The sequence below is a fragment of the Haemorhous mexicanus genome, chromosome 3 (assembly GCF_027477595.1).
Source record: "Haemorhous mexicanus isolate bHaeMex1 chromosome 3, bHaeMex1.pri, whole genome shotgun sequence".
NCBI classification, from domain to species: Eukaryota; Metazoa; Chordata; class Aves; order Passeriformes; family Fringillidae; genus Haemorhous; species Haemorhous mexicanus.
Genome location: NC_082343.1, coordinates 107,800,223 through 107,872,311, shown reverse-complemented (window position 1 = coordinate 107,872,311; position 72,089 = coordinate 107,800,223). Strand labels below are relative to the sequence as shown.

At 41.5% G+C, this 72,089-nt stretch overlaps 1 protein-coding gene across 1 annotated transcript; it reads left to right on the top strand.

Annotated features, from left to right (window-relative positions):
• Positions 1-32,766: 32,766 nt before the first annotated feature.
• OSR1 (odd-skipped related transcription factor 1) lies at positions 32,767-40,994 on the top strand. Its single transcript, XM_059842927.1, has 3 exons — positions 32,767-33,123; positions 38,520-39,212; positions 39,752-40,994. The coding sequence occupies exons 2-3, from the start codon at positions 38,566-38,568 to the stop codon at positions 39,885-39,887; spliced, it is 783 nt and encodes a 260-aa protein (XP_059698910.1). The 5' UTR covers positions 32,767-33,123; positions 38,520-38,565; the 3' UTR covers positions 39,888-40,994.
• Positions 40,995-72,089: the final 31,095 nt, after the last annotated feature.

The following is a 72,089-nucleotide window of genomic DNA, read 5'->3' as shown; positions in this document are numbered from 1 at the left end:
GGAAGAGCAGTTCTGTCCTGACAAGTGAGCTGGAATTGTACAGAATTATCTGGCTTGACACTCCCAGGACTGCTGCCCAGTTTTGGCTGCACCCTTGTGAGTGGTGGTATGTTCATTTGAAATATTGTTATAGCATAAGGCATTTATATCCTTCCATATTGTCTGCCCTATTATTTTTTTTCTCTTTTATGTGTGTGGTTACTTGAGTTTTTGTCCTTCTGATGTGAACCAACACCCTTCCACACATCTCAAAAGCCACTGGAAATATAATGTGAACAGTAGTTTGTAAATTAAATATGCTTAAGTAGCAGAAAACTGCAGTAACTAAGGGTGATATATGGACTTGGAAGACTAAATCTAACTTTGTGGATTCAATTATAATTACAGCTGTATTAGCTGGCACATTGGCAAGACAAACCTGCCAAGACTGGCTTACTAGAAACTGGAGGAAGGCTGACCACATCATCAAAGAATATCTCTCTGATGACATAGTACCTGCAGCTCTCCAGCTGGTGGCCCACAGGTCCAGCTGAAGACACTAGCTGGTTTGTTGGGAGGCATCAAACAGAAGGGATGATGGTTTGCTGCCAGGCTCAATGGCAAGAGGGATGTTTCCCCTTAGCAAGTTTAGGGAAGTCTCCAGAACAAAGGGGAAATTACAAAAATATATTGGATTTTGGAGGTGTCAGAGCCAGGTTACAGTTACTTATTAGAGAGGAAAGGTTCAGAAATGCAGTGCTTAACACTCTCTCCAGCTCTGCTAAACTATTTATGAAGAGCTAACTATAATTAGAAATCCAAATTTAAAAAATGGTAAACCAAAAATTTACTTTAAAAGTGGGCAGATGGCCAACACTTTTTACTGAGCAGCACTGGAATGTTAATGCAGAACATACGCAAAACCGTTATGAAAAAAAATACACCTCTTTAATGCTAATATTCAAATAGAATGGATGATAATTGCATTAGGCACCAATTGGGAGTCAGCATAGGTCCCTGAGAGCTGGAAATCCACTATATGTTACAGGATAAATTGGTACTGACAGAGCCAGTTTGAGGAAATTTTTTCAGGACAAAAAATCTGAAAGGGAGGAGAAAACACAATTTTTCTTGCAGAATGAATGAAACTGTTTTGTCAGTTAGTAGGAACTAGAATCATACCTGTCTAATTTTACTTTTTTTTAAAAAGTGCCTTTGATCTAAAATGCATGTGATGTGTATAACCTCATAGCAAATACTAGAATTTGTGAATAATCTGCATAACTGCTTTCCCAACCTGGTTCATCAATTTGGTTAAGTTTTAAGAAAATAATCACCTAAATCATTGTCCTGATTTTGTCCCTCAACACCTACCCATGTGGAATCACAGGGAGATTTTATGGTGAGTGGATTGTTATTATCTGATCTGGAATTTACCCAGAACCTGAGGTGACTAGTAGAAGGCACCAATTTCACTTACTGATCACTATTTCTTTGTGGTGGTCTCGATGATGAGCAGCCAAAATCATCTGGGTGAGAATTAATGTAAATTATTTCAAAACCTGAATGCAAAGCATACTGCTATATTTCTGCAACTGCCACATCAGAAAGGCTCCATTGAATCAGAATTCTTGGTAGTAGTTTCTCCTGAGTGAAGGGGATCCCATTACAAAGAGTTGTGGCACAAAGCCCAGAGAGGAAAACTTTGCTGGGTTTGTGCTACTGCTCTCCAGAACCATCCCGAGCATCTCTGCATCCTGCTCCTGGAAAGGACAACCCCTGGGAATGACTCTGGCTGCAGTCAATCAGGTCCAGACACTGCTTTTGCCTCTGTCTCAGTGCTCTTGTTATAGCTAAAAGTGAAGCTGGTTATGGAAAGGACAAAGAGGATCTGTGTGCATGAAAGGAAAGGATTAAATAGAGAGGTTGGGCTCTTCAGGTGAGTCAGGAGAACACCATGTCAAGAGCTAAAGGGAGAAAGGGATCAAACTGTTATTTATTTAAAATGAAATTGTGACACTCAAGATGAAACACTAACGTTTTTAATATCACTGAAAAAATGCACAGTGCATTCCCCTCTTGAATTTAGGTCTGCATCCACTAAAATCCATAAGAAACCTAAGGAAAATACAAAGGAAAGCAACAGAAGTGATCAGAGATATTGAACAGTAATAACACAATGAAACACAGAAACTAGAAAAACTCATCTGGCAGAGGGTATAAAGTCATGTTCTGTGTGGAATTTAGGTGCACTTAACAATTTGTTCATTAGAAGAGGAAATGTTTTCTCTTTTTTTTTTTTTTTCACAAATAGAAGTATCAGATAAAAGTATCAGGTGGCAGATTCAAGACCAGTTTTTTTCATACTATTCACAATCCAATAGTGGAATTCATGTCTAGTGGCTAGATAAAAGACAGTGGGGGTCAGAAGCACCCTGCTGGGCTGAGCACACTTTGATCCAATCAAACACTGCTTTTTCTGATGTTCTCACCTTAGTTTTTGTGTAGCCTTGGGCACACAGTCTACCTGGGAAAAACAGATACTTCCCAGAGGTGCTGGACTGACAATAGCTGCTGTAGAATGACTGCAGAGCTTCCTATAAATAAAGGCTGGGGCACAGAATTAGCCCCCCATGAACTTCTGCTGAGTTGGAGATCCCTAGCTATTTAGGGCTATCAGCCAAAGGGAAATCCCAGGCAAATATATGAGGCCTGCTTCCCCTTCCAGTCTTCCCAGATAAAACTTTCTGTAAGAAGAAAGAAGAAATGCCCAGGAAACTCAACATTACGACAGACCTAAGGGTTAAAATGTACTTAATATGGATTAGTGAGCAAAAGTGAAAAGGAGGTGGTGATCTTCACCCATGTGTTTCTATGCCAAACATAAAAATAAAATTACATTCTACTAAATCCATGCCCTAACAGGAAAATCACAGTCTGTAGTACACAATCTGCTTTGCAAACTGAATGGTTGGTTTGTTTATATCTATTCCGTGCCAGAAAAATCCTTAAAAGCTGCATTATCCTGAAAAACTCTAATACTTTTACTTGAATCCTCATATTCTGTTTAAATAGTCGGAAATTTTGAAAGTAATATGTAACAACTAAAATTAATAAATCTTGCAGCCAACCAAAGGGAATTACCTGGTTCTCATATTGATAAACAAAGAGTAAGCAATTTTAGAAGGGAAATCTAATAATTGCCTTAAAGTAAATATCCATTTTTTCTTTCATTTAATATGTGGCTACAAACTTGTGTTTCAGGAGAGTTAATTTTACAAAATTGACAAAAATATGAGTGTAAATGACCTGTAGAAAGCAGTGCTCAATAAAAAAGAGATAATGAGGAAGTGTTTAAAAAAGTTTTCTCTCTTATCCAAAAATGACAACCCAAGAATTAGAAGATGTTAATGGTGCTAAAGTAAAATAATCTAGTAGAGAGGAGAAACAGTGAGAGAAATTAAAATCAAAATTCATCTTGAAGAAAGAGAAATAAAGCAGAAACCAGCAGCAAAGAATAATATTAGACAAGGAACTGAAGCAAAAATTAGGAAAGAAGCCAAAGAAAGAGAGGAGGAGCACTTTGCCAAACCAGAGAAATGTAATAGCACCAAGGAAAACCAGAGAGTGTCTATGACATTAAGGGCTTGGAAATATTATTCCAACTGCTACTTATGACACAGAGGAAGCAGTGTTCAGTGGGCATTCCTGGTTTTCATTCAGGATGGAGCTGGAGGAGATATTCTTATCAAAGGGCAGTGTAGAAAACATTTCCAGTTCTAGAGCAAAGCAGGAGGCTGATAAATCACTAAGTGAGGATTCCCACTTCTACAAGTGGGAAGAGAGGAAAAACATGAGATGTGTGAAACACTGAAGAAAGTGTAGAGGTGTAAAAAAAGGCTATAACTGAGGTACCACTGTGAAAGTTTAACTATAAGGATGTCAGCATTGGCATTAATCCCTGGAAAAATAATGTAAAGCATTATTTGTCACTTCTTTAATTAAGAATTAAAGAAGTACATAATGAATATCAGAATGAAAAATTAATGAACATGCGCATTTTTGGTGTAGCTTTTTTTTTTCAGGTCTGTACTTTCATATCTTTGATGAAATTAAACATTCAGTGATAATAATGTTGATATAGATTTTTGTGGGATATCTGACTTGAATTTTCTTTCACTTTGACCAAGAAACATATCTGTGATAAACTCAGAGTATTAATCCATTAAACAAAGGACTGGTTAAGTACCCTCATGGAATTGTGAACAAGAAATTACTTGTGAGGCATCTCTGATGAAGTAGTTTAATTTAAGCTTTGATTCATGGTCAACTGCTATTTAGTGTTTTTATTGATGAATTGGAGGAAAACAGAATTGTTATATAACTTCTTTAGAGATTATATCATTAGGAAAGAATGCTTAGTAGCAAAGACAATCAGTTACTTTGAATAATTTGCTTTCTGTGCTCAGCAGCAGGCAAGTGAAATAGCGTTCAGTAGAAGCAGATTGTATTTACAGACCAGGGAAGTATCTCTGCAAATGGCTTGAGAGGTGTAAAGGATAAGCAGATGAGTTTAAATCCCCAGGACAGCACTGAAACAAAAAGGGTAACACAGTTCTTACAAACATGAGGAGAGGAATCTGGAGGAAGCTGGAGATTGTTGTGTTAGCTCTAGATGTGGTGATGGGGACCACTACCAGGATGCTGCCCTTTGAACTGAACTTTACTCCTGCAGGGAATCATGGAGGTAGAAAGGGCTTTCACATAAAGTTATAGGAAAGGTTCTTGCAGCTGAGTCTTGGGGATCCCCTCCACCTGTATTATCTGTGAATGAGACCGGTGACAAGAATCAAGTTTGACATGACTGGATGAACTGACACTTAATAGCAAAGGCTCTTCATCTTATCAGAAGTCATGACGGAAAATAAATGCAATCAAATTCAACCTTGAAACAAAGCAGAAACTTTAGCCGTTTTTGAGTTAATTGACCACTGAAATGACTTACAAAATTTGACTTGTGCTTCCGCTGTCCCTGGTAGGCATTAAATTTTGCTGAGTTTTTTCTAGTTGAAATAAAAGTAATTTGAGGAAGATTTATTGTATATTTGTTGAGTCAACGCAGCTAATTATACCATATCATCTCACACTGTAATGTCCAAAACTAATAGTTCTACTCTACCAATGTGTTTTTTTTTCTGAGATACATTCACAATCATTTACCCCATGATATGGATGCATGCCCAGTTTTGAGGTTGGCTGTAGCTATGCATACTTATTTGGTACAACAGTTTGCTCCAGAATGTTTGCAGACAATGCAAACCCAGAGTGATAGATGTCTAAATGGACAATGATCTGAAACAAATCACAGTGCAAACCCAGAGTGATAGATGTCTAAATGGACAATGATCTGAAACAAATCACAGTGCAAACCCAGAGTGATAGATGTCTAAATGGACAATGATCTGAAACAAATCACAGTGCAAACCCAGAGTGATAGATGTCTAAATGGACAATGATCTGAAACAAATCACAGTGCAAACCCAGAGTGATAGATGTCTAAATGGACAATGATCTGAAACAAATCTCTACTGTAATTAAAATCTGCCCACATCTTTGGAGATACTCAAAACCCAGCTGGACATAACCCTGTGCAACCTGCTCTGGGTGAACCTTCTTTACCAGGCGTGTTGGACTACAGAGTCTCCAGAGGTCCCGTCCAAACCCAGCCATTCTGTCATTCCTGATTCAGTGAGCACACAGGGTTCTTGTGAGAGGTGCAGTAGCAAACTCGGAGTGACCAATACAGATTAGAGCAAAGAAAACATCTTCTGTCACCAAGTTTCCTCCTATTCCATAATGGAAACTCTTGGTTTGGTCCCCCTAGTGCTTAACAACATCAGAACAAAAATAATGTTTGGAATTGCTCGTGATTTTACCACTTGTTACTTTTCAGTATTTTTTATGAAAATCTGAGTTCCTATAAAGACTCTATCTGAATAAAATTCCTTTATGCCAAGGTTTCCAACCTAAACCTTCTGGACTGCAACAGCTTGTCCAGTTGTCTGCTCCCTCTCTGACCCTGGTACAAATTCCCTTTTTGCCAGGGGAACTGTTTCTGTGGCAATGCTCTCAACCAGGGAAATTATTTGGTTGTAGGGTAGCAGATAAATAAATTCTTTAATTTTTTCTTTTAAGTTAACTAGTTTACAGACATGCCTGAGATCAGAGCCACATAAATAGGTTCAGTAGCAAAAATAGCTGATGAAAAGGAGGAGAAGGGGAGAGCAGAGGAAAACATGCAGAAAAGAGAGAAATTGAAAGGGATCTTTTACCCTGACTTTGCCATGAGAGGTTTCATAGTGAGAGTTTCTGTGCACTTTGTTTCTTTCTCTCTCTCTCTCTCTCTCTCTGAGATATGAATACGTGCACACAAACACCCTTCTAAAAAACAGCCAGCAAAGCCATCCTCTGAGATAATTTGAATTCCTTAGTGGTCTTGGGTGTGCCTTTGTTTCAACTCAAATACTGCTATCACATCATAAATAAGCCTGTTTCTACTATCTTAAATGAAGAGTGACGGTCACACCCAGCAGTTCCAACTAGATTTAACCCTGCCTATAACAGTATTAATCCTAGATCACAACCATAAGCTTCTCCACATGTTTCAAATAAGGGAAAGCAGCGTAAAGCCCGCACAGTTTTACAAGACCTCGTTCTAGTTCATGGGTGGATAAACTGCAGTTTCAAAAGCCATTTTAGCCTGAACAGGAAACCAAATTATAATAAAAATGACATGCAAATCCTGTTTTCACTGCAATGCTTAAGCCAATAAAAGAATAAACCGAGTTTATCAAAGTATTATGCAGTGAGCCCCCTTGCAATGTCAGTCCCATCCCCACCAAGATCAGGTACAGAAGTTGAACAGTCCTTCATTGGTCCTCAAATAGCCTTGTCTCCAAGGAGGAGGTTTCTCAGGTAGAGTTGACCTATAATAGCACCTATAACAGGTTCTCTGAATAAATAGTGTTGTGAACAGAGACTTGGGCACTAGTCACTCTTCATTTTCTTGTGGTTAAAATCAGTTATTTAGCAGTATCAGTAACTTCCTGGGACTTCATGTGAATCTTTTACCACAGCCTTTCTTTTCAGTATACTTTGGTTAAAACAGGGGAAGGGCTATGTTTGATATGTCTATTTTTTACAGGATACGCTACACAAAACAGAGTAAAGGCAATAGGGAACAGACATCAGGGTACTTACACTGCATAAGCAGGCAAAATGTATGTTCCTACACTGTGTAGATACTCTGGTGAATATTCCCACTGATTTGGGAATAAGAAAGCTTGGGGTTTTTCAAGAAGTTTTTGAACAACTGTCTGTATCCCTGGAAACAACAGATGCAACCTGGAAAAACTGACACAAGCTAAAAAACTTGCAACAATAACATATTTAAATTTTTAGGTGATAGAAATCTACTTCTTTTTGCATCCTTGTTTAGGATGGACAGAATCCAGTGAAAGCTACTATTAGAAGCTAACACATATGTGAGAATGAGATGAGGTAGAATTTGTAAGAACTGTCAAAGAGTTGGGCAAGGGAAAGTGAGGACTCCCTTTATTTCATGTTTTTACCCTTCTTCAGTACTGCAAATCAACAGGATGATTTTTATGATAGTCTAGGGTTTAGTCATCTCATGCTTCTTTTATCTGAGACAGTTTGCTGAAGAATTTGATTTTTTCCCATTACCCTAAATCTTTGTTATTGTGCTAAGGTACTGATTTCAGCTTCTCAACAGTGGGGGAAATGTTGAAGAAATGCACCAATGCAATGTTGATTTCCAACATAATCCCTTCACTTAGAATTTGCTGGACAACACCAGTGACAGTAAAAATAGCTACATTTTTTATCTGTTTCATTGTTGCCAGATTTAGCAGGAGCAGCCATTTAGTGCCACACTTCACACCACCATTCTCCTGATCCTCAGCAGCCCACACACATTCTCCCAAACATCATATTCCCACTTCAGTGATGAACTTATGCTCCTATGAATTCAAAATAGTAAGCACATTCCACATGGAAATTGTAGGAACAGCATAAAATTACATTTAGTATCAGAATAAATAACACAAGGACTATATTACAGGCTACATCGTTCGTTTTACATTTAGTCATGAAAACTGCCATTATTCAATTTAAATGAATGTGTCACATAATTTCTAGGCTCCTGCTCCAGAGTACTGGAGAATCCAAGCAACTTATTTCAGAACTTAGGTCCAGCTTCCCATTGAGCATTTGAGTCCTGGAGCACACAGATCTTGGGCAGCTTGTTGATTCTGTGGTAGCAGATGCAGCCAGCCAAGAGGGGTTTTTTCCCTTCCTGCTGTGTTTGGCAAGAAGAGCACAACCTTTCCTGTCACATGTGGTCCCTGCTCAAGTTATCCATACTTTTCTTGCCACAAGGTTAGATTACTCTAATGCACTCCGTGTGAGGCTACATCTTGAGGCCATTTGGCAACTGAATCTAGTGTGCACAATTCAACCACCTGTTTATTAAGTGGAGCATCATGCAGAGAGGACATAAAACCCCCCAGTCTCCAAAACTGCAATGGCTGCCAATAAATTTCTGGGCTGAGTTCATGGTGTTTGTTTTAACCTATAAAGACCTGAGTGTTTTGGGATTTGGTTACCTGAGAGACTGGCTTTCTTTCCCCACGAAGCAGTGCTTTTAAAGTTGATATGAAGGGAGGAATTTGAGTTGGTATCACTCAGGTGTAATAAGGCTGCTGGCAGGACTTCTGTGTGCAAGGCTTCTGCAGTACATCCACATTATTATAGGTTTATCTATTGTGAAACATCTCTGATTGTGGAAGAATTTAAAACTAACACACCAGTCTGGGTCTGAACCAGGGCTAGAAACACTCATGCTGGAGCACATTGCTATGTTCTGATTTTCCCCTTTTTTAACTACAGTCGCTACTTACATTAAATGTGATTTGGTAACTTAACTTAAACCTGATGTTAACAGCTGCTAACCCAGCTAAGGCTCACAATGTTTGTTTATCATCTGTCTCTGAGGTATCTCTCTCTCCTGATTGACTATGTATGGTAGTAAAGTACCTCAAGATCTATTGGAAGAGAGTTACATGCCACAGCAACTCAGCCATTTTTCCTGCTGTTGGGTTAGAGTCAAGCTGGGCTATTCCTGGCCTTTAGACCTGTGACTACATCTCCCACAAGTACCTAAAATGGCACAATGCCTGTTCTCCAGACATTTAAGTGCCCTGGTAAAGTATACATTGTTGAGTCTGAATTCCCAAACTGATTGGTCTCACACTTTTTGTCAAGAGCAGTTTCTGTCCCATGAAATCTCTTCCCACGTGCCTGGGCACTGTAAGGAAGAGTGCTCATGAGTGTGAGTCCAAACCAGGACAGGGATCCTGACATCAGTTAAGTTGTGAGCATGGACATGAGAAAATGTTTTTGTTCATGTTTCCATGAATTTGGTTGACTAGTAGGAAAATGTCCTGAAAGTCTTGAATCCATTGGCCAAAACCAGCCCTATTTATGACCAAAGAACCAGATTACCAAATAACAAAGAATCTCAAAAGAGATTTTGAGATCCTGGCACTGTCTTGGCCTGATGAGCCAGGACACAAAGATTGATTTACAGAAGAGTACGTGACTTTACTGGAAATTTGTCAGCAATGGGTCAATCTCCTTGAAAATTCTTCTTCTTACTCTTCCTGGTGGAAAAGGTACTGCTTCCATTATGTTTCTGAGGAAAAATCACTGCTGAGACAGAGTTAATCAAAGCCACATTGAAAAGGGGTTGGCTGAGACAGGAAATAAAATCTTACCTACAAAGTTCAAGACTTGGAACATGATCTATATTGGTCCTCCCAATACAATACTGCTCACAAAAGTATAGGATGCATCTTTCTTTTCATGCATTAGACAACAAATATGATAATGTTTACTGTTCTGTGCCAATGGAAGAAAAATTAACTGTCCTGGTATTTCTTAACCAGAAAAGGTTGTGGAGTTTCCACTGCTGGAGATCTTAGAACCCACCATAGATATGGATGGCTCTTCTTTGGGCAGAGGTGTACATTAGCTGTCTGCCTGAACTGTCTTTGAGCTGTGTGATTTTACAACCATGTTTTGCTGAAGTAGAGTTCTGTTACATCAGAGTTATTCTGGGGTTAAGACAGACTTTTTTGGGAAATTTAACAAGGCTGAGGAATTAACGACCTTTGTCAGACCCTTTGACCCAATAAAACATTTTTAAAAACAATACCTGATATGTCTCATTAAGAATAATAGATACTACCAATGTTTCACACTTTCTTTGGATAAAAAAACCTCATTATACATTTCTGAAATCTCCTGCAGTTTGTTCTCAAGACCCCACCTACATGAAAGTATCTCTTAGTCTGGACCAATGTGAAATGTCAAAAGCACCCATACAAGAGGATGCTGGAGATTTTCCCTTTTGCTAGTTTTGTTCTGCTGGAAAATGTTGATTTATCAAAATGAAAACTTGTGTCCATAAACATAGCCATTTTCCAGAAAATGTCTTTGAATATTTTTTCCTGTTAAGGAATTTCTTATCCTTAGAACATAACTATTTATCTGAAGTAAATAGTTCTTTTATGAAGTGCCTGAAGGTTATGGGGAAATGCATGTTCCACTTGATTCACATAGGAAATTTTAGCCTACTAGAAACTGAAGGAAAATTGCCTTAATTACACAAAATTGAAGAGTCTCTCTACATATTGGAGAATAAAGTTTTGATATGTTAAAAATTTTTACCATTTGATAAAACAATTCCCTATTCTGTTCTATGCCAATCTCATCAGCAATTTCTGGTGAGGTTTGTAGAAGATTCAGCCACTGTTTTTCTTTTAATGAACAGTTAAATTAAATAATAATAAACAATAAAATTTTAAAACCAAAGATTATAAACTTGGGCAGTAACACTTTTATTTGCAATCTTCAAGATCCTTTCCTCACCTGCCCCTGTAACTAGATTTTGTAAGTGCTCCCACCTGTAATGTTGAACATGTCATGAACCACTACTGTTTCTCCACTATGTCCCCTATGCAGTCTATTGTTTGAGCCAGCAAAATGTTGGAATTACTTTGCCTCACAGCTGTTTCCCTCTTGGGAATGGTAAGGTCTTGTGCTAAAAGACCTTTCAAGCATTGTCACTTATCTCATGGTGAGTTCTGTCAGCTGTAGCAGAGAGGTTTGTAGTTCATGAAATGGAGATATTTTGGCAATGGACAGGGTTATGAGTTCTGCCAGCTGTACCAACAGAAAGAGAGATGCCTCTGAGCCAGCCAAACAAGACATTCAAATGCAATGCACTTCAACCATTAATGATCCAAGGGATGTACCAGGCCCACCAGTGCCTGCAAACTTGAGTTCTCTGTTAAAGACTTATAAGCTTTAATGGTACTCTCCACACTCCATTTCCATGAGACAACGTGAGGCACAGATGGGGCTCTAAATGATCCTCACCACTGCCTGATTGGAACCAAGTACAGTAGATTTGACAGGAAGCAGCCCCTGCCTTGCCTTTATAATGCGTTTCCTCCTGCAGTATTACTACAGCTACTTCTATTTTGGTGATGTGATTGGCTTGCAGATGCTGGCTTAACACTTTTGTTTTCTTCTTTGGGAAGAAATTGGGATTTAATTAGTTCAGAGTTTAGAAGCTCTGACCAGAGAGAGCTTGGTACTTAGCTTCAACCTCGTCTTTTCATTTACACAACAACTGCACCTTCCTTGTTAGGGGTCACTCAGGGTTTCTGAGCAGAGGCAAAGTTCACCTACCTTTAGACAGACAGACAGTAAGGGAGTTGGACCTGTACACCCATATCAAGAAGAAGTCTCAAGTTAAGTAGTGATTAGTGGGCAGTTCTAAGTAATTTTCCTATATTCACTCCTCACTTTCATTTGCATTGCTGACAGAGTTGGAACTGAGATTGTGTCAACACTTCCTTTTCAGGTGTTTTGGATTTCAAGTTTTATTTCTTTATTTTGTCAAAAATGAAAGCTATCAAGACACAGTGGATAACTGATAATTCACCATATTATTGAAATTAAAAGTGTCCTTATTTTATCTTTGAAAGATCTATTGCCTAGATCAAAACTTAAAGTTTCTCAAATTCTAAATATTGTCTCAAAATAAAACATTTAGTAGGGATTTGAAGGGGTTTTGAAGGGGATGAACAGACACTAAGAATTAAATATTTTGTAATGTTTTGCTACATGCTTGTTCAGCAGGAAGTATTTTATTAATTTAAAATTGCTTCAGCTAAAACTGTGATTAATATTAGGTTTAATTTTTAAAATAATTTTAACTAACAACACTTAAATTTATCATTATTGTTGTTATTATTATTGCCATTACTATTTGGACGCTTGGAACGAGAGGTTGGAGAGCAGTGCTGCAGAAAGATACCTGTGAGTTCAGGTCACTGACCAGTAGAACATGAGTCAGCAGTGCCCTGGCAGCCAGGAGGGCCATCCCTGTCCTGGGGGCATCAGGGACAGCATGGCCAGCTGGGCAAGGGAGGGGATTGTCCTGCTCTGCACTGGGGCAGCCTCACCTCCAGTGCTGGGGGCAGCTCTGGGTGCCACAAGGTAAGAAGGATGTTAAGCTATTGCAGAGTGTCCAAGGAAGGTCACAAGGATGGTGAAGGGCCCTGAGGGGAAGCGGTGTGTGGAGTGGCTGGGGTCATTTGGTCTGTCCAGCCTGGAGGAGCCTGAGGGCAGACCTCCCTGCAGTTACAGCTTCCTTGGGAGGGGAAGAGAGGGACAGACACTGACCTCTTCACTCTCATGACCAGAGACTTGAGAGAAGGGCCTGAAGCTGAGTCAGAGATGGCTCAGATTGGACGTTAGAAGAAGGTTCTTCATCCAGAGCGTGGGTGGGCACTGGAGCAGCTCCCCAGGGAAGTGGTCTCAGCACCAAACCTGACAGAGTTCAAGAAGCATTTGAACGATGCTCTCAGGAACATGGTGTAACACTTGGGGTGCCCTGTGCAGAGCCAGGAGTTGGACTCAATGATCCTGATGGGATCAGCTTATCCTGTGGTTCTATAATAGGCCTCCTTCTATTCCTCAAGATTTTCTGTTTTGGACCTCTGAGGCGTCTGCTTCCCTCGTGCCATGTTCTTAGCACTTTAACCCCCAGACTGCCCAAACCTTTCTGATCAATGCAAAGTGTACTGTCTGATTCTCTGGTCAGCTGTATGTCTTTTTTGTTGTTGTTGTAATTATTATGCAAACTTTTCTTTGGTTTGTAAATGGTCACACTGACTCTTGCAGTAGAATACCTTCTTGCATTTTCCTCTCCAATCAGCTGAGAATAAACATAAGACAAATTCCCTTACAGTGCAGGCATTTTTTTTTCAGGGAGCTCTCTGTCCCTTCCTTCACACCTCTGTGTGGTTTCCTCTCTCTATTGCTCTACTGTATGTGAATATACTCGTTTAGCTATCTGTGCTCTCAGTGGAGGATTTGCTACTGAGAAATGAAACAGTCTTATCACAAATGAATGAACTGAGCATTTTTAAAGTGTTCATCTGGAGTTCATTAGATGAAAGGAACTCTATCAAGTTATTTTCTTTCTCTCAGAACTGAACGTGAGCAGACTTTATTCCCTGATAACAAGAATAGAGCACTAATTTGTGTGTGATGGTCTCTATCTTCTCATGAGCATGACATGAGGTAAAATTTTAAGCTGTAGTCCAGACATCACTGAACCCTTCTATTTTTGTGAACAGCAACTGAGGTCTTATAATGAGACTCTTCTTTTGCTTTAATAAGTTAAATAAAGAACTTTGAAACAACTGTGTACCAGAACAAAGAACATGTGCATTACAGAGAGGAAAAATAACAGGAACATATTGAGAAAGGAGGGCATTACAGGCATTATGGACTCTGTAAATAGTGTATATCCATTTCAAAGTCATCAGAATAAGGTATTCTTCAAGGTGTGGGGAATGTCAAGAAAAGACAGGCCAGAGAATCATATAGGCACCTTCCAGCTCTAATCTTTCTAAATATTAGACAGAGTGTAATAACTTTGCTCCTAATGTTCAAGGAATAAATAATCTCTTCCTCTTTAAACGTGACTGCTGCAGTCAAAGGACTCTGATGGGCAAGAGTGTGACTGAAAGAAACTAGGTTATTCACCTGAGATAACTGAGTTGTGTAAAAGTGGTTTAGGATGAAGCATCAAGAATATATGGTAGTAATCTTCAGTCATGTACTGCCCAGTAGTCAACATTCTCTTAGGCTCTTACAAGGTTTGCAGTTTATGAAAAACATTTAAGTGTTTCTGTTACACATTTTGGTTGCCATGTTAACTTGGCTTCCATCAGACTGCAACAAACCCAAAACACCTCCTTACATACTTGCTTTATGACATTTCATTAGAATGCCAATATAACAGTTTTATAGTAAATGTAGGATATGGCAGGAGACTAAAATAACACTGTATTCTCTAAACACTTTAATCTAGGTTTAATAATTTTAAGGTTTTTAGACATTTGTAACTTAACCTGTGGGCATAATCTAGTAGTAACAGTGCTTGAGAGAAGTTATGAGCACTGTGCTCTGAGATTATAAGTGGCTCAAATAACATAGTGGTTCCAAGGGAAACTAAATCTTTTTAAAACCCCTCAAACATCAGTTTAAACTGTTAACTTTAATTTTATTTTAAATTCATGTTAGAGTAATTGCATCAAGCTGGGATTATGTGTGTTCTCTGATTCTGTCTTGCAGCACTTCTGCCTCTTTTAACTATTTCCTTGAATAGGTGATTCTTACTTGTTGTTTATTAAGGGAGGTTTCTCCCTCCCAGGTTGTATCCGGTTAAAACAATTTCTTACCAATGACAGCTTTGCTGGAATATTATTGGCAGCAATTTATGCATTATGAAGGGAACCATGTAATGCTTAATGTATGTGAGGATAAATGTTGTTTTGCAGAGGATTTGTCAATTTAAAAATAGATATGCCATATCCAAAAAATAGAAGATTACCATTTTTATGGAAATATGTATTTCTCTTTTATAGAGAAGAAGATTGCTACTTTTTACTGATTTGGATATATCTTTTCAAGCACCAAGCAGGAAGAACAAAAGCAGCATTTTTTACAAGTTGTGCATGTGAATGTGTGTCCATGTTGTGGTGCTTAGCATGACACATTTCACAGGAGTCCAAGATGGAGAAATTGTTGGGCAAGCACCTCTGAAAATCACACATCCTTTTTAGCCAAAATATTTGTAGCCTGGGGGAAGTAGAATTGTTCTGTAAATTACTATAGACCTCAAAATAGTCTTAGGGAGAAAAAACCCTAAACTTTATTACCTTTGCTTTACAGCAGAGGCAACTAAGAGACAGGAAGGCTAAAGCCAAAAGTGTTACTGAGGAAGTCAACAGAGATTGTGGCTTCTTGTTGGAGCACTTTGAGCAAAACTCCCATTTCAGGAAAGCTGAGGAGCCTGCAGCAAGAAGGCTGAGAACCTTATTTGGTTAGCAGAATAGGAGAAATCTAGCACCAGGAATATCTCAGTCTCTGAAGAAGAAAGATCAGGCAAAGAGTTAGCACCAGTACCATGGTCTAGCACCAAGAATGCTCTTTATGTTTGATGTACATAGTTAAGCTTTTGTCCAATTTTTCTGTCAAGTTCAGACAGCCTTAATTCAACCTGATCTTACTCTGAGATGAATTAATATGTTAGATATGTCCTTCAAAGCAGCAATATAAAATACTGCTTAATGAACAGCTGAGAAAATAGGCAAGTGCCTGGAAGAAACTTTTCAAAAATCAGTCTGGTTTTAAAGGAACCTGAATGTGATCTGCACTTCCTTCATCCCAAATTCAAGTACAATTCATACACTTATTTACAATTTATTTAATGCCTTGCACATAGAAGTTTGATGTTTTAGATTCCTCAAGCCCTGGAACTTCTAAGCATTTTCCTCAGCTGCTGAGTTAAGAGAATAAAGGGTATGTCATAAAAGGGCATTCATTGATCTTCCATGAATCCTGTGTCCCAGTACTGATGAACTATGTTATGACTTAGGTTTTTATAAGTCCTGAGCAGCATTTCTATCACTGTGACACCTTAACCATAAGTCATTTGTGTTTCTGTGGAACCCTTAACCCCAGAAAATGTGCCTAGTGACTCTATACATAAGTGACTAAGAAAATGCTGTCTTTTGTTTATAATTGACTGGACTAGTAAAAAAACCCAAGCAAACCAAAAGACATTGGATCACTCCAAGGAATCTTCCCTTGGAAGGCTCCTTCTCTCCTTTCAGGGAATGACAGCCTCCCTCCATATCACAGCACCAATCTGAGACCTATCAGATTGGTCATTTCAAAGACAAGAATGGGCTGCTTTGCTCAGGGAATTGGACATAAAACAGAGGGAAAATAAGAGCCTGGTGGCTGGGGCCTGCCATAGAAAAAGAAGGTAGAATGAACACTGAGGTTTTATGGGTTTCCAGCTTTTGGCTGCTGCCCTACTCCATCTGTACATTAAGTCAGCCTCTGGCTTTAAACTCAGTGCTCTCCTCAAGCTGTGTGCCTGCCCTAGATTATGTCTTTCTCACAATGAATACCCAATATTCTTGTGATCTGAAGGGAAGAGATTAGACAAGTTATTTGGTGTGTTAGAGCCCCATGTATTCTCCTCTTCCTCATTCATGAAAGGAATCTGAATCACAGTATTTGACTCCAGGGAGGAGGCACCTTTGCTTTGTATCTGAATGGAAGCTAATGCTCTCCCTAGCTTGCTTGGTAAAAAGTTCTGGCTTGGGATGTAGCCTGTGTATTAACTTGAAAAACCTGGGCTCTAGACCCTTTGAAAATAGCTATAAAGAATGGCTGGGAGTTGTGTGTTTGTGCAGAAGACACATTTTACTCACATTGTATGTATGGAAGCATTGACACAGTGGATAAACCCTGGATATCTCCAGGATTCATCCAAAAAGGCACCTTGGAGTTGCAGCTGGATTTAGGTCTATAATCTAACTGTTGTCTGGATTACTCATCACTTTTTTTCCTCACAATTTCTCTTTGAACTTCCCCTCTTACTGGAAAACCTGTGTGTTACAAATAAGCATATCCCCAGCAGCTGGAAGTAAGTTAAAGAATACTCACCCAGCAATATTTCAGGTCTTAATAAAGCCACTGACCCAAGAACTGGAAACCTATAAAATTTAGTGCTGGCAGGTGAAGAGCTTTTCACTGAACCTGTCTTCTTAGATCATGGGTTTTTGCTATGCTGTGTTTGTACACTCTAGCCATGATACAATATGGGCCACTCTCTGTTCCAGATCCTGCCCAACCAGCTTGCAGAAGCATCACAACTTGTCCCCACATCCCTCAGCCTTGGTGGGTATGCTAACTTTCGTCCAGTCTAAACACCCAAAAAATCACTTACTTTCTCTCCAGCACTTGCGTGGTTTTGTGGGGAGCTACTCCCCTGCCTGATGGAGAGAATTCACCTTGTAAACACGTTTACTGTCAAAACTTGGCTTCTGAAGCTCTGCACAAACTCCGGTTAAACACCTTTGACTCTGCTCCCACCACAGACAGACCTCCTCAGTGGGTCCGTGTCTTCACTGCCTCAGCAGAAACCTTCTGCCACATACAGTCCACTGAAGGCAAGTGCTGAGAAACAAAATAGCTGCTGTGAAGTAAGAAGTGTGTCAGTGCAAAACCAAAAAGGATGGGAAGAAAGAACAAAACTAACAGCAGTCTGAACAGCCCTAGAATTGAGGAGGGAAGTTTTTTCCTCCTCCTTCCTGCAACGAGCAAATACTGGGAGTCAGATGACTGTGTCTGCCTAAGTCCTGTCTAAAGATTTTGGGGTTTATAGTTTGATTCCAGCTTTATTATTTCCAAATAGCATGTAAAAAAAATTTTGTCTTTGGAGTGCTTCTGTAGAAAACCAAGACAGATACATAGTGTCCCAGATAGGACAGCTGGGTATGGAGTCCAGCCTAAGCACTGGTGGCCTATAATGCCCAGAACCTGAAAGGGAAGATAATCTGAGCATACTTGTGCTCAGATGCACGGTCACTTTCCTTAAAAAATAGATGGGAACTGGACAAATGTATTTTATTATATTGCTTGTTCCTGGGATGCTTCAGCCCAGCCTGAAGATGTTTGGACCTTTTGCTCCCATCCTGAGTGAAAGTACCCAAAGACTGCCAATGAAAGAAGACAAAGTGTGTTACTCTTTTGTGCACACACACACACACACACACTCACACACACACACACACGCCAACATCCAAGTGTGCCTCTGTGCACCCACAAATGGTGCTTAATCATGAAACCAGGTGCTGGAACTACTCTGAGAACTGTGGTCCTTTTTTCTAACATTTGTAAGAAATGTTATCCTTTGACTTTAAATAGGACTAAACACAGCCCATAAGTGAATGGCATAACATCAGGATGGAAGATATTTACACTGAATGAAGGGCTAGTGAAAACAGAGTAGCCTAAGTCTCAGCTCCAAACTCAGCCCTGGCTACAAACACTCTTATCCATTCGGGCTGTTCTCACCTGCCATGGACAGAGGCAGAGATTCCCCTTCCCTCTGATACCTTGTTTCCTTTCCTGAGGTGTGGTGGTGGCAAAACGTGTCCCCACTGCTTTTGTAATGTGAGAAACACCTATATCCTACAGCAGGGAATAGGACTTTAATTGGGATTAATGTCTCTTACTGAGACAGCCTCTAACTCCATCCCACCAGGAAATGTCTACCTGCTTAAAAGGCAATGACGTAATCAATGAACATGGCAGAGGAGGAAAATTGAACTTGGACATCTTTTCTTCCTTATTATGAGAACTGGCAAAGAAGGTTAATAAGAGCCATGTGTCCTCCCACCCCTAACACACACCCCTTTCAAGAATGAGTTCTAAGTGTTCTGCCCTTATACTGATTAGTTCAGTTTTCATGACAAATAAATGTTGTGTTCATCCTTGCCAGAAAGAAAACCCCTTCAAACCCTTAATCTTTAATAAAATTTTAAAGGCTCAGCGATATTCATGTGTTATTTGGAAAAATATGGTCAACAGAAGTCATCAAGTCATAAGGTCACCTTCACTTAACTAAATATGAATCAACAAATCTGATGAGTCCAGGCTGGGTCCTGGCAGAAAGGACTGTGCATTGCAAAGGCTGCACCCCACCACTGGGATAACTTGGCAAGGCTTGCTGGAAGCATTGGCAGAGGAGATACAGATCAAATGAGGAGGGCCATCCTTTTCACTGTCTTGTATCCTGAAGGGGCAAAGGCCACGAGCAACATGAGAGAGTGATTCTCTGCCAAATACAGCAGGAGTGTGTTTGTGTGCAGCAGGTGCTAAAAGATGCCTAGATGATTAGCATCCTGCTACTGCCTGCTTCTTCCCACTGATGCCAAGGCAGTTTACTCCAGAGGCAAACTTCTACATTGCAGATTTCTAGAACTGAATAAGACAGTGCTATTCCCTGTTGCTTTTCACACTTTCTGCCCAGAAAACAGAAATATTCCAGTTATAATTAGTAGTGACTACCAGTGATCATTCTCTTGGTCACTGAAGTTAAGAAAGAAAACAACCAAGTATATAAACTGAAAAAAAAAAAAAAATTTTGCTGATTTCTCTGTATCTCCTACTTTTTAAAATCATAATAAATCCTATACATATACCAGGGTCGAAAACTCTCATCATAACTCAGCTATGACTTTCCCTATAAATTCATGGAGACTGAAGGAAAACTGAATTGCAGAAGATGGCTTTGAAGTGAACCTTCAGCCTGACAGTCAAAATCAGACTGTATAAATTATGCAAAAGTAATATCTGAGAAACAGCATTCAGCTAAAATTTCTAACTCATTTTTTTGGTCATGAATTTTGGTAAGAATGTTTTAGAGAGTAATTTCATGGAAATCTGGGGAAAGTAAGGGTTCTGTGAAAATGTTTACAGCTTACATGTGCATGTTGAGAACTCTAACACAATGGGTTGAGTCAAAGTAGAACAGTAATATATGATCAGAAAATTAGTGAACATGTGAAAACACAAATAAGTCTCCATTGCAAACAGCTTGCAAGCAATTCATTGCCAAATGGAAAACTTAATATGCTATCCATCAAATGGTATAAAATAAAGCCAGATTAAGAAGAGCTTCCATTCAGAATCCATAAGTGTCATGAAGTATGAAATATAAAAGTTTCATCTGATCTGAAAAGTTAAGCTCAATTATTCCCAAGCATCTCCTTTAGCAATACAGTAGCTTGCTAAATCTAGTGATGGTTTACTTAAACACTGTCTTTAAAATCTAAAGTAAGAACCAAAAAAGCACAGATACAAGTTTTATTTTTAAAAAATATATACAAAGGAAAGATCTTTGACAAAGATAGAGAAGGTGGAAAGGATACTAGAGTCCTCTAAGACAGGAAGTCAGGATTGTATGGTCACTGGAAATCAATACTGTTAGTTCCTGTGAGAAGTAGATGAAAAATATCTAAAACCAACCACAACTATAAACATCTGGATGCTCAGCTGCCCTGTTGGAGGAGAGGAAGCAGGTGCAGTTGTCCTCTTGGTTTGAATTAGCCTTATACTGCTGATGGCAGACATTCCTGGAAGAGGATAACAGCCCCCAGATGGAAACATGACCAGTCTCAATGCAGTGGACAGGACAGTCTGGATTTCAGTGGAAGAAATGGTGCTTGGGTAGAGTAAGCCACAATAAGGATCTTATCTTTGAAAGTCATAACCTCTTCCATACCCTCTTCCCTCAGTAAACACTCTCCCTTGAGCCAAGAGAGAGATGAGACAGCCTCAAGCAGATGGAAAAGGAAGAGGAAAGACACTCAGCTGGCCTGCCCACAGCACGGCTGCAAGCACTGAGGTGTGTGCAGACAGGATGTGTCTGTTCAGAGAGGAGATTTGTAACCAATATCGTTCAGGTCAACTGAGTTGGAAAAAGAGCTAAAGTGCATGGTCTACTTCAAAGGGGGCTGTGTTTCAGACAATGTTAATCAAGTTTATTTTTATGAATTAATGAGACTGTAGATGCAAACATTGCATAACCATGTACCTTGGGTACCAAATACCTGTGGCACTTAAATTGCTGTAGAAGCCACCATTAAGACCCCTAATTCATAATGAAGGGGATGTAGAGAAAGTTCATCAAAAGGAAATTGGACATGAAGCATCCATCCTTCTGAACAGGATTTTTTTACATTAGGGTATAAAAGCTGAGGAAAAGGAACATCAATTAAGATAAAGAGTTTAAATTAGCACAAAACATATGGGTATAATAAACTGCCCATGAGATGTAAGATGTGGGATGTTAGAACCTGATATGGCTTTCTAATAGAGATAAAAACATGAAAAAAGCATCTAAAATAATTCTCAGCAATTTTATAATTATGTGTAAGAAATCCATGAGAAGACAGTCAAACTGGTTTGATTGGGACAGAGTTAATTTTCTTTACAGCAGCTAGTATGGGTTTATGTTTTGGATTTGTGTTGGAAACATTGTAGATAGTGCAGACATGTTTTCATTATGGCAGAGCAGCTCTTAAACAGAGTCAAGATCCTCCCTCCACCTCACCAGTGAGGAAACTGGGTGGGCACAAGGAGCTGGAAGTGGACACAGCTGGTACAGCAGACTCCAGCTGACCCAAGGGATATCCCATATTTTATGGCATAATATTCAACAGATAAAGTAGAAGAGGAAAAATAAGCGGGGGAACATTCAGAGTGATGGCATTTTGTCTTCCCAATCACCATTATTGTGATGGAGCCCAGCTTTCCTGGGAAGTGCTGACCACCTGCTTCCCTTGGGACCTGGGGAAATGGTTTTACAACCCTTGTTTTACTTTTCTGATACAATTTTTGTTTGTGAGGCTTTTAGTTTACCTATTAAGCTGTCTTTATCTCAAACCAAGAGTTTTCCCACTTTTATCCTTCCACTTTTTCCCCCCATTCCACTGACAGGAAGTGAGTGAGCTGCTGTGGGAGTCTGAATTGCTGGCTGGGGCTAAATCATTACAAAAATACATATCTGGATGTCTAGAGAGCAGATACCAAACTACCCTGACTCTGGAAAACCATTCAAGTTCAGTTTCTAGCCCTAATTTTCTCCTGTAATTAAAGGTCTGAGTTGTACCTTTAAGTTACTTTCCTTCCATAAGGATTATGCTGAGTCACAGCTCAAAAGGCAGTCCCTGCATTTTCCAAAGGAGATCAAGAAATGTCATTGTAGACCTCTCTCTTGGATAACTATCCACAGGTGAGCAAAGCAGGTTTCAGTCTTGTTCTATCTGGTTTCAGCCTTGCTCTTCTTCTTTGGGAGGGGGTGGTGGTGACCACTGGTCAGAAGTCATGATGTCTGGCCAGAGAATGACTGTTGTGGAAGAGGTAAGGTTCAGTTGGAGGCTCCACTCCTATCCAGGACACTCTGAGACATGCAGAATGTCCTGGTCATTTTCCATCAGAGTCAGAAAGAGTACAGCAAGTTGTAAGTTGAAGTCCATTACTCTAGTCCTGCCCAAAATCTGCCCCCAAAGAGAAGCCAGCAATTTAGAAACTTATCACTGCTTTGTGTGAGCAAGTTTTTGTGAAAACATTCACAATTTAAGGAAGTAATTTTGGCAAGCTGACATTTCCAAGCAAAGGCTCCCCAAATTGCTTAAAAATTGCATTGTGACTGAACTAAGAATAAAACAGTAGCTGAGACAAGGCCAAATTGAAGAAAATGCAGATTGCCAGCAGCTATTTTGCCCTCCCTGAAATATGATATGTAATGTTTTTCTTTACATACTCCCTGGCAGTTAGGTGAACATTTTTACCCACCTTTCACAGGTGTGTATTCCAGAGCAGAGAATTGATCAAGTACTTTGAACAAAGCTAGAGATTAATTTGATAGAAGCAATTAATCCAATTCCATGCCTCTTCATTCATAGCTGCCTTTGTCTCTTTTGCCCCTTTCTTGGGTAGAAAAGTGTGGTTTTTAGCATTCACATTCACCATTACACCAGGGACATCCTCTCCTTAGTTGCTTCATTTGAATTTGTTTATTCTGCTACTGTTCTCTGATCATCCTTATTACCACCCACTAAGCCAAAATTATTTTGGGGTTGTGAGAGACTGAGTTGTTAATGGCTAATGACTCAAAACCATTGCCCATTTTTTAACTCTTTGGATCTTCTAACCAATATTTCTATCTTAGTTTTTCAGTATTATGCTTACATTTATGTTATATACCTGAGGGGTTTTTTATTATTTTCACTCTTCCTGCTTTCTACATTTTTTTTAACTTCATTACTTTTGTCATTTTTATTATGTAGAACATTGAATTGAAATTCAAATGTAATATAAATTGTAATTAACAGGGTTTAAGTCTCATCTGTTTCTCTATCATTGTCTTCCATTTTGGAAAGCTACCCATATTTCATTTTTCCTTCTCCACTGTTGACTGTATTGAATTCCCACACCCTGCTGCACTCCAGCCTCACACTGACCACTGCCCCCTTCCATGGGACACTTGGTCACTGAGTCTGGGTGAACCCAGCCTGCAGTGCCTCTCCCTTGCTGTGTCCAGAACCTGCTGGCTCTGGGGTTTTTTTCCTGTGGCTTGTGCATTCCCAATCCTCATCAAGAGATTGTAAACTCAGTGTTAGTTCTGAAGTGTGTCCACATTGTATTTTGGTTTATTGTGTAATGGTCTACCCAAATTAGTTTGGAGTCAATGAGATCTGTCATCTAATTTAGCTGACTGTAGAGCAGACAGTAATGAAAAAAGGCAACATATATACCTGACTTATTCAATTGGCAAAAAATCCTGTTATCGCTAAATAATCTAGAGTTGCCTGCTAAAATGTCAGCATAACAAAAAGTTAGATGGTAAGCTTTAGCATTGAGAGGTGTTCCCTTTCCCATTATAGGAATGAGAACTATTTCTAATGAGATGTCAAAATCTCCAGTTACTGTTTAGTAACAGTAAATAAAAGCAGTAACAGCAAATAAAAGACCCTGTGGCAACACAAATATCACAAAAGAAACCACAAAGATTCCTGATGTAATCATAAGGGAAAGAAAGAGGATGTATAAGTTTTAAAATGCATTTAATGTAACTCACTTGTACAAAAATATTTAAGCCTCGAGAGGCTATTATTCATGCTGAAATATTTGATTTGTCCACTTTCAAACATCACAGCAACACAGTGTCACACGGAGATTTCAGATGAGAATTATTTTTTGCTTTAAGACAGAAGGTCCCAGAATGAAGGCTTTAACTGGCGAGAGCATGAACTGTGGGTTATTTCAGCTGCTGTGAACAGGAAAATACCGAGTTCAGCAAGAGCTGTCGGAGAGGGGCGGCACGAGGAGGCGTTCGGCCAGCAGGTGGCGAGTTTTCTTCAGGATTGCGCTTCCAAGAGGAGATTTTTATGGTCCTGCCTCTTGTTCAGTGATGCCCTGACTGTACTCTTCCTACAGCTTTAAACGCAAAAGCCTATCTCAAAATAACCTTAAAGGCCTGACCTCAAACCACGAATAGCAGGAAGTTCTCGGTTAGGGTTGAAACTCTGTCACTACTTAATCTTCCCCTTGGGCCAGTGTATTTCAGCTAATTTGGTATTTAGGATCACCTGATGGCACAAAGCCCCCCCTGTTAGATGACCTTTGTCTCTAACACTTCAACATGACTATGTATGACAGAAAATTGTCTTTCCAACTTGACTCTTAACTTCCTTTGCTTTTGTGACTTTTAGTTGGCCCCTCAGGTTTATTTCCATGTAGTTTCAAAGGGAAGTTATATAGTTTTTGAAAGTTAACACTAAAAAAACAAAAAACCTTAAAAAAACCCCTCTTTTTTTCCCTATAGTACTGGTATATATTTAGTAACTGCTAAAAACAGGAAAACCATTGTGAGTGATTATACAACTGAAATTCTGATTTCATATATATTATCCTAAATAAACATCATTTTAGGGTTGTTCTAAATAATGAAATTCTCACCAGATCAATATTTCTACATACTTTAGCCAGACACAAGTCCTGTATTATTAAAACCAACATTTTTTCTTAAAATAACACCTTTCCACTGAGCAAAAGCCAAGAAATTGGATCTGCAGTGACACAATACTATAGTTGTTAGATATTAATGTCACTGAAGTCAATCATAAAAAATCATATGGTTTTCTGTGGCAGAATGAACACTTGAACTCCAGGGCTGCTTCAGTGTCGTGCAGTCATGTCAGCAGTGTACATATGGCTAAGGACCAACTGGCCTCTGGCAATCATCATTTTATAGTAGAGAGGGGGCACAGATGTGGTTTAGAGGATCAAGGACTGATGCAATTGAATTTAAAATGCCCCTGTCCCCTGCAGAGAGCTGGCCATTGTGCCTGCCAGCAGCACTGGTCAATGAGCTTACAGCCAAGGGAGTAGGCAGCAGAGCTGGGACCAGCAGCCATGGACTACACATTTGTTTGGAGCAGGGAAGGTGATCCCAGTGCATGAACAGCTCAGTCCTGTAGTGAATTTCCATCACTCTACAGGACATGAAGTACTGGCAGTTTCAAATATTTGCTGAAAGAGTGAAGGACCCAAACGTGTTTTTAAAGTTGACTCCCATTGGGTACCGACCAAGTTCTGCCCTCCCTGGATGTCTTTCCAAGGTTCAGGTTCAGGATATTTAAACCACCCACATTTCTGAGCTGTAGGCTGTGATTCTGCAGACCTGACCCAGCAGATCGGCCCCTGGGGCCTGTCCAGGACTGTGGAGTGGGTTTGCACAAGATCTTCTCATTCCTCAGCACCTCTTCTCCCTGTTTGCAGTGCCAGACAGGCACGGCAGCTCTTGTGTCACAGGCATGGAAAGCTCACAGCTCTTGGCAGATTGTTAGAGCTTGGTGGCACAAGTGATGGTCCTTTCACCCCTCATGCCTCTGACATGGACTGAATGTACCTCTGGGCTCCAGTGTCCAGTCTGCTGGCATGAGGAGATAAGAGTGTTGGCAATTGACGGAACTCAGAGCCTTGTTTCATTACATACCTGTGCAGAGGACAAAGCCAAAACAAGATCCCAAATAATTAGGATGTAAATTGTGGAGCCCTGTCAATTAGTTTGTTATCTCTAGCCCTGCTAATCCCAAAGGAGATGCTGAACTGCTGCTATGAAGTGTTGCTATAATTAAACTAGGAGAAGCTTTTCTAACCCCTTTTGGTGCAGAAAATGTTTCATTTTTTTCATTTGCAACAAGCTTGTTGTCACATAGTTGTATGACCTATCAACTACTGCAGATACTTACTTCATTAAGTTCTGAAGATAAAGCCTGATAAAAATGTAGAAATTGAAAAGACATATACCCATCCCCTAACTTTCAGGCTATGAATTGAGATAGCTAAAACAAGGACCATTGGGTCTGTGTATGCATCAGCATTCAGTCAATGAAAAAAAAAGGAAAGCTTTCTCTAAAATGATCTCAACAGGAAGTTCCCTGCTTTCAGGAAATGCTGGATCCACTGGAGGTTACTAGCCCAATGACACTGTGATGAAATCACTCCATGAAAGATAAATCTTGTGGAATCCAGTCCTGTGATAGACAGACCATAGCATGTAAATGTTGTCTTTATTCACTGAAAGTTATGGAGTCCTCTTTTAAGTGTTAACAATAGTAAATATAAGCCTTATCAAGTTCCATATCATTCAAAAAAAGTTTAAAGGTCACTGATATTCCTTGATTCAATATGGATGTCCTCCACTTCCATTGTTCATCCTGTAATGCTGTCTGTGTCAGTATCTCTCTGTACCTACATATACACACAAAAGTTCTTCCCTTTCCCAGTGTATATGTATTTATGTGTATGCACATGTAACTCTTATTTCATACGTATATTTTGATACTACCTAGAAGTAACAGTTTGAAGACCGAGAGATTGCTCTTGGTGATGATCCTTTTTCCTAGACAAACCAGAGCTGGATCGGTTGGAGGATACCCCTACTGAGTTTCCAGGCTAGCAGAAATGTATATTTTATAGCAGTAGAGAAAGGATTTCCCTTTAAAACATGTGGCATAGGCATAATCCCCAGCAAAATGATGTGATGTCCAGGTTTAGCTGGCATTCCACTTCAGGGTCCCAATTCACACTGGTCTTTGTCTCACAGGCCCCTTTGGAACTCATGTCACCAAAGCCTTCAGTTCTTCTGGGATCATTAAATCCTTACTCAATTTCCAGCAGATATGGGAATTGTATGTGAACAAATGTAATGTACACAAATCATTCCAGCCACCCTTGTATTAAATGAACTTTTTTAAGAAGCTGGTTTTGACCTGATAGAACATAATGGTTTCAAGGGAACCATATAGCCATTACAATCCATCATATAAATGAATACTTAGGGACACCTAAATCCAAAGATTATTTGTCTGTTGTACATATACTGGCTTAGAGGAGGCTGGAGGATAGACCTCTCAAATTTGCAGTGAAAACATCTGTACTTTTACAAAATTTTCCTTAAAAATGAGCACATACAAAAACTTTCTCAAAAATGAGCATATACAAAAGTCTTTCTCAGATTTCAAAATGATCAGTTCATTTTGAATCAAAGTGACCCCCAGCATCAAATTACATTTTGCATGTATTGCTAATAAAATATTGGTTTAGAAAAGCAAAGGATTTCAGAATGATAAAGAGTATTTTATATGACCAGTTCTGATTGCAGACCCTGGTTTCTCTATAACCTGATGGTTTTTCATGTGTTATTAATTACTGTGTACTGTACTCCTTTAACAACTATGGCAGATATTGTGAAGCTGAGGAAAAGCAAGTGATATAAAATCCAAAAATGTTCTGCAAACCCTGCTTTTGCTTCCTTTTGTTGCACTCTCGCAATGTAAAAACAGATAAATGGTTTCCTCTTTCAAATACAACAAAAAGAAATGACTCCTGGGAGGAGCCCTAGGATGCCAAGTTTGAGCCTGGATTGAATTTTTATGACCACTGTAGAAACTCCTGAAAATAGGAAATTATAATGGAAATGCTGACTCTCTCGCTGCACCAGTGTGAGCAGCACCACCACGGCATTATTAGTGATCTAAAGGGGCTGGAAGTTAAAGTGGAATCATTTACACAACCCACTTCACACCGCTTTGCAAACAAGGGGTGCGCGGGGCGGGGGACTTGTGGTGGGGGGGATCTTGCGCTTAATTAGTTGCTTGCAAAATCCATTGTGATTTTTGAAGAAGACAAATCCCCTATCGCTCTATTCCGTGCTCTGGATTTTCTTTCCTACTCCGCAGAAGTTGCTAGCAGAGGGCTGTCCCCGCCGGCTGCGCGGGGCGCGGGGGGGCCAGCCGGGGCTTGCGCGCCCGCGGATCTCTCCCCCGCCTCAGTAACTCCCTAGAGAAGGGCGGTAATACATTAAAGCGCCGTGTTACATCTCAGCATCGCAATCAAGCAAGAACAATTTCTCCCTCGTTAACAAAATGGAGATGTTCCAAAGTTTGGCTTTTATTTTCAGGGAGCCCTAGAAGTTTGAAAAAAACCGCAAAAAATTCCAAAGCTAGCAGAACAGCGTTATATCCATCTCTGCACCGATTTTCTTTTTGAGGGATGGAGGCGGGAGCTGCTATTTGAAGAGCGTTTACTCGCACCGCGGGAGCAGTTTCCACCCGCGTTGTTTGCCCCTATTCTTCCCTTTCTTGTCATTAGCAACTATTAAAATGCTAAGGCTACAAGGAACCTGAGGAGAGAACTGTGGTCGGAAGGGAACGGGGGGTCAGTTTGGGAAAGGGGGTGCGGGAGCTCCCGCGCTGCCTGCGGGCCCTGCCCGGCGCCCACGGCCACCCGCAGTTCCCGGCCACGCTCCGCGCTCGGCCCCCGAGAGCCCGTGGCCTTCCCTGCCCCTTTCTGACTCTCCCTTTTCAACTCAGTGCGGGCCGTTCCAGGGAGGGCAGAGTCCGCACGCTCTAATCCTTCACTGCGACCATCAGCAAAACCGGAGGAAGAGGAGAAACCAGGCAAAGCGAAGAAAAGCAGAATACATATATACACATACAGATGTATATGTATCCCCGGTGCCACAGATAACGGAGGCGTGAGGACAAGGAGAGCAATGCTGAGTGCACTTGTGCCTGCTCTCCCCTGCGTGTGTGCCGCCGGGACTGCTCCATCCTCCCGGTGAAGTTCCGCAACCTCCGCCGAGCGCTGCCGGCTGCTCGGTCCCGCTCCCGCTTCCTTTCCCGGGAGTGTCGGGAGCTGCAGGGCTGCCGACCGGAGGCGGCTTTGCCCAGCCATCCCCCACCCACCGCCTCTACGTTCGCCAGACTCCGGGGGCGATGGAGCCCCTGGACTCGCCGAGCACACGAACCTCCCCCTGCTCCTCCGGAGCCACTGCTCCCCTAGCCCCAGCGGCGGATGATGCTTCGCGAGTAGCACAGTTGTTTCTTCTCAGTAAAAGAATTTTAAGGGACAAGCGCAGTTCCCCGGTGGGCAGAAAGTCCCACGGAAGCAAAAGGGAGTTTTATCCTGGCCATGGCCATGGAATGGGGCAGGGAATCGTTTTTCTTGCAAAGGTTAAGTGGGTGAGGTTAGGTATTCCAGCTGCAGCAGGGAAGAGGAACATCAGTCAGTGTAACTCTCTCCCAGCACTCGAGTAGGTGCATCCAGGGATGACCGGCATCCAGAGGAGCGTGACCCAGAGGAGGCGCGATCCCCAGTGCCCGCAGCGCTCAGGGGTAGTTCTGAAGCCAGAACTCCTTAGAGAGGAGGTGACAAGCGCAACAGGCTCCCTACGGGAGCGATGGGGAAATGCCCTCGGATGTTCCCCTGTCCGCTGAGTCTGCTCCGCAAGGGTCACTGAGCCGCTCCCCCCGGTTCGGGCGCCAGCACCGGCACCGACGGCACCGGAGCCAGGCGGCAGCGCCCGACGGCGACTCCGGCGCTTCGGGAGGGCAGCGGACAGGCAGTCCCGGTGTGCTGCGTCAGGGATGCTGCTCCCCGAAAACGGGGTGCATAGAACTGGGGGCCTTTGACTTGCAGCTACGTGGGACAGGATAGGGACGGGGATGATTTTGGGAAGGGGATACAGGTGGGAAACAGGAATGGGGGCTCCGGTCTCCCCAGTCATCCTACAGGTTTCTCTTGCAACGAATTGAGTTTCGCTGTCACGTCTAAATCCTACAAACGTGGCTAGTTTTGGGAGCAGATGCCTTCACTTTACACAATTCTCTTGAAGTCGTAACATTCCTAATCGACAGCAGATCTTCGCTGCGGAAAAGCGCAGCATATTCCCTGCGTGTTGGAGTGGTTTTGTTCCCCGTTCCCCGTATTAGGTTCCCCACCGCTGTAAGTTGACATAATGCAAATTAGCAAGGGACATCATAAAAATCCATTCGAGAATAAAGGTTTTGGAACAACATACGCTTCATAACTTAAACGCCATATATTTAAAACAAATGCACTTAACAAGACAGTTAACCTGAAACTTCAGTTCTATCGCCAGTGGGTTGACAAGTCCAAATATTTTTATTTTTTACCAAATACGTAAATATTAGACGACACATTTTCCAGGCAGCTTGCAGCTACAGCTTCCAGGAATATTCTAGAATAGATTTGTCAACGATCTGCTTTGATTATAAACTACTTTCGCGTGGGAATAATTTTTTTGTGTCTCCCTCCCCCGTAGACAATGAGATCATTTACTGCCACGAACTTCGGTGTTTAAGTATTTATTTCAGAATGATGGGGTTTGTACCTGGAAGTGCATGGTTTTAATTTTTTTCCCTCAAAGGCAGCACGTGCAGGTATCGTGGCTGGTTTTGTGTTTACCGTCTCAGCTAATCCGCTATTTCTCTAAAGAGAATTGCGACTTTTGTTTTATTAGTGCATGCACCCACCCTCAGCTATAACAAGATGTTTCCTATTGGGAAAGATACATCTCCAGTTAGAAGAGCCTATCTGCGGTGTGTATCTTGGTCTGGGGACACTTGGGAATCTTAAATTCATGTTTAGACAACTGAACTTAAACTATATTTGAAAATGCAAACTTATTCAAAGAATTCAGTTTACAGCACCGGGCACCGGATCCCATTCTGGACAGGAATGAAAATACGAGGTTTAGGGGTTTGGATTTTGAGGGTTTTCCTTTTTTTTTTTTTTTTTTTTTTTTTGCTTGTCCGGGGAGATGTTTTGTATGTTTGTTTCTTGTGGTGTATTTTTTGGTGGGGGTTGAGTGTGTGAGGGTTATAATAAAGAAAGAGAGGAAAAAACAACACGAAACGCGAGAGAACTGAAGAAGAACTGGGAACGTCTTTGCTTCCCCTCTGCCTCATAAAAATGCCACTCTTTTCCAAAAAACGGGAACGAAAATCTCTTCTCCTGCCTGGAGTAGAGAGCAATGGACCCCAAATTTTTCATAAAAATAGAGAGGACTTGGGGTTGAAACGGCAGGGCTAGGCTTGCTTCTCCACGCTACTGTCATGCTCATGAGCACTTATTCTGCAGGATGATAACGTAGTGCTTTCTTGTTGCTGTTTTGTCGATTTCGGTTTTATTTGTTTGCTTGTTTTTCCTTCGGAGATGGTGAAAAAAAAAAAAAAGGTGTAATAACAGGAGTGTAATGAACAATAAAAAGACACATGCGTGTCCCTGAGCACGGTACCGTGTTATCCTGACGGATCTGTCTTCGCTCGCGTATTATATTACCCTGGCTTCTCGGGACAATGTAATATACCCAAGCAATTTTCTCCCCTTCCCGGATCTAAAGGAGTGTGAATAGATGGATGAATAGAAAAACAAATAACCGAGGAGATTACGGCCTCAGGATTAATTATAAAGCACGTTTAACCTTTTTCTTTCGAGGGTTATTTTGCTTTTCCTGTGTCGCCCAGGCAGTCGCCTCCGGACGTAAGCAAAGCTTTGCGGCTCCCTATCCACGGGGAACCCGCGGAGTTTCGCACGCCGTGGAACTCCTCCGCGGAGCAGGGAGAGACCCTCCCGGCCCGTGGGAGGAAGGACAGGAGGAAAGCACCCAGGTCAGGGGCGCTGGGGCGGAAAGTGGGGATCAGGAGGGATGATGGGACGGGCGGAGGAAGCGTCCTCCCGGGGGTGGACCCCTCACAGGTAAGCGGCTCCCGGGATCCTCTCTGAGGATCTTCTCAGAGAGGCAGAACAACTTGCGATCCCTAAATCCACCCAGCGGGAGCAGATCCCTCCCTCCATCCTCCCCCCGACTTTTTCATCCTTTCTGCCTTTGTCCCCCTCCCGCCCTCTGGGCAGGTCCCGGTGAGTCTGGTCCCGCGGCTCTGCCCGGCGGGGAGGGGGCGCAGCGCGGCGGCGGGAGCGGCTCGGTTCGGCTCGGTTCGGCGCGGTTCGGCGCGGTTCGCAGCCGTGAGGTGCCGAACGCAGTGGCGGGGCCGGATCGGCGCAGGCAGCGCTGCCGCGCAGCGGCGCCGGGGGAGCGTCCCGAACCCGCGGAGCTGAGAGAGGAACCCGCGGGCCCCGGGAGGACGGTCCGCCGGGGGACCCTGGGGAGATGCTCGGGGAGAGGTTGCGGGAGCGGGGAGGGTAAGAGAGAAGAGAGTTTTGGGGGCTGCGAGCCCCGAGCTGCTGTGCCTCCCGGAGAAGAGGGTTGAAAAGTTGGTTCTTCCCAGCCAGAAACTTTCTCCCCGCGTGCGCATGCCCGGAGTGCGGTGGGAGGTTGAGGGGGGAGCTGGGAGGGGGGGTTGAAATAAGGAGGAGGCAGGAGGGAAGGGATCGGTTCAGTCTGAGCGCGACTGCTCCCGGGCGCGTTCGCACTCCAGCGCACGCAGCCGGCTCCGGGAGCGGGAGCAGGGAGAGCACCTCCGGCCCCGCCGGCCGGAGCACCTGGACACCTGGCCCCGCTCGGATCTGCCTGTACCCGCTGGAGAAGCAGCGGGGTGGGTGGGGTGAGCTGTGCCCCCCAGGGCCAGCACAGACACTGACCTAGCCCAACCTCCGTTTTTCTTTTTTTTTTTTTTTTTTTTTTTATCCTATTTTTTTTCCATTATTTTATTTTACCAGCTCCAATTTAGCCCAGGATCTTTTAACTGCTGCCAGCGGTGGAGCACAGATCGGGATTAGGTAAATAAAAAGAACAACTCATTTTGTTTGGTTTTGTTTTGCCAAGCCTCGGGGGTTGGGGATATCGATTCAAACACTTCCTTTACTCTACCTCCTCTCTTTCTTTGCCCCCATCCCCTCCCACAATCCGCTGGATGGTGCAGAAGCGTGAATATTATGGTTCACGTGAGGAGGACTGTTCTCTTTGGGGCGGGCGGAGGGCTGGGGTAAGCCTTCACACGGGTCTCGGATATTTTGATGCTATTTAAAGATTTGTCCTCCTCTTTCAAAGTTGTGTCTCCCCCCTTGCGGAGAAGCAGTGTTTCAAACCCGAGCTAAAAATGACACATACGAGCAAAACAGAAGCCTGCATGTCCTTTACGGCCTTGAACTTCCAGCTTTTCTCCTTTCTATTATTGGCATTTCTTTCCACTTTTCTCTTCTTTCTTTATTTCTGAGAGATTTCTTCTTTTCTTTTTTTCCTTTTTTTGCAACTCCAGTGTTTTAGGATCCGAAAAGCCTTCTCTCTTTCTTCCCAAGGCCATAACAGAAATGAGCCTGGTGTTTATATTTGTCTGATCGAAACAAGTTCAGCGCAGGAGAGACTAAGCTTCTCTCGAGACCGAGCCTATAAAGTGTCAGTGCAAAGCCGAGGATTAGAGTATAGTTGTTATAGTTGGCTTTTGGCGGGGAAACTATAAAAATAGAGCATTTTGGGGATAATTGTAGCGCCGCAGGAATTGTTGATAGATCGTGAGCCAGGCAGGAGGGTCCCGGACAGGTGCACCGTAGGTCCAGTTGAGTAAGTCCAGAGTCAGCTGAGAAAGAGGCCCGACCCCCACGGCAGCGCTGGGCCCGGGGTCCCGGGGCTGCAGCTCCGCTGCCGAGCCCCGCTGCGGGCCCGGGCCCGGGGATGCCCGCGGTGCCCTGGCTGCCCCCGGGGCTGTCACCGCAGAGCCTCGCCCCTGCCCGCGGCTCTGCGTGCTGTGGCCGTGGGAAGCGAGGAGTGCAGAGGCAAGAAATCCTCCCTGCGGCCGGGAGAGAGGAAGGACGATGTATTCCTGGGCAGGGGAGGCACCGGGTATTTCTCTAGGGAGAAAGCGAGGGGGAATGTTCTGCTGGGGGCCTTTCAACACCCGAGGGGATTGCAAAAGCGCACACACACAATACCCCAAACCTACCTAGGAGCTTGTGGGGGGAGAAGGTGAGGAGCTGGCCCCTGCGGCCGTCCCGCGCAGCGACCCACGCCCGCCGCGGGCCGCGCTCCCGCCGTGGCCCCGCAGCCGCTGTCCCCCGGGGGCCGAGTTCGGGGATCTCTGCTGTTCTGGGTAAAGGCTGCCCCGGGCAGTGTAGCCATCGCTGGTACACTCCTTATTCTTTATTATTATTATTTGAGAAACTAAAGCCCATCTCGTTCACCCACGCTCGCAGTGGTGGTCTGGGGAGACTTGTCAACACCGATTTCGTGATAAAATGCGAATGATGATTTTATAAGGATTGAGCGGACATATCCAAGGCACACGCTGACTGAGTCCTTCCAGTCCTCATTAATGTTAGTAATTAACTCTTTCACGCTCAATTAGCCCCAAATAAACCTGCTTTAATAGATTCTGCACACTTCATTAATACTTTGAATAAATCTGTGTTGAGCAATGCTTTTTTATCCCTCAAGAGCACCGCGCTCGAAAAATGCAGAGCGAAAGGGCAGTTTTATTCCCTTTCCACTTATTTTCCCAAACACAGATAACTTGCGAGCTCCATTTCTCCGCTTTAGCTTTAGGAAGGGAAATTTTCTTTCCCACAAAGGAGACAAAATAAATAACCGACCTGGTGGCAAAATGCTGCACACCGATGCGTGCAGCCGAAAGGACAGGGCTACCAGACTTGAAAAAATTCAGGCAAAACTGGGGAACTTTTTTTTACGGAAGAACCTGATTGCTGTAGTTTGTCGCAAGAATGCATCATTTTATGCCCGCTACTTTATCATGTGTGTAAAAATAAGCAACGTTCTCAGGGTAATTTACCTCCTCCATTCTTCCATGTGGAACTAATTAGCAAACCTCATTATTTATGAGTCAGGTATTTAATGTAACAAATATCCCTTTCAAAGGATACATCGGAAATTGATAATTCAATGTAAAAAGGAAAAATACCGACTAGTCACAAGATTACTTAAAAATCAATTTAATTTCGCCTCTTGCTGTGCTACCAGTAGAAAACCGGGTACATCTTTTTTTTTTTTTTTTTTTTTTTTTTTTTTTTTTTTTGGCGTATAGAGTAGGTAGAATTTAATCTGGAAGGTTAACATTGAAATGGTCTTAAAACAGTGGCAACTGGACAATAGCATTACCGTATCTTCACTCAGGGCAAAGGGTAAGAAAGCTGGAGACAGATGTAGACTTTCAAGTTTATGATCCTATTTTGCAGGGTAAATTTATCTTGGCATGAGTGGGTTTTGTTTCAGTCAGAACACAAGTGTTTTGTTCTTAATTACTCACCGAGGTACTTTGTGTTAAAAAAGAAAACCCCGTACAGTTTTATTGCAATGGGGGAATTCAAGCAGAGAACTCGCGGGGTCTTCTTCTGTTAAAAAAAAAAAAAAAAAAAAGAAAAGAAAAAGAAAAGAAGACCCGATAACGATCTGTTTACATGAAGCAGAATTAAAGGTGGAGGTGACACCGAAATCAAAGAAACGTTGATCTCTCTGCGGGCAAGTGGGAGACCAGAGAGCTACTACACTGTGAAACACATTCGCTTTGATGTCCCGAAGTGAGGGGACTTTATGAAATAGACTGCTCTTCATCCATATTTTTGACTATCACGGTCGTACAGAGCAAAAGTGTAGCTTACATTTCTGGAAAAGTGCCAAAAAACTTGTAGTAACATGAACAGTCTGTTCTCACCTCCTCTTTTTTTCTTATTTTCTTCTCCTCTTTTTCTTTTATTCCCTTGTTGTCTGTTACTTTTTCATCCTTTTTGGGATTTTTTATTTTTAATTTAACAGACCTGCTCTAGCAAAGACCAAAAAACTGTGGGCATAAGGGATGCTATTATGACCTGACTGCATTTCTCCTTGGTTTGTGCCTTGTTCTTTATTGGGAAAATCGAAAGAGAGCTTTTAAAATGTTTTCAAGAGAGAATTTACCCATACTGACGTAGTAGGTTTCTGCTTATATATTCCATATTTAGTGTTTTCTAAGAATACAAAGAAAGAAAGAGGGATAAACTTCATTTGTAGCAGCTTGTTTCATGTTTGAGAGCTCTAGAGCTACCTAGACAGGGAAACAGACACAGAGCCATAGTGATGGACAGAAACAGACATTTTCAGGTACCCAGATGAGAGGACAAGAGTGTTTTCTGTGCACTTTGTCCTTGGGGTCACCAGCTGAGGCATTTGTGCTGTGATGTGGACATGCTTAGTGTATAGGCAGCACTAACTAAATAAAAGTATATCCCCAGTGGAGCAACAAAACAGTCTGGTTGGTTCAACAGCCCTAAATAGTTCAGCCAAAAAAAAAAAAAAAAAACCCAAAAATACACCCAACTACAAAAACCTCCACCAAAACAAAACAAAACAAAAAAGCCCAAACCCCCCAAAAAATTGAAAGCGGGGAAAAAAAGAGAAAAGGGAGGAGAATAGAGAATATAATGTGTGCATTTTTCAATCAGTCGCTATTAGAAATGTATCCAATTGAAAACCAAAAAATGTCACAATCTCTTATTCTGGGTCATTGCAGTGGAATTCCTCTAAGGTTTGAGTCTCTCTTCCTGCTGCTGATTTATGTAAAGCAAAGTGAAAGGTGGGCCTGGAGTATAGAGCTGCTCAGAGTAAGCTTCTCCCTCTCACACCCTCCCTGCTGCAGCTCCTCTTTCCAGGCAACAGCACACATATAAATCAGATTTGTTTCCCTGCTCTTTAGACCTCTTCCACCAGCAGTTTCCACACCCCCAGACTTCCAGCTCAGAGGGACGATTGCTGCTCTGCTGTACTTTGCTGCCTCTGTTTCTCCAAAGGGGCTTTACTCTTCTCATGGGGATGAACTCTAATCTGAATGCTGCCAGGACCCTGCTGGAGTCCCCTGAGGGGATCTTGTGGGGGAACCTGCGGTGACTCAGAGGATCCCAGTCAGGATTCCCACAGGATCCACAAGACTCTGTGTGGATCCTGTGGGAACACTGCAGCAAACATATGGGGATTCTGGCAGCAAATAGCCCCACTGAAGGCAAATCCCAGAGCTCACTGAGGGGAAAGTGAGTATAAGCTGAGGACTGTGGAGTAAGGAGGAGGCTCTCTGGGCTGAAGGGATATGATTCTTCCAAAAGCCATGGGTGCTCTCTCACACCCACAAAGGGAGGAAGCTGTGTCCCCACCAACAACCCTCGGGAGGCATCTCCTGCCAAATGGTTGACAGCAGCCAGGGCTCAATTTTCAGACTGGGCCAGATGTGCCTCAATGCTGCTGCCTTGTAGCATGTTCCCCTCCATCTTGTGGGGTGGGACATGTAGGGATCTGGCCCAGAGGAGAGGCTAGGGGCTTGGCAGGACCCTGAAACCCAGACCAAAGTGGTGGCACCCAGCCCAGGGAAGGGCTGAAGCCCTGCAGCTGCTGGTCTGGGTGCCCCATGGGAAGGGTCTCGCCAGCCCTTGTCTTTTAGCCTTTTGAAGGGCTCTAATTAAGCAATTGCTTAGATTAGGATGCGGGCTTGAAGCCAGGCACTTCTCCCTGGGAAGAGCAAACAACATTTCAGGTTTGTCACCTAAATTCAGTATTTTCCTATTTCTTTTTGCAGTACACAAGAGGAAGGGCTTTGGCAGGTATTTTCCCCATAATGTTTTATCACCAAAATTATTTTATTTTTCTGAAAGAGGGAGAGCATGCAGTTCTGAGCATCCAAGTGCCTCCATTGTCTCAGAGTCTTGGCTGAGGCCAGACCACAGGGAGCTAAGTGACCCAGGAGCAGCAAGCTCCGCACCCTTCCCTGCGTCACCTCCAGAGTCAGGGCTAAATGCAGCTTCCCTGGTCAGATGTAGTGGGCAGTATCTCACTATTTTCCAAAGGCTGAGGTCACCTAGGAAGGGATTTTAAATTACTGGGAGATGAGTGAGCTTTTTGGGCCAAAAATGGCATCTCCGCTGTCCCCCTGTTCAAGATCATTGGAAGTCTGCACAGCAGGGGATGCTGCTGAGAAGTGAATGATTGTGGATGCAGTACAACATTTGTGTGCAAGAGAGAGATGGGGAGATGGAGAATCTGGGGATGCACTCCCAGCAAAGACCTGGTGAGGCGTCTCTAATTCCAAGGCCACCTCTTCCTGTGGCTTTGGAGAGGGATATTGATTAGGGGTAAGGTAAAGTGCTTTGGTTTTAATGTAAATCTACTTCTTCCTCTTCCCCCCCTCCCTGTCTTTATTTTCCAGATATTTTCCTCCCCTGTTCCGAAGATCCTCCTCCTGAGCGGCCATCATGGGAAGTAAAACCCTGCCGGCCCCAGTGCCCATCCATCCTTCCCTGCAGCTTACCAACTACTCCTTCCTGCAAGCATTCAACGGGCTGCCCGCCGTGCCCTCTGACCACCTCTCCAACCTCTATGGCTTCAGTGCCCTGCACGCCGTGCACCTGCACCAGTGGACTCTGGGCTACCCGGCCATGCATCTGCCCCGCTCCTCCTTCTCCAAAGTGCCCGGCGTCTCCAGCCTGGTGGATGCACGGTTCCAGTTGCCCACCTTCCCACTCTTCCCACATGTCATCCAGCCCAAGCAAGAGGCTGCCAACATGACCCTCAAAGCCAAACCCCGCTTTGACTTTGCCAATTTAGCAGTGGCTGCCACACAAGAGGACCACTCTAAACTGGGACAGGCAGACAGTCAGGGCTCACCAGCAGGGCTGGGGTCTTTGCTTGAGGTGACTAAACTCTCTCCTGAAAAGAAACCCACGCGGGGAAGGTTACCGTCCAAAACCAAGAAGGAGTTTGTGTGTAAATTCTGTGGAAGGCACTTCACCAAGTCCTACAACCTTTTGATCCATGAAAGAACCCACACCGACGAACGGCCCTACACATGTGATATTTGTCACAAGGCTTTCAGAAGACAGGATCACCTGAGGGATCACAGGTAACTATTTTTCTTTTCCTGTTCTTTTTCCCTTGTGTATTTGTACTCTTCCAGTTACCAATCCACGCTCAAGATTTATATAAGAAAGGTTAAGTACTAATCCAACCAAGAGTGTTCCCTCTAGTTTTTCCTCTGCCCACGGTTGGTGGAAGAGCCCAGGTAACTCACAGTGGAAGACATACCTCACTCACTCAATAAATACAACTTTCACAACCTACTTTTTACTTCTACAGATGTTTTCACCCTCCATTTGCATCATGCGTCCTCTGCCTCTATGATCACCCAGAAATGTCATGAGGACATACAGTTTGGTGAACCCAAAGTAAAAGAGAAGTTCTTTATCCCTAAGAAGGGCACCCTATAACCCTCTGATGCCCCCCTCTCTTGCACACATGCATACCAACAATTGCCCAAGAACTGCACTCCAGCACTCTCAATCTCAGCTGCAGGTCTAAGAAATCTGCAGCCCGTTCTCCCTCAGCTCACTGCTGAGTTTAGGCCAGTTATTTCTGACATGTCAATTGTTTTTCTCTCTCTAGATATATCCATTCTAAAGAAAAGCCTTTTAAGTGTCAAGAATGCGGGAAAGGATTTTGCCAGTCCAGAACACTAGCTGTCCACAAGACACTGCACACGCAAGTAAAGGAACTGAAACCTGCCAAACTTAAGTGTTGAATCTCCATCTTCTATGAACTTTTCCTCCCCTTCAGACTTTACACCAAAACTAGAGCAGAAACAAAACTTTCAGGATGGGAGCACTGGACTTTGTGCTTTGTTTTTGTTTCTACTTTAAAAAGGGCAAAATCTGCACCCCTTCAATTTCCCTGTCCAAGCAATTAACTTCTTAAGTCGTGGGTGAAAAGATTATTTTGAATTTTAAATATATGTGAATGATACAGAGAGTGCTAGCTGACTTGTGTGGCTTTGATAAACTTTATGCCAAAAGGTGGTGCTCACGTGTTGGACAGGAATCTCTTTAAAATCAAACAAAAACCCACAAGACACCCCTGACCAACCCTGCCCCCACCCAAAAAAAAAACCAAAAAACGAACCAAAATCGTAGCTTCCAAAAGTATTACTTAAGAAAATCCAAACTCTTATTTTATACTTTTTTTTTGACTGTATAAAGCTTCTTATTTTTACACTTCAGGAAATACAAAGAATTCCAGAAGACAATTAAGAACTGAAAAACGGTGGTTTCTCGTCACAGCACCATTAAGACAAGGAGAGGGGCAACTTGCAAATCTCATTTGCTAGTTTGTTTTCAGAAAAGAAGAAAATTAATGTTTGGAAACGACCTAAGCCTCTCAAGTGGGGAGTCCTATCATACGTTAGAAAATGCATCCAGATCTCAGACCCATGGGCTCCTGGTGTTGGGACAGATCAGTGTTCATGGGACATGGAGAACTTTTTTATTACCTTGTGGTCTAGTGTGCTGTGAGGAAGTTTGTAACTTCTGGACTTATTTAAAAAACCCAGAGGAAAGAAAGATGGCAATACGTCAAACTGACGGTATGCACAACGTGGTTTTAGTGGTACTTAAAGTCTTCGTGTGCCCTGGTGCGAGAGAACAAATCTCAACTTGAGAGAGTATTTTTTTAAATGCTGGCTTTCTGAACAGTGTATTCAAATTAAGAGACATTCCAATAAGTTCTGTTTATTAAAAAAAAAAAAAAGTTGTATGGCTGTTTGGCACTTTATGCTGATTATTGGTAATTGACATTTATCACTGGATTGTGTGTGGTTTTTAAGTATTAAAATAAATTGTTATTTTACAGGCAAGTCTGCATGGAATACGTATGTGTTCATTTTGTTTCTGATCTCTGATCTCTTCCCTGGTAAACCCTCTTTGTCAATATTCAGAACTTATTTATTTTTTGGTATTTTTTTTCTCAGTTATTTCCTCAGTGGTTGTTTCTACTGTCCTACGAACCTTAGAAAGTAGTCTGGATTTTTTTTTCTATGCATTAGCTTTCCCCCTTCTAATTTTCCTTTTCTTCCCTTTTTCTATTTTTTTTTTCTTTTTTTTTCTTTTTTTTTTCTTTGGTTTTTTTTTTTTTTGTGTCTTGTGTTTTTTGTTTTTTTTTTTTTTAATGCTGACAAAAGTAAACATCTGCGGAGAGTCCAATAATTTTGCCGCTAGTGAGGAAAAAAAATCGTCTTGGGTAACTAAATCGTGGGTATTAGCTGATAAGATTAGGTGTCAGAAGTGTTATAAAACAAATCAGATGAGTAATGGGCGAACTGTTGCTGCTTTCGGTGCCTGGAGGCGCTGCGGGGAGAGACGCCTTCGCACCCCCATTCCCGCGTGTGTCAGGAGAGGGCATTTTTCAGTCACATCTTCGGCCGGTTCCGCGCTGATTGGGGCGGCCTTTGATTCCCGGCAGCTGTCTTAGATCAGAGATGTTTATTCCACTGCGAAACCTCTTTGGATCGAGACGGGGGAGAGCGCGCAGCGCTGGGGCATCCGCTGGAGCCTTTGAAGCGCTTCTTGCCGCCGTCCTTTCTCGTCTTCTCGGCAAACCCTAAACCTTCCTCCTCCCTTCACAAGTCAGTGCCCCCGCGATAAGAAAAGCCTCTTTTTTTCGCAAATTAGCGACGCGCCAGAGGTGACCTCGGAGCTGCCCAGCGGCTCCTGCGCGGCCGCGGCGCGGATGCTCGGCCGGAGCGCGGATGTTCACCGAGCCAGCCGCTCGGTCCAGTGCCACTCCTTTCGCCTTCTCCCCTGCTGCTTTTAGCAATTATTTCTTTATTTGGTCAAAGAATCCTATCAAGGACAGGAAAAAAGGTGCGTTTCCAACTCATTTAGTGTAAGGGGAGGGGGAGAAGCCTCTCTCCCCCTCTTATTTATTGGACACCCATTCCAGCGCACCATAACTAATGAAAAGGCACTTGCAGCACGGGCTGCGGACCCACCTCCAACTTGGGAAGGCCCTCGGGGAGCTCGGGATGCGAAGTGCCGCCGGTGCCTGCATCCAGCTCCGGGGACAGGGAGCGTGGGCTGAGCCTGAAGTCAGCTTGCTTCGGCTTTGCTTTGGCTTTGCTTCCCACCCGTCACTCCCTTCTCACGCGGCGAGAAGACTTTTGGTTTTGGCATCTGAAAAGCAGCAAGTGAGGGGTGCGGGGTGAAGTCCGCAGTAACCTGCAGGCAGCCGGGGCCGGCCCTGCGTGGGAGGAGGGCGGGACGAGCGCGGAGCCCTGCGCGCCGCTCCGCCGGCATCTCCTGCGCGGAGCCCGGCTGGAGCGAGGAGCATCCGCCGCGGCGCTGGCTCCGCGCGGCCGGCCCGGCCCGGGATGTTTGCTCGGCAGCTTTTCTCGGAGGCAATTAGAAGGTGTCCTCTCCCGCGCCTCTCCCCGGTCCTCCGTGGGGGTTTAGAGGGATTGCCTTGCACAAACCCCGCAGGAGGGGCTGCCTTTCCGTGGCGTGGGTCGCTGCCCCGCAGGAGCTCCATGGGACACGCCAGCCGCCCCCGACGTGCCCCGCTGCCCGGCCAGGGGCACCGCATCCCGCGCTGCGCGGAGGGCAGACCAGCAGCCCCGAGCATTGACACGGCGTTAAGGGCAGCCTGAAGGCTGGGTGGTTCATCCTTCTCTGTGCCCTCCTAAACGGAGAATCAGAGAGAAAATCCCCGATGGACTTCCCGTCCCTTTTGTGTCGCTCCTGGCACCAAGTAAGGGAACAAGGATGCACCCGGCATCCTGTCGCCGAGCGAGAAAGTAAAGGGCACTATTGCTCGGAACCAGGTTTTCAGGGGTCTTAACTACAAGGCAGAAACCCGAGTCGGGTCCACAGGGAGGGAGGAAGGGACTCAGGTCACTCCGCTGAGGCTTTCCCACGGTCTCTCCACCGTCTCCTTAACACCGGGAAACCGAAACACCCGTGGCGAGGTAAGAAACCGTGTCAGTAACTGGTTCCTGGGAACCATTAGAGCTGCGGGGTCGCAAAGGTGGAGAAACCACTCCTCCCAGCTGGGCATGAGAAGCGTTTCATTTGAAAAGCTGAAGCTTGGTGATCTGACTGCCAAGAATTTCTTAGGACCTGCATTTTTATGTGCAATTAAAAAGAAAACCTTCAGAACTGACATAATTGGAAATACAGATGTATTAAAACTACGTGGGCATGCCGAGCACAGGATGCACATACAACCTCTCAATGCCGCTTGTACTACACTTAAATCTGTGTGTATTTCCTCCTCCCAGAAGGCCACTTTTGCCCTGGTGCTAACAAAGGCTATCTATCTCATCCTGCTCCCAGCTGCATGGGGGAACAGTTTGACTTTTCCCTCCAGCGTTTTGAAATTTGCTAGGCAGTATCAGTTCAGTGATTCCAAGGAAAGCAAAGATGAAATCATGAGTCAGAAGAGATAAGTTGTACTAAACCCCAAAATAAATGAAAGCAATTAGATGGGAAATGTGCCTGTTGAATCAGGATCACAATTTAAATGATTAATTGCCTTCTCTCTTTTTTTTTTCTATCTTTGCATGTGTTTTAATTTGACATTCATGCAGTGAATAAAACTTTCTTAGGCCTCCGTCTGCCAATCGAGACCTGATTCTGTTTTCACAGTTGCTTTAAATTTTGCATTTTCATCATAAAAACATCACTGAATGGGAGTTTGCAAGAGTAAAAAACCGGGCACCTGACTCTAGTTGCCCCTTCCTGCAAGATTTATAAGGAAAAAACAGATTTTTATATTATAATTCTTTATTTTTAACCATTTCCAGTTACAGAAAGAAAACATAAAGATGTGTTGGCACATCTCTTGGTCTTTTTCCCCCCCTTTGCATTCCAGTCATTCTTTTTCTGCCCATAAACTGTTAGTACTCCACAAGAGCCTGATTCTGCACAGCCTACTAAGCCTGTTTTTTTGTTAGATGCAGGAAGAAATCCTGTCAGATGGGGTCTTCAGTGTACATTCATGAAACAGAGCAAAAGCCTCTCTCAGAATGTGCACTGGAACAGCAAACAGTTACTTTTCAGCTGCGGATTGCATGTGCCTCTGAAAAAGGGACCACAAATCATTGGGTTTTTAAAGGTTCCGCATGAGTTGTATATTAATCCCAGTTTCCCTAGGGATGGATTAATCCCAGCTTCCCAGTTGTGTGGCTAGAGACAATGTAGATGAGGTTGGGGGCAGGGGAGAAGCGAGATGGGGAAAGGAGAGGGAAAATAAAAGATATATCACAGGAATACAAGGCCTAAGTGGCGAGGAGCCATAAGTAGTTTCAATACCTTTTCTGCCTCTGTCACCACATGTAAGCTGAAGCAACTTAGGCTCCCTGTTTCAGTTTCTTCATCTGTAAATTGGGGGTAATGCTGCTGATTTTGCTCCCAGGAGACTTGGCACACTCATGTAGAAACTCCCGCTCAGCCCTCAGTAGTGAAAGGAGAAACTCCAATTTGTCTGAGGGCAACTGAAAGCAGGGGCTGATCTGGGTGATCTAATGGACTGTGGACGACAAATTTATACTCACGTGTAATTCTTTTCCAGCCTGGCAGTTTTTTTGAGAGATGGAGTCCTAGAGCCCAGTATGCCTCTCTACATTCCTGTCTGGTGACTACACAGGAGGAATGGCATGGGCCAAATTCATCCCTGGTGGGGCTCCAATGACATCAGTCATCTTTATAGGAGTTTTTTGAATGAAGTCAATTCGGATTTACAAGGACCAAGTTTGGCCACAGTGATATTTAACTGCTCAGAGCGCTGCAGCAGTGAATGAAGCTTCCCTCCCCTTAGGAAGAATCACTTCTCAGTCTGGGAGACACAAGCAAAGCCATTGACTTGTTTTGCACAGTCAAGTTTACCTTATTTAAACTCAAGGAGTGGCTGAAGTGTGCTCAGCACCCAGCAGAACTTCAAAGAAACAGCAGCCTAGCTGCTCTGAAATGTTCCTAGCTTTTGATGGAGCTCTGCATTTGTCCACAGGCTCAGTGCAGGTCCCCCTGATCCCCAGCAGACGTGTGTCCATGGCAGAGGGCAGTGCCCAGCAAGAGCACCAGCAGGAGGCCTGTGAGCAAAGCAGTGGCTTCAGCACGGGGCTGTGTCAGGCTGTTCCCTCCGCCCTTTATCAGACCTGGCTCTTCCAGGGTCCCTGTCATGCTCAAATGTCTCTGCCCACTCCAGTTCACATCTCCCTCTAAGCTGCTCTCTGGGGCTGTAATTCCACTACCAGTTACACCTGATGATCTCTAAAAAGGGGCATTCTCTCCTCCACCTGTGACTTGGCTGCTGGTGCTGACTCCCCATAAACTTTACTCTTATACTTTACTGGAGTCTGACATTGCACCAAACATGTAGAAAAGTTTATAGCAGCATTATAGTTCCTGACTCTATAGTGGCTATTCAAAAGTAAACCAGCAATCTGATCAGTGTCAGTGATTAGCAAAAGTTTGTCTACAGAGTTTGTCACAACTAATCTCTTAAATTGTTTGCAAGGTCAGTTCATTTTGTTTTCTTATTGCATCTTCTAAGGAACAAGTCAATTTGAACAACTACAGAACTGTACTGCTAAGTCTGAGTAGAAGAACATGTGCTCTGGTCATAAGAGGGACCTCAGCTCTATCCCAAGGGATGAATGTCATGCCTCTTTTCCTGATTTCTAATGTGCCTTCTGTCTTTGCTAGATCTTTGAGTGATGGAAGTCACATTTAATTTTCAATACTTTTTAAATTTTTTGTGTATAATAAAGAAATCTGAGATTATGGGCTTGTTCATCTCTTTTACATCAACTTTACTGAATCAAACAGAGCTATTCTAGTTTTATAGCTGAAGTTGTGAATTAGTAATGGTTTTGCTGCAGCCACAAAACCCATACTATTGAGACCAATGATCACTTTTTTGTCCACTTTTAATTTTCCTAAGTTTTATTTTACCACTTTGTCTTCTGTCCCTATTAGTCTATCTCATTTAGGAGAAAGGAAAAAACAGAAAGTGTCACTTACTTTTCAACAGGATATATCAACTAGTATTAGAGACTTGATAGGTTTTTCTGTTTTTCCTTCCTCAATCCTAATTTCTCAGGTAATACTGCTTTTTTTTAAATTCACATTTCTAATACTTCTTTCTCTCATCTTTTTTCTTCCTTAGTGTTGATAGAATTCATGTCCTGCCCATTTTAATCTGTGTTCCTGCCTTTTATTCAGGTCCATTTTAGTTTGCCTACATGCCGCTGAAACTTTATATAAATTTCATAAATAAAAATAATTTCCCACATCACTGGATCTAATGCCTCTATTTCAATCTGACCTTTTTTTTTTTTTTTTTGCTACCCTCTGACCTTCTTCATCAAGCTCAAGTAAGTCTTCCAGAATGAAATTCACTACAAATCTTTCTTTTTCCAAGTCTCTGAATTGATTCATCTCTTCATGGTCTTGCTTTCTTCACTTGCTCCAAACAACTTCATAATTCTCAGCCTTCTCTCATCATGATACCTTTTCTCTTTCTGGCCTTTTGGTTTCAAACTGGAGCTGCTCAAATCACATTTTATGAGTGAATGATTAATCTATTTAAATTTTTTTTATCCTTTCAAGGTTTGTCCAGACACAACATGGCTTTCTTCCAAATTTATGTAAAGGTATTTCAGTTTATATATGTCTTGGAAATTCTTTTGAGGCTTGCTTTTTATCTATTCATTCTCTAGGAGTTCAGTACTAGGCTAAAAAAAAGAAGTCTCAGGTATATTTTCAGAGAAGAGAGGAGAAAACTTCCCAGTTAGGAAATATAAAAATAGGTAAAACCAGATCTCATCTAAAGTTATATGAAGTAGGAGAGGTCTGTGCTGTTTTGGGAATGGCTCCATCTTGATGAGTGTGTTCCTGACCCTTCTGTCCGTCCTCACCTGCCATAGCCCTCGAGGCTGGTCAGACACACGTCCAGAGGGAGGGCTGCACTGCATGGCAGAGAACAGAGCAGGATGTCAGCAATACACAGCTGCACAGGCTCTGGGACTCTTCCTCTACCCGGGAAAAATCTCTTTTCAGGCTCTTCCATCTCATATTAGTCAAACTCTCAAACCTCAAGAATAACAATTCCCCGTGTTTCTTCCCAAACTTACACAGGCTTCTGAGGCCACTTCAGTGTTCCAGGCACAGCCACCTCTGTTCTGCATGTTTTCCTCTTTCCTGGATGTCTCTGCTGCATGCAGAGAGCACCTGCAGCCTCATGCTGGTGCCTCTTCCAGTCTGACGTTCAGCTGGTCTCTCTGGGACCTGCTCAGGGGTTACTGTAGCTGGCCACACTGTCATGAGGGCTTGTGGATGAATTTTTTCTTGTGAGTTGCATTTTGTTGTAACTGAGCCTGGTGATAGGACAGCTAATTACACACTTTTATTTTTGTTTTGGAAGTGTTTGATCTGAACTTTAACAAAATTTTTTATTTTTCCCAAGATTTTTTTTTTTTTCACTTCAGATGGGAAATTTTATATTATGAGTGAAACTATATTTGCTACAGGTTGGAAGGTTCTTTTCCTTATCTCTTTGCACATGAGAAACTGGGTTTATGTAAGTGTTCTTGAAAGGGACACAATAAATAACATCATCTGTGCAGAAGGAGAAATCACAGACCTTCAAGAATGTGCCACTTTCCATGACTTCCCTTTGAACTGCCAGTTAATTAATTTGGTGCCTATTGTGGACTTATTTTTGTGCTCTCCCTTAAAATGCACTTTGCTTGGAAAATGGCTTCTCTAACACTTTACAAACATCTCTGGCTTTCACCACCCCTCAAGTGCATTGCTGGATGTCTACTGAACATCCAGCGAATTGCTGGATACTTCTGGTATGCCAAATTTAGACTGTGTGGTGAAGGCTGCCCTGAACAACTCTGAGCAGAGTGTTGGCTGCTGGTCATAGCAACCAATAAATAATTAAGAAGCTGGATATTTGATGATACTTAAAGAAGGATGACTCACCCAGCCCTCTACTGTTGATTTCTTCATTAACACAGACTTAGATCCAGGCCAAGAATTGGTTTTCCCTTATGCTTTTATTTGGTGACCACTTGGATATGGCTTAGGAAATAGTTAGTGTCTCTCCAGCAGTTGGGAAATGTTTATTTCCAGCTGTTTATTTCCCTCAATGGATTAATAAGTCTATGTCAAAGTGCTGCAAAAATGAAAACTCAATTTTCAAAATGGAGAAGGAATAGAATTCACAGAGACACAGTGTTTTCATCAAACTCCCTTTTTTCTGCACCTCAATGTTTAAATGAATGGTCCAGTTTCCTTAGCTTTCCAATGTACCTAATCAAGCATATAAACCATCTGAAGGGTAACAAAAGTAATTCCCTCCACTGGAGAGAACAGAAGGGGAAACCAGATAGAGCTGTTAATATTCTGGAACAGAACCTTTCCACTGGACTGGTAACAGCTCGATTATCACATTATGGAAACAACACTAAGTTCCTGCAAAAATTTCACTCAGTATAAAACAGTCAGCAAGAAGGACTCAGTGATTCGTTCCTTTTACTCAGAAACTGTGATCCACAAAGCCTCCTTGTCTTTTCCTCTGGCACAAAGTTTAAGTCTTAAATATAGCTTCAGACTTTTTGTCTTGTTTACTGATGTCTTGTATTCCTTACCAGGTGGGTTTATTTTTTTTTCTTCTGAGTTTGGGAGAAATATCTATTATACAATTATCGTGATTTTAGTAAGACAGTCATTTTATCCCTGGGTGGATGGAACATAGTGTCCTGTTCTCCTGGGTGCAGGAGACTTCCTAATTCCCTTCAACAGCAATCTTGCAAAAGCAGAATGAGCATGGATAAAGCTGATCATAAGGACAAAGCTCTCATTACCACTGACACTCCTGTGAGAGCAATGAGATGCATCAGGAGGGACTGAATGGTGAAAAAGAGAATAAGCCCCTCTTCTGGGCAATTCCATGGCCAAGCAAAGAAGCAGAAATGATGGGTACAAGTCTGTCTGGCCCTGGCGTGTTTCTCAGACCAATTCCTGCCACTGTGGACAATGTGGAAGAAAAAGATCAAGAGAGGCTTGACTAAACCTGGAAGCGTGAACAGGGATTTGAAAGTCAGAATTCCAAATCCAAACTTCTAAAATTAACATACAAGCACCAAACTCATGGTGTCCCAATTTTCAGAGGTACAAAGTGCCAGAAAGTCCCAACTAAAGTCTTTGTTGGCTGCAAGTGTTTAGCATTCACAACACTGATTTTGGAACTTAAATTCATGATTGTTGGTTTCAGTAGAGTACCCAGTTTATAAATCACTCCTTGCATTTGGACCAGTGTTTGTAGATCACCAGATGGAGAAGAGTGTGACTCAAAGGTGGATTTGGCAACTCCAATATGCTTTAGGTCAAACATCTGTGGGGAACATGTGTCTGATTTCCTTACAACTTCATTGTTTCAGTAGATGGTGTATCCAGTGCAATGTTATATCTGCTACTGAAATAGCTGAAAGCAAATACCAGGAACCTCTGGGAAATTTTAGTTAATAGGAAAATAATCTAAAACAAATTCATCTGCTTATACAGCCAGGAGAAAAGAAAGGAAAATAAAAGGAATTACTGATCCAACCAAGTAGGCACAGAAATGAAACCCCTCTAGGATTTTCTTTTTTAGTTTCTCCAACTTCCATTAATTTAACGAGCGAACTAGGTCAGCAGCACAGTCTTGTTATGCTAATAAATGAATGCCATAGATTCACTAATGTTAAAATGTCCAGGTATTCAGCATCATTTGCTGCTTTGCAGATGGAGCTGTGGCACAGCAACTCTGTCTTTGGCTCCAATCCTACTTCAGACACAGAGCCCTGTGAGTCAATGTAGCAACTGCTGTAATGAAAAGCCAGCTACGGAGAAAGCAAGCTGCAGTACCACAAAACACCAATTAGCCCTTTTCTACTTAGGGTAAGAGAAGTCATGTAAACTGATTTTAAGTTCCTACATTTGGATTTTATGCTGATAAAAGACTGGGAGGTCAACCTGAGATGTGGAAAGTTTTGTATCAGGCTCTCATTACAATACTGATGTATTTGCTTGTACTCTTCAGTAAACTTCAATAGTGAAACATTATAAAATCTAAAGAAAGTTCTGAGATGCTGTTTTCTCCATGTGCTGTCTCTTTGTGGAAGGAAAGTTTATTAACTGTTAAACTGATTATCAAAAATCTCAGTGGACCAAAAACTAATATAGCTTCATGTAGTAGTATTTTATTTCTCATGTGGTAGGTGGAGATCTCCATGTGGAATTCTGTGTCCCCCTCTTATTCTTGCATTTTTTGCTGTCAAGATACAAAACAAGGAAAAAAATGCAAATAAACACATTTGACTTAATAAAGCTATAAATCATTTTAGTCCTTAAAAAGTCTGTTTTCCTGATCTGGATTTGAAAACTTATTGCAGAAGAACTTCTTGGAACACAGGTAAAAAGTTTTGCATAACAGATTGAAAGTGAACAGTTTACAAAAAGTTCAAATGTTCTTTGCAAGAAAAAATTGGCATATTTATATAAACAAAAATACATAGCAGAAATGAAAAAAACATGTAGAAATATAGCTTAAATATATTTAGGGTGAAATTATTCACTTTATGGTGATATTTCAACACTATCTAGAATACCTCAGTGCTTCTTCTGCCTAGTTTTATGGGCATAAAAAGGACTTTTAAAACAACACATCTTGAATTTATAACTTGTACTTTTGATTGAAAAAATAATAAATTGGTCACTGAAAGGTGGTTAAGACATACTAAATCTGGCTCTCTATTTCCAAAACAGTATTTATTAATCTTTGGGTTGTTTTTGGTGTTGCTGCTCTCAGAAGCAAGAGCTACCAAATCCTGTTGAGAATATTGAGAGCTACCAAACCCTGTTGAGAATATGAACTACTCCTGAGTTTGGCATTGCTGAGGGCAGTAATTCCTGTCTGAACATGCATGTATGAACAGGAACATGCATGGCTCCTTGGCTGCTTTTATGCACCATTTTTGATCTTTGGGGAACTTCTTGTCTCGATAGTAGAGCTTACAGTTTTTCTCAACTATTTCAGGAAAAGTTTCAAGGCTTTTTGGATCTTGGGAATGATTAATCCTTCAAAATGCTGACAAGCTAATTGAGGAAGGTAATCTTGCCTCTTCCACTTTTTCTGCTGATGTGAAGTGAGGATTGATCTGCCAAAAAGAAATTTGCTACAAAATGGGCATTGGCTTTAAAATTGTGAGTTAGTTGTACCAAAGGTTTGTCTGATCATTTTCTGGTATATACCACATCATAATATTTCAATTTGAGAACTTTTTCCTATATTCTTTCAATCTTTTTGTCATGGAAACAGTTCACAGTGACGACTCAACATCCCATATTCACCAGGTGATGTCAATGTTTTAGATAGTGTGTCTTGAAGAGACACCGAAATCAACATCATTTGTGATCTAGGATGAAGTAGAAAATGAATCAAAACACTTTAATCAAACCAGCCACTCTTCTTACTTAGCACTGATGCTTGTATGTGTGCAGCATACGAAGCCACATAGTATGGGGCTTTGTGATTAAGTCTTTAACTTAGATACAGCAATCTGTAAGAGAAGTTTGGCAAAAGAGGAGAAAATAAAAATATATTCAGAATGTTTGTTTACAGCATAATACAAAATTAGTCAAATTAATGGACAAATATTTACTCTATGAGAGTATTTTAGTGTTTATGTTGTCCAAATGATCTTTGCTACGTAAATTGTATGTGGACAGCCAATATTTGCTTTTCAAACTGTCACTGGCTGGACTGGCTGCCTGGCAATATTTCTTTTTCCTGATTAGATGTGTGAGTAATATTTCCAATTAATATTTTTGCAGTTATGGGTTCCACAAATACTTATGTATGACTCCTTTAAATCTGGTGTCTGAATCCATTATGCCAGCAAAATTCAAGGAAATTGTGGTTTGATGATGTTAATTAACAAAACCAGCATAAGGATATTTCTATACAAAATGAATTGCAGTGTTTTCTCCAGCCTAACACCCAGACACTCATCCTCTGGTAATACACAATGAAGATACTTATAAAGAAATAAATATACATAAATAAAACAATTGAATTTTATTTCCTGCTTGCAAACTGTGTGTGGGTGGCAGTTTATTCTCTTCTCTTATTCCAACTGGTTCGGATTCAAGTTGGACTTGAACACAGTTTGCAACTTGCCCTTTTTCTTGTGAAACTTGGGAACTTGCAGAAAGGGGTCATCTGGCAGGAGAAGGAGTAGTGTTTAGAGTTAGACTTTGCAACAGAGATGAAGCCTAACTCACTGTACTCATACGGTGGCTGGACGGCGCTTGGTCGCTCCTCTCATGCTGGCAAATCGGAAGCCAGATGTCTTTTTTTTTTTTTTTTTTTCTTTAATTCCAGACACAGAGTAGTGTCTTGCCAGGGTCAAACAAATATCCATGTATTCAGAAGCAAAAATCATGATCATGCTGGAGGGTTTACAGTCAAGTTGGAATGTCTCAGAATCTAGTTTTGAGTCAATGTCCATACCAGAACTTTTGTTGCAAAAATCAGTTTGAAGAGGAGAATAAAATATTTTTCTTAAATACTTTGACATTTTCATCTACATTATATGAAAATAGAAATTGTTCTACTTAATTTTTTATAGGTGTTCTGTAGACATCATGTCTATGTAGGCTGGCATGAGTTATATGTCACGTGTATAAGTTAATTATTTCTTGCTATTGTAAAGGTTGAATGGGAAGTTTGAGCTCCAGAAAGCCAAGATTTAGTGTCCTGTATTGTCTTAAGGGTAACATCCAAACTGCTCATGGCTGTTGGCTCTTTAGATAACAGGCTTCCAAAGCTACAAAAGGTCCAGCCTGTGAAGTAGGTCAGGGATGGGTGTCTTGACTCTGAGACATGAATACATGGTTAAAATGAACACTTAAAGTTTTTGTTTATACAACAAAAACATCTTATCTCACATGCTGTTAAAAAACTACCAATCTTAGGGATGCAATAATTTCAACCTTTTGTGATGTCTGTAGGACAATGTTTAAAATTGGGAATTGTAGCTGTTGTATCATGAATGTATTCCTTGGGAAGAAGAGCAAAGCTTTTCATACCCTCCTGCTTAAAGGAAGTCTGCTGGAGGCTTCCTTTGGAGTCCTATCTGTGATGGTTTGGTGTGGTTGTGGAGCCAGGCCAATGCAGTGAGAGGGAGTGGAGGCTTCCAGAAGTGATGGGATAGAGAGGAAAACAGGCAAGGTCTTTTTAGAACAGAGAACCAGCCATAGGTATGATATTTGCTCAATGAAAAAATTACCCAGCAGTTCGATAATCACCACAGTTCCTCTGGCAAAGGATTTGCCTCACTCTGCTAGGCAGAGTTCCTTTCAGTGCTCCCAAGGGCTAGAAGACTTGGATAAGGGAAATGTCACCTCCTCCTCCTTCCCAGGGAAAAGTGCTGTCAGAAGCTGTCCTGCATTTAACAGTAAATTGACTTGGACACTAATAGTTTCCTGTCTCTTCTGTATTTTTCTTCACCAAGGAGCTAGATAGCACCAATCTGGGTCTGAACTCTCATTTGAGAGACCATTTGGGTATTTTTTCTTCCTCCTATGTATGGTCCTGGGACTCTGGCAAATGAATTTTGAAGTTGCTGGCTTGATCAAAACTGTACAACCAATAAACTCTGAAGTCCATCTGAAACTGGGAGGTTTTTCTCTGTTTCTGGGAGTTTTAGTGCTAAGAGACTGGATAAGAGAGTAGAGGGAGAGGCATCTCTTGTTTCTGGAGAGTCAGAAACAATCTTTGAATGATATTCCACTATTCATGTGGGCTGCTAAAACATGACTGAGCCCAGATTTAAAAAAAATCTTCTGCAAAATTTATCCTTAGAATGTTCACCCAGTGGGAGAGAGAAAGACCTCCTCCTTAGAAAGACATCATACACTGCTATAATTGGCAACATGTGCATTTGACACACAACCTAAAATTAAATTGACATGTCTCAGGGATTCCATCTGCTGTCAGATCTAACCTACCACAAACTGAGCAGCAGAGCTCGACTCACTCAGAGCCTCTGCCTCTCCCCTCAAGCTTCAGTGATATGATAAAATAGGAGTCAAGGCACAAGATTTGTCACCATCTTTCTGTTAGGTATTCTGAAGAAAGACATGATCATCATGATGAGTAATAATGGCCAAAAACTTAGAAGTCCACTTTGTCCTGTATGATGCTTTCTTACCAATTCTTACATCTTCATTGCTGATGAAGGTTATTGGATGACTGATTTACCAATTGCATGACTTTACATGCAGATTGTTTCTAGAAATGGACTTAACAAAATCAAATAAAATAGGTTATTAATGAGAATTAAAAGGATGGCTGGCGTCTGAAGGAATGCACAAGTCTGTAAGCCAACAGAATGACTTCTAAAGCAAATATGACTGTGTCTCTTAAACTCAGGGATTAGAAACAAAAGAAGCCTCATTGGTCTCAATCATTCATTCTTTATGGCTAAAATGACTCGTGGTAGTGGGCACTGTGCTGCCCACTACATCTTCATTTTGCTCTTGTGTTGTCAAAGATGGGATGTCCACATGCATAGGGACTGATATATTGATTTTAAACTGAACAGGAGCAGGCATTTGCAGTTCATCTGTCACTTGCAGACAGAAAAAAATTTCTTGACTTAGCAGACGGTTACATTTAAAATATTTTTTAGCTGTAATAGTAATCCCTAACTATTAAAAAGAGAACAAAAACCCAAAGCAAACTAATTGGAAAAAACTGTTTATCACAGCTGAGCATTCCCAGAAGGGGAATCAATTTATATAAACATGCTAAAACTGACCTATTTATGAAATGTTAGGGAGAGCTGAGAAGAGAACCACAACAGATCTTTATCTTATGTTCACTGCTTTAGAAGATCAGCGGTCGGGGGAAGGCTGAGGCTGGCTATTGCATGTGTTTTAGATGTGAATGTCAAGGTCATCTAAAATCTGTTGCCAATGCCACTGTGATTGCCAGCAAAATGTAAACTAATGTTCCAGGGCTCTTATTATATGCTTAATATGAATATGCTTCCCTTTGCACATAAATCACAATGAATGCAGCAATCAGTTGCTCAGTTTTGTGAAAGTCACAAAACACAAATGTCAATGAAAGAAACCATCATAAATAGTAGATGTAGCCCCTAAAGAAAAAAAAAACACAAGAAGGCTATATTTGTAATTTAATATGTGGTAATACTCTATAAAAAAATTACATTAGTATATATATAAGCAGATTTATTTTTAATGCAGTTTAATCTAGTAAATTAGTACGCATGTCAGAAAAATATTTGAAAAGCCCAAATATGGTCTGCAAGTTCTATTTTGTCCATAAAATGTCTGTCACCTTCAGAGAACTTTCCACAGACCTCATTTATCTTAACCAAAGAAGAAAATCTCCACCCACTTGAGATCAATTGCAAAATTACCTCAGAAGCCATCAGAGCAGCAGTTTCTCCCAGCCTTAATTTTACTGGGCATTCACCGGGATTCCTTACACAAGGACAGCAGTATTCCTCTTTCACTAGGTGAGAGTTAACCATGCATGCTCTTGTACACTTAAGAAAGACTGGGAAGGTATAAAACAGCCTCCTTCCATCAGGACTTTTGTGTAACAGGTTGGCAAAGTTCAGTTACATCATTTGCTCCTCTCTGTTCGTACCCAGATGCAAGAGCTGCATTCAGAGCTCCTTGGGAGCTTGGGCGCCTAGTGCAGAATGCTCCATGAGGAGTGGAGCTGCCTCAGGGATCATTCAGCAGCTCCTGGTCTGTCTGCATTGATGTTCCTGGCGTGGGTGCAGATGTTTCTTCTGAGCACCTAGTTACCACAGAAAACTTTAGGTCATGCAGAAGTACTGTATCATTGCTGGAAATTGCAGCGCTCAGTCTCGAACTCTAAAATTTCCCTAAAATCAGTGCAAGAGCGAAGCAAAGCCTTAAGCAGCATCATTCCAAACCTACAAAATTAGATCAGTTGGAAACATTGACAAGGAGTAAAACAATTTTCCAAATGAGAGAAACACATACAAGTTTAGGAAAGAGCAAGATATGGATTGTCTAACAGTGCCCTGTAACAGTGTTTTATTTATGATGTTGCCCAGTAGCACTGCTCTAAGCTAAGACAATCGCTGTATAAACATGGGTATTTCTAAGAGTGTTAGCTTTATTCACTGAGGAGCTGAGTGAGAGATAGGGAGAAGGCAGACATAGCAAGGAGGAAGGGAGGGGAAAAGGCTGACAGAAAAAACAAGGAGAGTGCCAAGGCAAGGAAGATAGTGTTTGTGTTTAAAAGTAGAAATTGAAGCTGTGCCAAATCAGAATTTTCTTCAGGAACTTGAGAGCTGAAAACTTCATGAGCATGCTCAGATCATGGGCAGAGGGAGACTGCAAATTCACTCTAATATTCTGCTATGAGGCTAGGGAGAGAAAATGGAGAAAAAAAGGAAAGAACTGGCCTTTGGCCACTACTGTAATGAACTGAGGAAGGATAGACCACAAATCTTAGCAATTCTTTAACAAACCTGGCTCAAGCAGATGGTGTTTAACAAAATCTAGTAGCAGGCAGGGGATATCATACCCTTTCTACTCTAGGACTAATAAAAAAATAAATGATACATATACATAAATACATAAACAGATGAGATTCAGCTGGTGGATTTGGTTTTGCTCTGAATTTGCAGGGGAAGGTTTCTGAAAGTTGAAACTCTGAAACTCAGGCTTCAATGGCTGAATGAATGTGGGCTCGAAGAAATTCTGCACAAGTTAATAAGTCCCTGGAATAGCACAAATTCATATTGATGGGAATTACTCTAGAATTGAGTTCAGCCACGGGGTTCACAGCTTTTAGTTTTGGTGCTCTGAGATCACCATGTTTATATGAGACACCCTTGTTGGGAAAATACACTTCATTTGGAAGATTATTTTGAAATTTTATTTCTGGCTCAACACAGTTCTGGATAGTTTTGTGTGGACTGTAACTTTATCAACAAAGTTGCAAGAACAAAATTGCTTTCACTGCCATAGGAGAATAAAATTTTAATATTTTTTTTTAATACAGGCTTTAAAACATGGCATCTCATCTATGGGATTTGTAAGGTAGGTAAGATTTATAAGGTAGGTAGTCATCTTCCTGGCATATAATGATTTCTAAACTACTATTTAGGAGATAAACTGTGGAATTTGGACAGAATCTAAGGCTCCTCTCCCGATGCAGGGAAATAACAACATCCACGGTTGCAGGGTCTTTGTGTCAAAGGTTTCAGACATAATAAGTTATGTTTAATAAGGTATGTTTAATAAAGTATGTTTATTCACTACAATTAATGGTCTTATTGTAATTGAAAAAGCTGAATTCCTACCATAGAAAGAATAAAAGAGTGAAGCCATCATTTCTGCCTTGTCCTTCTTCTCCAAAATGGGGCAGAATGGTGCATTACAGTAAAAGAAGATAAATGGGCTGGAAAAAGTCTGTAGAATCTTGTGGAGCAAGGTAAAAGGCAACAAGGAATGATGGTTCAGATGTGCTCTCTGCTCCTCTGTGGGCATCTTTCTACTGGTCTCTACTGGAATCCATGTGCTGGACCAGCTGAAAGTTTTGTTGACTTAGTCCTGTGGTTTTCTCTCCTGTAGAAATCATCACTGGAAAAAGCTGGATGGTAGTGTTCTGCTCCAACATTTCAAGGAACTGAAGAAAAAACCCAAGAGATTTTGGTCAAACATTGTTGCTTTCTTTAATGAGAAAAATGGTAATGACATTTCCTCTAATTTGTAACTGGATGAACTTTACAGACGCTGTTCTGATGAAAACTCAGAGTATCCCATCTCCTCCTCGAAGCACCAGCACAGGAACTTCTTACAGAAGCACAGAGCTGGGAATGACCTCAAGAAACTGCCAGCATTCCTCCTGCCTTAAAGGGTTGTACTTCTGTAATTTCTGACAGAAGTCCTTCTAATCTATTTTAGAGACCCTCAATAATGAAGATTTTCTGACTTGCCCAGAAATTTTACTTCTGTTTGAATGTGATTGCCTAAGGTCCAAAATGGCTCCTCCGTATTTCAGTTCTATCTTACTACTATTATTGGTCTGTTCAGCCTCAGTAGAAAGTGTATTATTCCCATTTTCCTGAATGCAGTCTATTAAATGTTATTATGCCCTTCTTTTAGGGTTTTATTTTGTACACTGAGTTCACACTTGGGATAAGACTTTGCTCTGGGTACTCCATTCTCTCTTTAGTAAAAGAAATTTATGTCATGTAAAAGATGAAAAAATCTGTATTTAAAGTAATAACAGCAGAAACTTGAGTGTGTGTAGCACTTTATCCATGCAGACCATTGCTTTGGATTGGAGTCCACAGTTCTGTGTAACCACAAAGTTCAAGAGCTGTGAAAGGACACTGTGTCAGGAGTAGACTTTACTATTCTATTTTTTATTTAAATACTTTATCAAATATTTGGAAATGTCATACTCACATAGAAGTCAATCCTATTACAGCTGATCTGCTACTGCATTCATGTTGCATAAAAATAGAGAAGTAAAATTGTGGATAAATAATTCTTGCTATTAAAATCTTCTTCAATTTTTTTCCTGCAGAGATGGTATTAAACCTCCATGAGAAACTATGTATCTCAGGCCTGATTAATTAAATGAGGAATTTGTTTTAAAAAGGGAGATTTCTCTTAGGTGGGTTTTTTTGAGTATACAAATTTTAATAAAAACATTGTGCTGTGATAAATTTGATCTCTGCAAGTGATTTTCATGCTCTCAAAATAATTCAGAGTTAAAGCTTGCTCTAACTTGCTTCACTGGATATCTGTTTATTCTTAGGAATACTGAACTTTTTAAACAGTATGACTCTGTCCCTTGTCCCTGATTAGTAATTCAGTAGAAGTGTCATAAAAAAAAATCATCAAAGAAATGAAAATAAGTGGCATGACACTGGAGACCCCATTCGAGCAATGTTGCAGCTCATGCTGGAAATGGAATCTCCAGTTTCATTTGTTTTGATGTACTGTATAAATATTTAAAGAATGCAAGCTGCAATTTTATCCAGCCTTTGCTGAATTTCAGTGTCATGTCTTGGTGGGGGTCTTAGTGCTGATACTAATTGCTCTTAGAACTGCTGGTTCAGCAGACCAAGGGGGATGTGTGTAAGCCCATTTTGCTCAGAAAAACAGCACAGAACAAGTTTGACTCCAAGCAATGGTTCAAGTCTTACTGAAATACCACAGAAGACACTGAGCCTTGTACATATGTTATGAAATTCAATGCATGAATGATGAATCTCCTCTAACCCTACTCTGCAAATAGGCCATTACTGCATTTCAGGGCTTTTTGGTGTAGAAAGGATATTTTCATGCACAATGAAGTAATTTTAGAGTGACTAAAATAGCTAAACAACTTCACATAAGTAACAGTGTCATTAGAGAATGTTTTGTGATACTTTTATGTAGAACATTCATATGAAATTCTCATAATCTGCTTCTTGAGAAATTAGATCCTTATAAGATTAGAGAGCTAGGATACCCTGTCTCAGAAATTAACAGTGGTGTAAGATCAACAGTTGAAGATTAATATACTAAAGTGACACTGTGATGCTCCGTGGATTAAACTGAGGACCATCAGGGCTAAAAATATGAAATGAAGACCGTGGAAATTCTATCATGGGTTAATAACAGAATCAAGTTCACCAATAAAATATGTCTGATGGATACTTGTAACCTAACTTGGAGGATGAAAACCTGCCACCTGAAGACCTATCAGACTCACAGGGTAATTGATATGAGCTGCAATGTGAAACATTTGTGGGAAACCATAAAATACCATCAGTCATTTGGCTGTTAATTCATCCTACTTTCCAACTGTGTTTGCTGAAGAGTGGTCCCAGCACCTGAACAGCAGTATGGGAGGATACTTCTGTAGGATCACTCATCTAACCACTATCACATCCATACTCTTAGATAAAATAAGGCAGGGCTGCTGTTTGGTCCTGAAGCGAAGTGGCAGAGGGTGATTCCTGTCCACAGCACCCCTTGAAGAGGGTGGCTCTGTCCAGGGTGGGAATGTTGCTTGGTTTGTGCTATTTCCAAGCTGTGTTCAGGCACTGTGAGTCATTGTATCCAGAGCTGTGCCTTGAAGCACCTGAGGAATTCAATGTCAGGGAAAATCACAGGAAAGTACCTGGCTGACCTTGTACCTAGCCCTGTTTCATTAGAAATACAGTCAAATTCATGGACAGGAGCTTTATCCAGCTTATCTACTGGGGGTGATACTAAAAAAGGAAAAGGTTGGTGTGTGACCAGCTGCTGGATTACTTCTTATTGGTTCAGAGAAAATGTCCAAAAGTTAAGTAGAGAAAGCTTTGGTTAGTTCTGAATTTCACCAGCCTGCATGGTTCATCAAAAAACTCCCAGACTAATATTTTCAGGCCTTTAGTCTCTAAATGTAGCCCTGAAAGAGAAAGTGTTGGTTTTCCCTAAAAAATGATGGATTTTTGTTTAAATAATAGCACAGGAAACACATAAAGATATTGCTAAATATTACTGAGGTATTTCTGGGAGTCTGAAGACTTTATTCTTCCCTGGGAGAGGATTATTCATGAAGGCATCATTTAAAACTACCAAGACTCCCATACTGCAGCACTGCAGCTCGCTGAGCAGACAAAATAGGGGCAGCACCAAACAATGTGACCTGGTTTTAGAACCTGAGGACCTGGAAGGCAGTCTGCATCAGAACTGCTGGTTTTCAAGCTCCCCAAAACCATTTCAGAGGCAGTGTTTTCCAAAATTTTGTTTTGCTTCTGGAGTTAAAGAAGCATTTGTTCAACTCATTCAGACACATGTTGTGATTCTTGGGATGTCCTGTGCAGGGCCAGGAGTGGAACCTTGATGACTCTTGTGGGTCCCTTTCAACACAGTATATTCTATGGTTCTATGATTCTGCTTGATTTCCTTGAAAAAAATAGATGAAAAAGTTGTGTTGTCATTAATATTGTCCAAGAGAAACATGCTCTCCAAAACATATTCATGTTCATTTCAGAGAACACATCTTGTATGATCTACTCTCTAAGGATGCAGTCCCACATTTAAACACACTTGTACAAAAATATGGGGAGTATACTTATTTCAGTTGCTTTATATTTAGGTGAATGTAACACTGACCTCAAGTTATTAATCTCATTTCAAAGCCAAATTGTCTTTTCTCCACATGATAGAACTGTTCTTTCTGGAGCTTGCAAAAAGTACTGGTTTATGCTTTGGGTCTGTCTTTAAGACAAGGAAACACATTACACTGCAGTTTTCTCATTCTCCTCCACGAGACTTAGAAAATTCACAGTGCTGTGTAAATAGCTCTTGAAATTTGCCCTGTGAGAGATATGTAACTCCAATAGTTTCCTACCTTTGTCACCACTGAAGTGTAATTTGCTTCCTTTAAGGAGACTTCTGTTTTCAACACAGGCCTCTGTTTTGGGTTTGGTGCGATGAAGTCTTGCAAAGAAAGCACACAATGTTCTCTCTTGTAGCCTTCACTGTCAGTTTTCCTAACTTTCCTAACTTGCAATGTCTTGCTAAATTTTTCCATGCTTCATAATTCTGATAAGAACACCAGGAGTAACCAAGAGAAAGTTCAGAATGAAGAAGAAGAGAAAAAGCTTCCTGATTAGCATGAAAAATAAGTATTAAAGGGCCAATATTTTGACAGATCTGCAATGCATGTCCAGTTTGAAAAGGACAGGAAAAATGTATGTGAAGGTATAGCAGATTCACAATTGCATTTGTCCTAAACCATTTGGTTTATAGAAGATAGTTTATGAACCTGCTTTGTGATTCTTCTGGTTGGAAGGGAGTACATAATTAGAAAGTGCAACCATGGCTGCATTATGTACTATATGTCAGATGATTGAAGAAATTAAAAACATGATAGACTGTGGAGTGTACTGTGAAATAGAAATTAATGAACAAATGTGTTAATAAGTAAATGACATATTAAATAAATTATGAAGCATAATTTGTAGTAGAAAAAAATATTGTTTGCAGATGACCTAGGTTTTTTACTTTGAAAGCAGAATCTCAAAGTAAAGCAGGTGGAGATTAATTCCTTGTCTTGTACCCAAGTCAATTAATTTTTTCTTTCTACAGTGTTGAGGGAGGAACCCAAGATTAGTTTTCAGAGTGTTACATGAATAAGTAAAATGAATGTGATATCTCTATCTCCAGAGTGCATTTTTACATGTGAGGATAAATTACTTTTGTGTCACTTTAAAACCTAAATAGTCTCTGTCAAGAGAATAAAATATCCATTAAAAAGATATTTTTAATGTTTATCAGAGGTGTTTCTGTGCCAAATACACACTATCCTGTGAAGTACAGAAAAGTGTGCTGGTTACTCCTTTGATCTCAATATCCTTCATCCTGGTCTGCTGCCAAGGATCATTCACCCTCTGCACACATCAGCTGGGACAGGGAAAAATGAATGCAACTGAATTCACATCTCACTTTTCCTATTTCTCTGACTCTGATGTCCTCAGGGGAGCTATTCCTCCCTGATGTGGCCTGAGCAACACCACCTACAGCTGTACCTTCAGCACAGACAGATGGCATCTTCCTTGCTTAGTCAAGCAGCAGACAAAGTGCCCCTCCTTAAAGCTTGGAGCCAGCCATGTTATGATGACTTTTCTGAGGAAGGACAGCCTGTGGCACAGATACATTACAAAGTATAATGCAGAACTACTGATCCAACTTTGCCCACATCAGGATGTGATGGCCCCAGCATGGCACTGTTAGTTCAGGTGCCAGCACTATTAGTTCAGGTGCAGCAATGTGCTAACATGGCTCTGCTACTTCCAACATCCACAGAATTTTTCCTGCAAAGCCTTGCCATGCCTTGCTCAGCTCTGCTGTGTGGTGATGCAAGGACTTAGATAATTTCCCTGACTACATGATGCCTCCTGTTAGTACCATATCTGCATTTATATAGACTTCTTTATTGGATTTAACAAAAATCAATAAGCTTCCATGTAGGAAAAAAATTCTTTAATGTTGGTTAGGCACTGGAACAGGTTGCCAAGAGAAGCTATGAATGGCCCATCCCTGGAAGAGTTCAAGGCCAGGATGAGGCTCTGAGTAAGCTATTCTGGAGGGAGATATCCCTGTCTATGTCAGGGAAGCTGGAGTGAGATGATTTTTAAGGTCCCTTCCAACCCAAGCCATCTTATGATTCTGTAATTCTGCTCGATGAACCTAGGTGGCAAATTGACATCCAGTAAAAGACTTTGCCTTGAATAGTTCACCATCCTAATAGAGCAGGAGGAATTGGGGTTTGCCTAGCAAAGCAGCAGATTGATGTCTGGCGTGCTGGGGTTTGAATTTGCACTGAACCAGCTCCCCCATGCCTCTGGTGATGCCTAAAGATTTTTAGCTGTTTTGGAAAGACTGTGTTTTATTCCAGGCATCACTGGATGCTGCTGCTCAGTGGTGCTCTTGATGCCTCAGGTTTTAGCTTTTATATTTTTCAGATTCTGTACTGCTTTAGTGCATAGTTCTGAGCTTCATATTAGGGGATAGCAAGCTCTCTTCATAGAGTAGGGAGACAAAACAATTCCTTCTCTAGTTGGGGACCAGGGACAAATGATCCAAATTTCAGGCCCAAGAGCATAAACAATGGTGGACTGAAGAGAGCAAAACAAGAAGGATGGGACTTCATAACATAAAGCTATAATTGGACAATTAACTATATAATGATATAATTGGACAATATCCTAATGGACCAGAACTTATAAAAGTGTGAGACCCCCATGACCAGTCATCCCTTTTGGTGACCATTCTGGATTCATCTTGGGTGTAACCCTGGCTGAGCTCTTGTGCTGCCCAAGGTGGATCTGCTGAGGCCTCCTAATAAATACCTACTTTATTCTTTAACTTTGTCTAGTTTCTGCTCTAATTCAAACTTCACAAGTACACCAAGGGAAGCCAGGACACATCTGCCGTTCTATACCCACCTGTGTCAATCAAACTACAGACATCTAACAGTGATGTGGGGGCTGGTCTGTGGCTCTGTGGTTGAGTGTGACCACTCACCAAGACAAGTTCCTGGCAGCACAGTTCTATGGCTGTGAGTGCACAGTTGGCCTGGCCACTGCAAAAGGCAGCGCAGGCTGACAGGGGAAAAAGAGCCAAGCACTGCTCTTTCATGCTTACACTGTGACAAGCACAAGGTGTGCAAATGTTTACAGCACCTTAGGGAACAAATACCTTGGGATTCACCTGAAAACACAGAGTGGAGATGCCTGAAGTTGCAAGCAGGAGATTTTAGAAAACGGTTCCCTAATGACAATACTGTGGTATCAGACATCATAAAAAGCCTCCAAGTATCTTAAAGTAAATACACAGTGTTTGCTTAGACCAGACTAATTTTTCTGTGTAATTTCTTTCACTGTTTGTTCTGACTTCTACCGTGCTTTTAGGGTATTCTTAAATTTTACTGTTTACTCATGCTGTTAACATGAGTTTGGATCTGGCTGTATATAGCTTCCATTGATTTATTACTTTCCTGTATGCTGTAGAATAGAATATTTCATTTGGAGGACACCTACAATGATCATCTGGTCCAGCTGCCTGAGAACTACAGGAATGACCAAAAGTTAAAGTGTTAAGGGCATTGTCCAAAGGTCTCTTAAACGCTGACAGCCATGAGGCATTGATCATCTCTCTGGGAAATATAAGCCTATTTCTGTCTTTTATTTGATATGGTGAAGCTGTGAAGAATCATAAAAGTACTTTGCCCTGAAGTACTGCCATCAAAGAAATGACAGCAATGGGTCCAAAAAGCCAGTGCTCTACACGCAAAATTCTTCTCAGCCTAAGCTTTAATTTTTCCACTAAAACAGCATAAATGTCCCTTGGAGAGGGATTGATTAAGATTACTGGATTACTTATATCCATTTTAAGGTATTTTTGTGCAGCAAGTATGGTGGAAGTGCTCCAATTAGGAATTAAAATAAGGTATTTTCAGTCAAAATTGCTTTCAATTTCTGTAATCATTTATTTAATAATGGTAATTATGATCCATTGCAAGAGTTCCATGCCTGCAACACTGACAGAGCTCACTGTGGTAAACCTTGCAGAGCCAGGTATAGTGATGTATGTCAGACATTGCTCCAGTTGTTTTTCAAAGGATAAATGTTTTACTGCATATGTGTCTGCAGGCATTGGATTTTGGCAGTGAAACAGACCTCGTGGCACATGGTACCCACACAAGTGGCTCCTGTTCCTGGCCGTGAACAGCCAGAGCATCACCTCCTCTTGCACTAACAGAGATTGCACAGGGTTACAGTCAGGTGGTAGATGAAGCTATCCTGGGACAATCAGCTTGGAACTGTCTGTCCTGGAACTGCAGACACCAGATGGGAATGACCCATAACCTGCTTGTAGAAGTTCCTTATGTGTTGGAAATTCTTTTGTTTCCTTTTGAATTACTTGAACTTATTCCAAAAATCCTGTCTGTTTTGAATTTATTTCATGATCTTTCTCATTCTAATGCAAGATGAACAAATTTGGAACACCTTTTAATTTACATACTAATATCTGATCAGGGGAAAAGTTTCTGATGTAGTAATAGACCCTAAGAAAGCATACAAGACAAAAGTTCAGCTTCTACACAAAATGGGTTGAGTTTTTCAGGCTCTTGTGCTTCAAGTTGGTGACCAGGCAAGTGCAAAGCAAGTTTAAAACTGAAGGAGGTGATAGATGAGAAAGAGAGAACTTATTTTAATATGCTTTTATTGTCAATTAGAATGATGCTAAAAAAAAAATAAAATTTCAAGTCTATGCATTGCCAGATAATAAATAAGGGTGAAACCCCTGAGTTTGGAACTCATATGGCACAGGTGCAAGTGATTACTCCAAGTTATGTGAACAGAGGCAGCACATGCTGATATTTGGGCACGAGAGGCTTGACATTTGCATATACATCTTCTGTGGGTGCAGCCTGAGAGCAGAGGCAGATTTTCCACTTTCCAAATCTGCAAGCCAGAACTTGATGAGACAATGATGCTCAGGAGAGACAGTGAGAATCAGATGGTAAAGTGGATTAGGTAAGGAAAACAAAAATATTTCAGGAACCCATGTAATAGGAAAGGATCTCAATTCTATTTATCTTACTTTGGTTCCTAAAAGAACACATGCTACAAAATTTTGGCCTGTGCCTGCACTTAAGACATTGGAGCGCTGAATAAAGATGTGTTCATTCAAATCCCTTTTACTGTAAAAGAAGATCATGTGTTTCACATCACTCTCACCATTGGAGTTTAAAAAATCCATTCATGGCCATGATTTGGCTGATGGACCACATTGGTGTGGATCCATGAAAATGCCTTCCACCAGCAGTCACCTGCATTTTTAGGGGTAATTTTAAATTTTGGTGAAAAAAGAATGAGTGAAAGCAGAACAAAAGAAAAACCAAAGCCCAACTTACTGAAAGCTCCTGGAATAGACCAAGTGAAAACTGATTCCTGCGCTGTTTCATGACACATCTAAGCAAAACTCAGCAGAGAAAAACCTCTTTGAAACTCTTAACTGTTCAGTGTTTGCTGAGGTGCATTGCCTTGCACCTGTGTTTGTGAAATAAGATGTATTTTGAAGGGGGCAGGGTTGATTTTGGAAGGTGAGATGGCTCACTTTGTTGTGCAAGTCAAGTGCAATGGCAGCACACCACAGATGTCTGCCACATGTTGCACACATTTTAATATTCAGTAGCAAATGTTCTTATTATATGAGAGCAAGAAGAATAAGGTTCATTTCATGAAAGCAGGTGAAGTAAACCCCATTGAGATGTGTGTCATATGGAATGCATAATGGATGACAGCCCAGATGCACCCAAAAAAGAAACGTGCTTTGTGTGCAGCTGAGATAGGGGAGCTTGTGGTAAATTCTGCCCTTTGTCTATGAGGCTTTGGCTCTGGACAGGGATTCTTGTCATGTGTTTCTGCCAAATATTTTGGTATTTAACTCATATGTTTTACCATACATGGGTATCCACTTCAGCACTTTTGTGTTTAGCATTTGTGTATTTTTTTACTTCTTTTTCTTGCAGAACTGCTTAGTTAAAAATTCAGTGGGCCCAACAATTACTAATTTACATTAACTCAAGACTCACTCTTTTAGTTTGCAGTAAGTAGAACACAAGGAAGAGAACAAAACATAAAACCCCATCCAAATAAAAAAGCCCTAAAAAAAAATGGAACAAATTTAAATTCTCAGCAAGAGAATATTACAAGAAAATTCTGACCTCAAAAATATACTCGGCTACCAGACCCTTTTTGGGATAAGTTGCATGGGTAGCTGTACAAGCTGAATTTTCATCCAGTGGGAGGTATGGCTCCATTTTACAATGGTCATTTACAAGATGAGAGACCTAAATAAAATGTTGTCTGTTTGTCCAATTCTAATGTTCTCAGGGATCTTTTTCCAATCTAATTGAAATAATGGTGGTTATAACAGTTAGTACACAGTCACTCCTATGAGATGGAGTTTGAATTCTTAATAAGTCTGACTGAAATCAGATGACAAGGGTCAGGAAATAAAACATAGGCTTTTACCAGAACGCTAATGTGTCAAATCAGGCTGCTTATTTAGGTGCCTAAATATGGATTTATTGCCTGATGTTTGTGTTTTACATTAGATTTGCATGAATAACATCTGAAACCTTGCATTCTTGCCCTGAACAAATGAGTAATGTTTCTTTAAGGAAAAAATAAATAAAGCCAAAAAGCTAAAAACCCCAGAGCCTTCATTAGTTTTTGTGCTAACCAACATTCTTACATTTTATATTCAAACCAACATATTAACATGAAACAATCATTCCAGATGGAGGAAAATATCACTTCTAGGGTCAGGAAAGGGGTACACAAAATTCTGGCAAATTAGAAGGAAAAATCTACAGGGGCTAAAAAGCTCATTAATATGTGCTTTAATCCCCTTGTGGATCGTTGTGGTTTGGACCTGAAAAAACTGAAATGAGAAAATGCTACCATAAGCTGACCAGCTTTAGTGCTGAAAGGCAATACCCAAAATGTTCCTCAGGCTTCCAGGGAATGAAAGGCCTTGAATGGATATTTCTATATTGTTCTTCTCAACAGCTGACTGAGTAGACACCTACCCTGAATTAAGGTGTCTTAGGTTATGGTGTGAACTTCAGCGGAAAGCATGTACCTAGCTTTCTAAAGTCAGCATAATTTAGAAGGTATAACACTTTATAAGCAAGATATTTTAAAGTTTTTTTTATTTTTTTGAGGAAAATGACAACCAAAAAAAACCCCCAACCATTGAGAATTTTGTTCTGCCTTGGGGATAGAATTTCAAGAAACTACAGTTTATGCTATGATTCAGCTAATCTACCTAAATACAGCATCTGTTACTCCTTTTTGTCATAATTAGCATTTTGACAAGGAAATTTTACTAATTTTCTGTCACAAAACATTACCAGACTATGTTAGTACATGCCCTAAATTTTAATTTTAATAGCAGAATCAGTTGTCTCTTCCTCTTACATATTTCACCTGGTAAGACCAGCAAACAAGTCACATCTCCTTTTCCTGTCTTGTCTTCCAACTATGGATTTTCTTCTTTGCAGCTGCAGGAGCCACGTCAAGGGGCACCAACTCACAGAACAAGAAGCAACATTTTTAAACCATATTCAGCTACAGCACTTGATTCCTGGTTCCTTTTGATGTGAGCCAGACATTAATTATCTCCATGTTGAGAAGTGGAACTCATTTCACATGAGTGCTGATTGAATTTGACCAAAAACCAAGAGCTGAAGTCCCAACATGAGGCTGCAAAGCCAAACACGTGACTAGTTCTGCATGAATTTCACCAGCTGGCTGTACAGCAGAAAACTCAGTGTCCGTGGCCAGGACCTGCAGGCATCTGAGGGTACTATTGAAATGCAGCCCATCTATTTCATACCTTCTGAAGCAAAGTGTGATTTATAGCTGGCTCAGGATGGGCCTCTTGGATTCAAACCTCTTACTGGAGGAAGTACTCACACAGAAACTGCTACTTCTGCTTTCCTTCCTTTCCTTCTGTACCTCTCTCATCTGCACACACAACATTTGCACGTGTGCTACTCCTACAGTACCTATGACTGTTGACTACTTCAAGACTTTGGATCAATAGAAGCTCAGCAGAAAGTGAGGCAATTCTACCAGCCAGGAGCCTGAAACATTTCTGAAATGTTTCCTAAACATTAACAGGAGCCAGGAGGTATTTTGATAGTCTTATAAATTTAAACTCATTTATAACAAATACTGAATTTATTGGTTTATTATGTGAGCAGGAATTGCATATTGTATTATAAAATCAGAGGCCAGCATAGTTCAGATATCTTCAGCTATAATTAAGACTTCCATGTATTTTACAAGATTTGAGTGAGGAATACTATAAAATCTATAGACCTTATTCATTAAAAAAGCTGCTTATGTAATCAATTCACATTTTTCTGTGTGTTTTATGGCATCCTGGAATATTGGCATTCCATATACAATGGGTGATTTCAGCTATATTTATAATGTTTATGGCTGTGGATCTGCAAATATAGATGGGATATGGCTGCTCAAAGGTAGGTCTGTTTTTACGCATGTTGTTATTTATTATGCATATCACAGTAGCACCCAAACTGTATCCACATGTTTAATGCCACTCATGTCAGTCCTCTTCCTGGCAGAAAGGTCTGTCCTTGATTTGTAGCTGAGCATCCCCAGAATTGGTGCTCTGGTTTGCTTTCCAGTGGTTGGAAGAAGTATCTGAAATAAACCAGCTATTTTTTAAACACGGCTTGTTTGAGGGCTGCCTTCCTTGAGAAGCAGCTCCTGGTCACCTGACTTCCGACCTCCATACCTTATTTATGGTCCCCAAAGGATCCAATCCTGTGTCTCTCACCTGGCTGATCTTTCTGTCAAGCCCATTTAAGCCTCTACCCCACATATATTCCTTTGTTTAGCTCTATGCACCCATCCTGAAAAACCACCCCAGGACCCTGACATGCTCCTGGCGTGCAGACCAGTGCTGCTGTCCCTGTCCCATGCACCTTGCTTTGTCCTGCTGCACACCTGTGCCAGTGCTGCTCTGAAAAGAGCAGTTCTTGCAGGCATGAATGGTGCATCTGTGCCAGCAGCCCAGAGAGTCAACAGCCAGTTTTATTTCCAAGCCAGGGCAATGTCAGCCACAGTTCTTTACTCTGGCAGGATAATACTTTCTCAGTGAGGAACTTATATAAGAGAAAGGAGAACTGCATGCTAACATTGGCAAAAAAATTAAAGGTCCACACATCATGACCTCTTGCATGAATAATTTAGTTAAAACTAGCATCATTACTGTGATTGCAGTGAATGGTTTCTGAGCTGTTGATTAAGATATTAATTTGGAAGGATTTCCATGCCATTATCATCCCAAAATTGTCTATCCACTAATATGGATACCCATATATTTGATAAAAAGGCATCTGGAGTAGAAGAGGGGTAGGGATGTATGCTAAAGCAGCCTCTACCTCATATCCAAGCAAGCCAAGAGAGATTCTAACCCATTCTTCCACTTCATGGTTTTCTTGCTTTAAACGGAGCAGTGTCATCTTCACAGCTGAAAGGGATCTGCTCAGCTGAGAGGGTGGTGGTGGCCTCCAGTCATGCCTGGGAAGTGCCTGTACATTTGCTGCCTGTATCTGTTATTAATTTGTGTCTTAAAATAAACTTGTAGGCATTCCCACAGGAACTTGAAGTTGAAAATATATGAAGGATTGGCAGGATCAGATTCATAATGATGCATTGTTCACATTTGTGATCAGATTTCTGATGCTGAATATGTTCTGTACATTTCACGACAGATTTTTTCTCTCTAATTATCAGCCTTACTGCTAAACGTCTAAAGCAGGATGATGTAAAGAACAAACTACTGCACAGTTCACTACAGTAGGGGAAGATTTATTTAGCCAGGGAGATTTCAAGTGGACATTTAGATACTGCCACAGTGGCAGATAAATTAGTACGGGAAAGTGCTGCTGATTCTACTTTCCAATAGATCTAGCACGTTAGCAGAGCACCATGGGCTGGAAAAAATTATAATCTACAAATGGAAAATTGCAATATACTGAAATCTAACCAGGGAGTCAGAGGAACATGTCTCCTGGAATGGCTCCTGTGTTGGCAGAAGTGACTGGGCAGTGATCCCAGAGTGTATTAATCTCCAGTCATGAAGCTAACACAGGAAGGTCATTTAGTTATTAGGAAAATAAAACAGGTTTTATAAACTGAAGTGTGGTGATCATGAAAGGATTACACTCCTACCAGTTTTGCACAGGACTGTCCACTGGCTATGGTTAGGGCAGCAGGACTGCTTGTTACAGATTATCTCCAATCTGCAGGGCAGCACAACTCGCAGTCACACAGTTTGGCTTTCTGTCTTTGCCCAAAAAAGGTAGTCCCCAAATGTTGCCAAGGTTTGTATCTGAGAGTGGCATCTGGCAGGAGCTACAGCCATGATAGAGAGAGTGTTAACAGCTGAAGAGTACAGGCAATTGCTGTTCACTGCTTTAGCTAGCACCTTCTTCTTATTTTATTTGGTTATACAAGTATTATCCATGTATCTTATAACAGCTCTCTACACAAGGTAACCTCTGGATGTCCCTTGGCCTCCAGGAGCATCTTAGGACATGATCACTGGAAAGTTGGAATCTCAGTAGTCAAAAGAAACGACAGAATACAAAAGTGGAATACTTCTCACCAAACTTTAATGATTTACATGTAGTTAATTGAATTACTTCTTCTATTTATGGATTGAAACAAGAAGTTTCACAGGAAAGCCACCTCAGCTCTGCACCTCACAGAGGACAGGTTTAG

What these genes read in the sequence shown, in the direction of transcription:
- OSR1 (XM_059842927.1), top strand. Translation starts at nt 38,566, where the DNA reads ATGGGAAGTAAAACCCTGCCGGCCCCAGTGCCCATCCATCCTTCCCTG. An exon ending in GATCACCTGAGGGATCACAG is followed by an intron (nt 39,213 to 39,751) that starts GTAACTATTTTT and finishes TTCTCTCTCTAG; the next exon opens with ATATATCCATTCTAAAGAAA.